This window comes from Papaver somniferum, chromosome 1 (genome assembly GCF_003573695.1).
Source record: "Papaver somniferum cultivar HN1 chromosome 1, ASM357369v1, whole genome shotgun sequence".
Taxonomy (NCBI): domain Eukaryota; kingdom Viridiplantae; phylum Streptophyta; class Magnoliopsida; order Ranunculales; family Papaveraceae; genus Papaver; species Papaver somniferum.
The window spans coordinates 218,554,356-218,626,444 of NC_039358.1; the positions used below are offsets into that span (position 1 = coordinate 218,554,356).

A 72,089-nucleotide genomic window follows, 5' to 3' on the forward strand; every position below is an offset into this window, starting at 1 on the left:
TTCTTCGTCTTTGTATGATCATCGTCATGGAGTCTTGAGCTCAACTACAATTTCTATCCTAGTCCGAGACTTAACTATTAGTAGACTAGAAATCAAGACTTAAAGTTTTGATCACTAACATTGACAAACATGCTCGAGATAGCAACGCATGCGAGTTCGACCGAGCAGTGCTCTAACAATATGAATCAAATAAATGAAACGCGATAGTCTGTTGAGCAACGTAACTTCCTGAACCAACAACATGGTCTTATAAACATTCAAGTCACCAAAGTAAAGTGTGACAAACTCATTTTGATTGCATTATACTAATGAAAATTGTCTAACATCAGGGGGGGACATCTAATGGTGTGTTGAACTATTTTCCTTCACTGAGGTTTTTTTTTCCCACAGGATTTTGTTACTCGGGAAGATTTTTAATGAGACAACAACAAACACCGGGAATTAATTTCCTAAATAAGGCTATTATCTTTTCCCACAAGAATTTTCTTCCTAAAGAGTTGTGGAGCAAAGTGATCATCTGCAACGGATCACCTTTACTTGCATCTGTCATGTTGTACTCTTTTCCCTTCGTCAAGGTTTTATCCCACTGAGTTTTTCTTGTCAATGTTTTAATGAGGCAACATATTCGAGTCCAACTATGTTCTAAGTTTGCTTAATATTGTACTCTTTTTTCTTTAGTTCAGGTTTTGTCCCTCTGGGTTTTCCTAGCGAAGTTTTAACGAGGAAATTAACTTAGACTCATCGATCATTGAAGATCGTATTGCATGTGATGAACAACATGTAAAGTACGAGGCAACATGTGAAGAGTTGTACCAAGATTTTATCCTATTGGGTTTTTCCTTGTCAAAGTTTTAGTAACGCAATTGATTTCGACACAAGTCATCAAAGAGAGAACGACATTTGAAGAACTACATTCAAAGCACTATATTTGAAGCACTATGTATAAAGTTTTGTTATTGAACCACACAAGGGGAGTGTTACAGGGCCTATGGCCCATGGATGTGCGGTCCATCTAGTTACCCCTTTATTTATATGTAAGAAAACCTATGTATTACAACAACTAATCTCTCTAATAAGATATTATCCTTCTTGTCTCTGCATCTTCTTCCTTCACCTATATTTCTACTTAAACAGTTAAGACATTTTCTAGATATAAAGTTCTAATTAAGTGTTAGAGTATTTTTTTTATATAAATAAATAGTAGTTAAAACATTACTCATGTAAGAACTTGTACAACGATACATGCATGTGTTTCATATATATATATATATATATATATGGCATCAATGTTAAGCCATTTTCTAGGTATAAAGTCCTAATTATGGGGAATGAATTTATATCCGTTGGATGGACTAGCCGTTGTCGGCTCAGTATCAACCGACCGGCTAAGTCTGAGATGACCAACGTCTCAGCAGGAACTGAGCCTCAGTTCAAATTTGTCCTTAATTATTCATTAGTAATGATTAAGAGCAAATCCAATGAGACTGGTATATCGCAGGTTTGCCGGTTTTGCACCTACAGTGGGACTGGAAAACCATTAAAAAAGAATGGACAAACCCCCAAATAAAAGGTTTTGTTCATCGCGGATCAAATTGAACCGAACAAATTAAACAGAGACGATCGGCTCCATCTGCACTGACCGGCTCACATTGAGCCGAGGCTCAGTTTTTGCTGAGACGTTGGTCGTTTCAGACTGAGCCGGTCGGCTGATACTGAGCCGACAACGGCTAGTTCATCCAACGGATATAAATTCATTCCCCATAAATTCAGTTAATTTTAACTCCAAAATCACACCTTGTTTACCTTCTACAATTACAAAATTCTTATAATTTCACTTCAATCATTCCTTCAACACCCACAAAGATTTATAATTTCAGTTCACTCACGCCTTCTACACCCACAAACAAATTCTCAAAGAAAATGGCAAGTCAAGCAGATACACAAAAATACTGCATCACAAAGAGTTTGTGATCCGAAGTTCAGTATGGAGGAAGATAAAGCCATTTGCAGAGCTTATGTGGCATTTACGCTCGATCCAATTAATGGTGTTCAACAGACACATCATACGTTTTGGGGAAATATTTTTACACAATTCTGTTAAGAAACTGTGAATCCAAAAAACCTTGATGCTTCTGGGTTGTCACATCGTTTTGGTGCAATCAACAAAGACCTGAACAATTGGGTAGATTTGATGATGCAGATGAAACGACAAAGAGAAAGCAGTGATACCAATGTCAATGTGGTAAGTTGCATTCCCATACCGTGTAATTGATTTTTAAATCTTTTATCAATCTGATGCAATAGCTAATTATATATTGTCTTTGCTTTCAAATAATACACATATATACTTAAAATATAATATAGGCTCAACTTCCAAAATAAAATTCTTCAACAATCCCCTATATATTACAAATTCATATTGGAAACCGGGATTTAAAAATAAGGAGACTTAAATATTTTATGAGGTATTATTGAGGATATATGGAAAATATTTAATCTATTTTTATTTTCTTAATCGGCGTGAAAACACCCACACCTTGGCGGAGGGAGTAAGTGTTATTTGGGCACGGCGAAAATTTGAAAGGGAACCACTCTTCCATTTTTGGTAGGTTATTATTAAGAAGTAAATTTCAACACCTTTTATCCACAAATTTTGGCTACCGGTTAAAATGCCCTTACGTTGTTTTAATTTTTTAATTCTTCAAATAAAATTAATTATTTCGTTTATTTCTTTTTTTTTTTATTAGCCGAGGTTGACTAGGTTTTTTTCCCTGGCCGAACTAAGTTGTTCATATAAAAAAACAACATAGAGGTTCGGCTAGGATTTTTTTTGTTTTTCTCCAGCAGAATCCGATGGGTTTTCATTTCTTAAAAACAACAGCGGAATTTGGCTAGGATTTTTTTTCATAGCAAAACTTGGCTAGTTTTACTTTTTCTAGCGGAATCATTGATTTTTTAAAAGGAACATTGAGGTTCGGCTAGGTTCTACTAATTTTTCTCCCTGGCCGAACTTATATATTTGTTTAAAATTCTATGGCCTAACTTAGTGAGATTATATATCAAAAACAGCATAGAGGCTTGGCTCCGTTTTATTTGTTTTTCCTAGTCGAGCCCAATACAAAGAAGCTAAACAAATAGAAAAGAACAAATCTAAAAGAAAAAAGTTATTCCCTCCGAATCTGAAAAAGTGTTACTTTCATTTTTTGAATTTGGTTAAAATGAAAAAGCAAAAATACCTCTTTTACAAAAACGGAGGTAGTATTTATTTAAATAAAAGATAACTTAGTTATTTTCTATCATTAGGAGTGGCTTTATAGGATGGATGGTCTTAAGTACTTAATGATCCCCTTGCATATTCGATGGTGCACTGATGATGGTTCTTTTATAAAGTTCTTTGTAGCTCTGGCTTTATGGGTAGGCAAAGGTTTTGCTTCCCTACCCTAGCATTTCCGATGACAATATGTGTGCCACACATCCCAAAAAAGGCAGTCATCCCCGGAAATGCTTGCCTATAGAACTCATGATTTTTCTGTTTCACGCATGATTATTACCGAGTTTTTTCATCAAATAAATGGGGCAATTTCCATTCGAACTGGTGATAAGTCTTCACTTTGGCCATAAGGGAGTTACCAACTTACCAGACAAGAAAATAAAACACTGACTCAGTCCTACACGGCTACGAGTTAACATTTTTTTCTCTTTGTGACCTGTGATAGTTGATCTCACAAAGCGCGTGAATAATAATAAGCGTCAAATGAAATATTTCTGAGTGCTACCGATAATAAAAATAATTATTTCCGAGTGTTTGAATAAGAGTATCTTTCTTTCTAATGGCAGTAGACTTGACTGTTAATTTCATATCCGTTGGATTTAACAGATTTGAGAGGGAAGTTTGGGACGTGGATTGGGCGACAGATATCACATTAACCACAAGATTTGTATAAATTGTGCCAAGTAAACACAAGATTTCGATCACATACTATCTCTCTTTCTCCGGCACCCTGTTGTGTAGTCTCTAGCAAGCAGTTAATCAAGAAATGAGGTCCATTTCCACAAGATTTTTATTTTTTTGATCAAAAGGGAAGTTGTATTAAAAAGTAGAAGAATGTACATAGTTTCTAGCAGAGGTAGATGAAAAAAAGAAAGCTACAGATTACATGAAGATAGAATCCCAGGTATTTAACATAGAATTTGAGAAACTCAAGTGAATACGATGTCCTGTTGCAGCTGCCCAAGCTAGGACTGCAGATTTAACTTCATTAACCAAGTCATCATCTGTTTTATAAAGATATTGAGTTTCGAAACGTCTGCAGTTCCTTTCTCTCCAAATCGTACTAACAATTGCTGCCGGAATCAAACCCCAAATATAATTACGAGAGTTTGAGAATAAATGGTGATGCCACATATCTGCTAAGATCTTCATAGAGCCAGGCAGAATCCACACCCAACCTGTTTTAGGGATCAGGCTAAACCATATCTTGTATGCAATTTTACAATGGAGAAATAAGTGGTTTTGCGACTCAACACCAATTCCACATAAAGCACAAGAATTATACAAGTTCATAACTTTGTGTAGAAGTACATCTATGGTATTCAGTTTACCATGAATTAGACTCCACATTAAGATATTGATCTCAGAAGGTATTCAGTTTACCATTTCCACAAGATTTGTAAGAGCAATCTTTTTGGTCATGTTTCTACTCATTGGTTTCAACTTGTTAACAACCATGGCTTCAGGTATGTTACATACTTTCGCCCAAAATAATAAGACACGCATTAGATTCATATATTCACGTTTTATTTAGCTAGAACCTCAACTTTAGGGGCCTCTAATTTGGGATAATCTTGTGTAAATACTACTATTTGTTATCCTCATATCTTTTGTTGACAATATACTTGATATTCACTTGTAGGTTTATTTAATGGGCCTATCCTCAAAAATCTAGAGTATTATGTGACATATAATTTCACTATCTACCAGTTAGAAAACTTAGAATATCATGTGTTGCATGCCTAATGAACGAGGTCGTGTTTGATATATGATATGATGGGATTATTCACCACTTCTTTTAGGTTGTCGTCATAATTTTGCAGCTAAAGATGATAACGAGCTAGTATACTCTGAGATGACCGTTAATATATCAAGGAGGCTGCTTAGGGTACGACCAACGGGAAGCAATAATCCTCCTACGCCTAAAGGAAGTGAAAGTCCCCACCATGGCTGATGGATCCTAAGTGTATGTTAGGCGATCTTTTGAAAGAGTTTTTGAAATATATGGAGAGAAAAATAAATCAAGTATTTCAAAATGTTAGACTTTCTTTGGGCGGATTCTAGATATATTAAATCTGATCTATAGTATTGTGGCGTTTGCAAAGTGACGCATTCAAGCATATTGTTGTGAACGACATACATACTCATGTAAACTGGTAGTTGGTAATTTGGATGTAACGGGAGATGTTCGAATTTGCTGCATCTCGAGCTTCGCTCTTTTTTTTCTTTTTTTATTTTAATAAAGATGCAAATTATTTATTCGTAGGAGCCAGCCAGAATATAAATTATCCACCATGATCTTATCACACAACCGAACCTACGAGCCTTATCAGTGAGTGGGACGTCTAACAAGGAAAATGGACTGTGTCGACGGTACTCCCAGAATCTAATCCTCTGGAAGAACCTCATTACGTCTTGTATGCTCCTATCCAATTACAAAAACCTCAAGGGTTAACAATTCAAAGCAACGACGAAGGATAACAACAACCAAACTTTGTTTCCCAACCGATACATAAAGTGAAATGCGGTACTATATACACATAAGACTATGTAACCTTCAATTCAGAAGATTCTCAAAATCAAATTTGAGCGTAATTAGCTTAACTCGGAAACATACCCATTGCACTGAGCTGCTCAAACTCTAACTAGGTTCTGGTTTTATTATCTGGTACTAGAAATACATACTAGTGTTCCTAGTCTAAGGAACACTAGTATTAAAATTGGCATTAGTGTTCCTAGTCTAAGGAATTTTTCTATGCGACAAATTTATCTTCCGAGCTACTCTAACATCAAAATCTCCAATCTCAATCTTTTGTTATTCAAGTACACGGTGATGGAATGTAATGTGAAGAACAAACTCCGTAGAGAACTTGTCGTCTCTGATTGAGGCATATATTGAGGTTTACCTCCAACCATGTGGTAGTTATAGCATAAAAAGAGTTCTTGAGGCCAAAATATGAATCAGAATGGATCACCAATATAAATCCAATTCCATCAGAAAAAAAAACATCATTTCAAGAAATCACTTATTACAATTTGGATGGGTGCGACTTCTTTACCTTATTTGTACCTTTCGGCTACAAATAAGTTTATCTTACGAGAGGCAGGACACCAAAAGGAAACATCAATCCAGTCATATTATTACTAGCAAATTACCTACCTAGCAAGCTATACTAATATTCTTTTTTTATCATGACAAGCATACGTGCAAACACAACTATTTTCTTTGCATTCTCCTCTACCACCATAATATTCCTTGCAAACTACATTGCATTCATCGAGATGGCCGCATGCGCCTTTATTGACAGTGCAAATCTTGTAATCGTTCATCCTGGTTGCTTCAACCATAGGTGCAATTTCTCCAACTGTCAAAAAACAACAAACTAAAATCGTAAGTTGCAAAATAAAAATGAATCTACCAAGGTGACCATAAAATTCAGACATAAGTATGTTTCAATATATGTGGATATAGAATTGAAAGATTACAAAAACGATGATTATGATTTACCTGCAAGGACTAGAACCACCAGGGCAAGAAGACCACACTGTAAGAAAGAAAGCTTCATTTTAACAAGAATTTTGTTCTCTGATCTTCGTAATTATCTCTAGGGTAATGCAGTTTGCAGAATATGCAAGCTTTTTAAAGATGATTTCTTTTTTCTTTATGGTAATTATATATATCATAACAAATACTCTGCTATATTCGTCTCCATAGAGATATTCTAGTATTCATGAAAATATTTCTTTAATTGGTATCTGTACAGATCATGCAAAGATGATGAGATATCTGTACAGATTTTCTGGAATAACCTTAATGGAAATAACTTTCTCGGTTAAATTATTTTTAACAACCCACTAGTTCTTTTTTCTCTTTTTTGGTTACTCCTCTCTCTGAAAAGGGTGAATAGTTTAAGGAAAATATACATCTTTAGGAATATTTAGCAAATGTAAATTAGGCAGGTTTCTAACACAACAATATGCTGTTTCAACTGAGTTCCAAAACACTGTTGTCTTGTGGGAATTTTTCCTGTCAATGTATTCGAGGAAAAAGGTCATATAGTTTAGAGTTAAAAACAAACATTTTTTCACCAACCTGGATATATTTCGTGCAAAATTTTTGTTACAGGTTTGAACTATATTTTTTTTGGGAAAATGGGGAAAAATGACCCGATATGGACTGCAATCTTGGGGTCTGCCCCAACGTTAAAAAAAAGTTGGAAAAATGCCCCAGGTTTGAACTATATTTTTACCTTGACAGATGTAGCACGGCTGACGGCTCATAACTAGAACAATCGGTCAGTCGTGTTTAAGGTCACCTCTCTTTTAACAGCTTAACTATAGTGCCGTTGAAAAGCAAGAAAAATTAAAAATGAACTCGCATGAAATTACTGCATTTGACTTATAGGTAACGATTTTACTGGGCACAAATGGGGTAAATAATTCTTCTTCAAACTCCATGTAATACGTCTGATTTGTATAAATTGTGGCAAGGAAACACACAAGATCTCGTTCACTATCTCTCTTTTGCAGCACTTTGTAGTCTTTATAATCTCTAGCTAGCAAAAAATGGAGTCCATTTCGAAAAAGATATCCAAAAACAATCATTTTTATCATGTTTCGGCTCATTGGTTTTAACTTGTTAACAACCATCACTCCAGGTACTTCACAATTCACATACCCTGAAAGTAAGGCATAGATTAGAAATCCCTGGCAAATTCCACGTATCCACTTTAACTTGGTGGTAGACTTTGGGGATTCGTACGTTTTAGGTGGACTATTAAATTTGTTGGTTTTGATGGAAGGTTATCACAAAAACATATTTTGTGACATGCGGTTGGTCTAAATCAACGTATGAGATCGTACTCATATTCTCCTAGCCACTCTCCGAACTAGCTGCTTAATTTACTCGCTGTTCGTCCAGTGTTTTCTCCAATCTTGTTTATGATCAGAAGCCACCAAAGTAAATTCAGATTCGGAGAAGTGGTTTTTGCCCTTCAAGTCCAACACGATGGCTAGCTGGTAACTAAGATAACGATATAATTAAAGAAAAAACATTAGGTGCATGCAAAGACATTCTACATGTTCGGTATTAGGTATTGCACGCGTTTGTAATACGATCGCAAGTTTTCCCATTAGTGTCTTTTCCTGTCAAACTTTGTGTTCAAAGATATAATTAAAAGTAGTTTGTTTAATTAAAGTACCATCTCTAGTCTTTAGCCATAAGTGATTGCCAAACAAAAAAATAAAGGTCAAAAATTGAGCTCAATATAAAATACTACATCAACCGTGTACGAGCTAACGAATTTGACTTGGCACATCCGGGGGTGCAAATTAGTCTTGTTCATACTCCATTGTGTACTCGTGACTTGTGTATCCGATTTGTATATAATGTGGCGAGGAAACTCAAAGATTCCCATTATTATTTCTCCTTGTGCGACATTCGTAGTTTGAGTTCTCTCTAACTAGCAATTAATCAGGCAATGGAGTCTATTTCTAAAAGATTTCCAAGAACAATCTTTTTGATCATGTTTCTGCTCATTGGTTTAACTTGCTAACAACCATCAGTGCAGGCATCGTATATTTATTGATTTAGTTATCTTCTGTCTTAACTTATGGGTTTATCTAGTAGGTTTGCCTAAATTTTACAGCTAAAGATGATAGTGAGCAAACTTTCGTTAAGACGGACATTAATATTTTAAGGAAGTTGCTGAGGGTACGACCAATAAGAGACGGAATTCCTTCCCCTGATGCAAATCCTTCTGCACAATATATAAACCGATCTCCCCCCGATTACATATGATAAGATCACGATGATAATGTTGTAAATGTTCCTCCTTAAATTAATCAACTACTGTAATATATAATGTATTGATCAACAATGTCAGTCTCCATTGGTATATTCTTTCAACAATTCAAATAAAACTTTTCTTTTGTTTTGATAAATTAAGAGATGGTGTAGTTTAAAAAAATGATACATTTGCAAAATGAAGCATCTCCGGAGACGCACCAAAGCCACGTGATGATGAGTTTGATGATATCGTGATTCAAACACCTAGAAATACATAGTCAATGAGCTAGCTGTTGATTCAAAATCTGTTTAGGCATATGTTTGCGACCGCATTCAGACAAAATTTGCGGAAAGAATCTACAAGAGGTCACTAAAACCTACGATGACTGCCATGGCTATGTGAGTCTCGAACCTGCGACGTATATATCTATACTTCTTTCTCCCAAGGGAAAGGATTCAGAAGTATCTTTTCTGACCCTCATTTCATTTCTTAGTCCCACAGCGACAACGCTGCGAAATGAAGTCTAGTTTAAAGAGAGTGGAATCGGGAAACTGGACACGACCTTACTTGAACAGGATCTGTTCTATAGGCTCGTACCTCTGCATCCTTGAGTTCTAAGGAGACAGGAACCTCAGTCTGGTTGATGAACCAGGACCGCACGACCAGAGCGTGATTAATGGTTCACAGGCCTATGATGTAGGCCCTGTGGCTGTAGATGATCGTTCTCAGCTTGGCTTTCAGCCTGCTGTGGTGGTCGTGCGGTTGTCTGACAGACTCCAAAACTTTCCAACTTTTTTTTTGTGGCTGATGTCCAAAAGTTTCTTGAAATTCTTATCAATCGCGGCTTGGCAAGGAAGAGCATGAGTACCAGCAGGTGGAAGTGAGATTGTAGCAACAGTAAATGTCACGAGGAGCTACTGTCTTCTCTACATCCTTATATTCGTGAGAATCAAAACCGAAACCATGACAGGAGGGGATAAATTTGGAAGCATCATAATAACAGTGGAGACTAATTAAGTCGTTCACCCCTGCTCGGATTAGTTACTACTACCACATGCTGCTTTTTTGTTTCCAAACCAAGAATGTAAGACCGCTTCATACTATTGACCGGTACATTAAGGTGGCCAAAGAAGAGATTGTATAGTTCCATGCTTTAGTCACGCAGCTGCATGCATAATGCTAGAGTCCGACTTGATGATCTCGTCAGAATGTATGCAACAATAACTTTCATCATCAGGAAGATACAGAATTGCATGAGCATAATCACCAATTTTCTTAACAAAAAACCTTTTAGTTTCTCAAATTTTTTCTTAATGTTATGATAATTTTGTTCTGCTCACCTTTGGTGGTGTTCTTTTATGCCAAAACCACAAATTCGATCAAATTAGATGAATTTGAAAAAAGAAACAAACAAAAAAAAATTACACCGCGGTTTTTTAGTCTCTTAACACTGATCGACTAATCAAAATCTATTAAATTAAAAACCACGTTACCACAACTAATGCTAGCTTCAGCTTCTGACTAGTCCGTACCATATCTCCCTTACAGTTGCACCACCAATCCCATCAAGTGTGGCTTTGTTTCTTCAACATCATTGAGCCCAAACCACGCGCAGTGTTGTTGCGATGCCAGTAATGAATACTGGTGTTTATAAAGTCTGGATTTATTTCCCTTGCATATATTAGTGTCCACTCTTTCAACTCAATATCATACGAACACACATACATATGTTTATCTCCATTGTGAAAATACGGAAACACGATTTCAAGTTTTGGATCTATGTTAAACACGGGGCAATTAGTCCAATGACTCCAATGATTATGCTTCAATTTTATCGCCCGTGATTTAGCACTGATACTAGGACTTGTTTTCAACTGATGTAAGCCAATCTCTCTCATTAAGTTAATATTGCACATTACAGCCCATTCACCATCCTGAGAATCACAATTACCATTCTTCTTCTTCAAATACCATAACTGCACTCTACTATTATCTGCAGCGGACTGGTAAAACCATAAAAACCCTCCCATCTCGAGCAGACCACAGTACTTAGAGTAATATAGAGCAGTTACAGGGAGTTTAATTGTAGACACTTTTTTCTTACTAGTATCAAGCCTAATCACTTTTCGAGTATCTTCTATCGTATCTGACCAACAAAAACTCCTCCATCTGCATATTCAGTGTAAACAATAATCTACCGTAACGGGTCTACAATGAGTACTTAGCTCTATATTTCTTGAATTTCCAGGCATTGAGATATTACTACTTTTCATGTCACTAAGAATTTGAAACTTTCGATCAGAATATGCAACCACTTTATATTTTGATGTGATAGGATCATAAACCAAAAAAGCGGTAGAAAACTCTTCAACCCTTCCCATATACAACCAGCTAATAGTAACTAGGTTATAAACAAAATATGCATCTCTATCACCATCCACATGGAAAGATATAAGCAACATGCCGTTGAGAGTGTGTGCGATCTTAATTGTGGTAATCGAATTACTAAAACATTCTTTTTCTGCAGGTAGTCTAAAGGGAATCAATTTCTCTTCTTTTGTATCTAAATCAAACAAAACAAAGTTATATGTGGTTTTTTTTTTTGGTCGTCTACCGGAACGATATGATATTCACGTTCAAGGGAGATGAAACCTCTTGGACCAGTTGTATATCTTGAATACAGAGATATGAACGAAGGATCGTGGATTAAGTTATACCATAGTTTGCATACACACCTAAATCGATACAAATCCTTGAGAGGAATCCTGGTGAGTATACTGTAGAATATGATGTCGTGATAAAGATGAATATCATGGCTGTCATTATCATCGTTGGATGTCTTTGAAGAATCGTTCTTGCTGTTCATAACCATCGGCATACTCATTACAGCCTAGGACGCAGAAGAAGACTTTGAAGGTTACGGTAATTCAGAAAGGTGCCTTTATGTAGAAAACTTAAGAAAAAGGTTACGGTATTTTATTACGGTATTAAATTTGGTTTTAACAGGGTAGTTATTGAAGGTGATGCTTCAAACATTACGGCAGCAGTTCTTGGAGAAACAAGAAATATTACATGGAGTATTAGATCCGTCATTTTGAAAATAAAAGATGCAGTTTCTGCTTTTGTTGATATTAATTTTCAAAATGTTCCAAAGAATGCAAACTACATGGCACACGAGTTATGTCAGTATGCAATGCATGATAATGTAACTAATTGGTGGAATGCTAATTCTCCACACTTGTGTATTTATGCAAACCTCAATTCTACTGAGGTAGTTGAATAAAGTTTGGAGCTCTGTTGAGCTCCTTTCCCCTTCAAAAAAATTTATGGGCGTCCATCCAATAAGACCTCTGACCGAAGGCCCAAAATTTAAATAAAAAAAATTGTGCAAGCTTTACTTCTCTATACCCCGAAATTGGAGTCCACAAAATAGCAGCTCAACTTCTAAATGTATTTCTCTGGCAGGTACCAACGGGCATGTCATTTGTTCGTATTATGGTATGAATTTGGCGTAGGACTGGCATATCTGTGCAAAATAGAGTCATCCACAATGGAAGTGGCCTTTATACGTAAAATGGATTTTGGTGGGAACGCCTGCTGGAAAACCTCAAAACAGACAAAATGTTTGTGCAACTCCGAGGAATAATTTTTTTTTCTAAACGGGTATATTCTCTTGAACATAAAGATTTCAAGAGGCCCAAATCTTGTAAATAGACAAAATGTATGCTGTTACTAGTACATTTGCTGAAGTGTAAATACATGTAAGAGAGAAATCTGACATTCCTTTGCTTGAACTGTTGAACTGAACATATCTGACATTCCTTTGTAAAGACTTATTCCCGGTGGTGTTTAAAGTATTGAAGGATAAGGACATTTCAATAGCAGCGATGATTGATAATAATGGGTGGAAGAGCGATTCTAGGAGATTGTTGAATGCTAATGAGAAGCTTGAATGGGATTTGCTTAGGCGTGATGTGCGTATCCCTGCCCTTGGGGAAAATGGTGATGAAATGTCCATTATGGATAGCTCTAGCACTAGTAAGTGCTATGAGGCTTTTGTTGGACAGCTTGACTCGTGCTATTTCGTGAAGCACCTATGGAAGAACAATATCCCTCACAAGGTTAGTTTTATTATTTGAGCTTCTTTTCATAATTCCCTTCCTATTAGAGACATGCTGAGACATAGAAGAGTAGAGACAGCCAGTGATTTGTGTGTCTTATGCAATGTTGAAAGAGAAACAACATACCATATGTTCATGCACCACCTTTATTCTTTTGAGGTTTGGAATTATTTTATAAAAGCCTTTAGAATATCGTGGCCAATGCGGAGGACCTTATTTGATTTGTTTGAAGCTTAGTCTACAAACGTATTAAAAGGAAGAGGTAAACTAGTTTGGAGTATTATCCATTATGCTATTTGTTGGAGATTATGGAAAGAAAGGAATGGGAGAGTTTTGGGGGCTAGGAAGAAGGAGGCGACGGAGATTATTGATCTTGTCAAACAACTTGTTGTTGTTTGGTCTTGTGATTCTGATACCTTTAAGTTTGTTAATCCTAGCTTGATTTGGAGCAATTGGGAGACTCTCATGAATGCGTAACATCATTGTATTGTATAAGGTTCCCTTTTTTTCTTTAATATAACCTTTTCTTCAAAAAAAAAATCTTATCCGAAAAAGAATTCTGCATTCGTTCCTGCTCGAGTAGGTGGCCAAACTAGGCATATCATGTAAGCGTCCGGACGAAGCCCATTGAAACATGTTCTAAAATAAATTGGGTCCTACCTACGCTACCTTACCTAGCTTTTACTTCGAATAAATGTTGCAATTTCAATACAAGCCAACGACGAGTTTCCATTTATTCCATACAATCACTTTGACCATTGCTTAACAAAAAAAATAAAAATAAAATAAAAAAATAGCTTAGGGTTCCGACGATTTTCAGGCGATTGAAAGCATGAAAATCTTTCCTCCATTAAACTTAGCTTCAACCTCCATTAGATCACCCTAGTACACCTTTAGAGTTTTGCGCCTTTTCCCCCTCTTCATTAGGATACCATTTTTGCGTGGTTTCACCCAGTTTAGGGGTTTTGAGATGGTTCTTAGTTTTTAGGGTTTTTACTGGCATGCTTAGAACCCAATCTTCTTTAACCTCTCAAACCCAATCTCCAGTAGCTTCGTCCTCTGAGAAAGCTAGCCAGAACAATGTAGGACGTGTTCACTGCCCTTTCAAGAATCTTGATGGCTGCTATGATGGCGTTGGTGGTAACAGTTATAGTAAATCTGGGTTTTACATGCATTTACATGATAGGTATCTGTCAAACCCTGAACGAAAGGCAACTTGCAAGGAGAGAATCAGTTCTAACAGAGCCGTCTATGATGCTTGTGAGAAATCTCCGCAACAGATGCAGATGTGGATGTGTGGGTCTTGTATGCATATACATGCTTGGAAGAAAACATGTAACTCTCATGTTGGTGACGCCATTGCTGGTCCACTTGATGGGTGTACTGTTAAATTTCTCATTCACGGTATCGACAATCCTGCTGATATTCTCGACTCAGATACAACAGACAAGCAGGAAGAGATTGTTTTTAAATCTGGATTTGCTCAACATGGTCTTTCAGAAGCGCTTAACCACTGTCTCCAGTATCCCCCTACCTTGCAGGATTAGCTTCTCAAGGACCTTAAAGGCTGCTTTGGACAGAGTTTTGATCAGTCCTTCGGATTTATCATCATGGTTGCAACTTTTACTGCTGCCAATATGCACCTTTGAACCTTTACATGCCTAAATGCTCCGGGGAGGAGAGAGCTGGTGCCATAAAAAGGATTCAAATGGACATTATCAATGAATATTTGCTGAAATGGAAGGAGACGAATGGGTGCATCCAAATCATCGAGCAACTTTTCGAGTTATCCAAGCAGAGTCAACAGTTCAGCAAGCCTAAAAAGAAGAAGAAGAACACTAACGTGTTAGCATGTAAAAAGAAACTTAGACAGGGGCATTACACTGCAGCTATAAAAGTTTTGTCTTCTGGAGGTATTGCACCTAACTCTGCCGAGACTCTACGAGAGCTTAAACTGAAACATCCTTGCGCACCACCGCCCTTCATTTCACCTGAGCCTGTTGAAGATGCTGCCTTATATGTGGATTCCAGGACTGTTCTCGATGCTTTAAAAACCTTTCCCAAGGGCACTTGTTACCTGCGAGATTATATTACAATGAAGTTTTTCTTTCATCTGCCCTTGGTGTGCAGCAGGGAGATCCCTTGGGTCCTTTGTTGTTTGCCTTGGTTTTACACCCTCTTGTGAATATGATCTCAAGTCAATGCACCCTAGACTTCTACGCCTGGTACCTTGATGATGGTACAGTTGCAGGTGACACCGTGGAAGTAGCTAAAGCTCTCTCGATTATTCAAGCTGAGGGTAGCAGTCGTGGTCTTCATCTCAACATTAATAAGACTGAGCTGTTCTGGCCATGCACTGATCCAAGGAGCCAAGCAAAAGGTGTCTTTCCAGCCAATATTAGTAGGCCTTCCTGTGACGTAAAATTGTCGGGGAGACCTGTAAGCCTCGACCTGCAATTATGTGGGGATCTAGTAAAAAGGAAGATCGACAAAACTTTGCAGCTTATGGAGTCTGTTAAACAACTACAGGACCCGCAAAGCGAGCTACTACTGATGCGAAGTTTCTCAGGTGTTTGGAAGCTCTATTTTAATTTTAGAACTACTAACCCTGTTGCGCTTCAACAGATTACCCACTGTTATGATCAACCTTTGATACAGTTTCTGTGACACATAGTAACAGGTGACGGTGCGGGGTTTGGTCCCTTACAACAGCGTATTGCTACATTGCCAATAAAAGATGGTGGTCTCGGTGTTCTCACAATGGCAGATTGGAGTACCTTTTGTTTTCTGGCTTCCTGTTTTTCAGTCTAAGGATTTGCAGGAGACCATTCTTAAAATTTCTCCTGGTGCAGATCCTAGCCGTGCCTATTTACACGCTTTGTCTCAGTTCACGCACGCTTGTGGACTATCTTCTTTCGACATCACACGTCCCATGAAATCTCTGGCAGTTCTGTATTTTGATGTGGTAAAGAAGGATATTCCCAATAAAGTTTCTATGTCTAAGCGTGATTCCATTCTCTGGCAATGCAACAAATGTGACCATGCGCAAGATTATCTCAAGGCTATACTAATATGTGGGCTTAACCAAACTCTTGGGCCTCGGCAGTTTAGAGCTGTTGTTTGCTACAGGTTTGGTATTCCAATTTTCACTGGTATAGAGGCTTGCTCCTGGTGTAAAAGGAAGATGAATGATTTTGGTGATCACACACTCCATTGTGCAAGTGAAGTGGGGCAAAAAGTTTAGGCACGATTTTGTCAAAGATGTCATCTCCGATATATGTTACAAGGCAGGGGTTGCGGCTATAAAGGAAGCTAATCTTGGCTTTTTATCTGACGATGCAAAGGCTCCAAGGCCCGCTGATATTATCGTCTACAACTGGGAAAATGGTCAAGATGTTTGCTTCGATGTTACAGGTGTTTCACCTTTTGCTGGTAACAACGGTCGTGTGTTTACTCCGGGAGTTGCCATTTGTAATGCTATCTCGCGTAAGCACACCAAATATTTGGATAGGTGCTCAGTTCATGGTTATGGTTTTGGAGTGCTTGCTTTTACTACTTTGGGTGAACTTGGTGAAGACATGGTTGTTTTTCTGAAGAGGTTGAGAATTGCATAGCTAATTTTGACCTTAACTATAAGATATATTGGCAATTCTCTTTTTTATAGATTAGGTATTTCCATTCAGAAAGATGTTGGCCTAAGCTTGTTGCTAGGCTTCCCTCCACCGATGTTGTACCTAAATTCGATTTTTAATAATATGTCACGGCGGCTCTTTTGATGAAAAAATAATAATAATAAAATAAAAAATAGAAAACCTTCGCCACAGGGAAGTTGCTAGACAAGAAACTAAAATTCGACTCAGCCGTGTACGAGTTAACGTATCTTTTTGTTTGTGAGTTGTGAGTCTTGTGACAGTTTGATCCCCACTAAGCGCGTGAAATACTAATGACTATTAAAGAAAATCATATGGAGAAGTCTTAGCAAACCGTTCTTTGAAAAATAGGCGATTAATATGACCGTTTGGATTTAGCACATTACTGTACTTGAGAAGGATGTTCAAGACACATGGTTTAGGACTTTAGGCTACAGATTTCACATTAACCACGTGGGTAATGAGTTTAAGACTGCCTAACGAGACCCTCAAGATAAGATGGCAGCATGCATGTATATATGTCTGATCTTTTGTATAAAATGGCGGAAGGGAACACAAGAACCGATCATTCTCTCTTTCTGCGGCATTTCGTAGTCTGCATGCTAGCTAGCAATTAATCAAGCGATGAAGTCCATCTCCACAAGATTCCCAAGAACAATCTGGTTTTTGATCATGTTTGTGCTCATTGGTTTTAACTTGATAACAACCATCACTCCAGGTACTCATGATTCAATTACTTCCCGTCTTCTTTAAATATTGGTATCTTGAATGTAAGGCATAGATTAGATTCATAGTATGTATTAGTATCTCTTACTTTTGGAGTGCCCAAATTTAACCATGTTAATAAAGAGATCCTATGTGGGTGAGAAAATATAGCACACATTCATTTTTTCCTGCAAAAGAATTTGGATATTATGTTCTCCCTCAGTCCCATTGCGTCCATGTTGAAAAAATCAAAAAATGAAGGAGACCAAGAAAGAGCGTTTGTCCTGAATTATATTATTTTTATTATTATTATTAAAAAAAAAAGGGATTCTAGTCTCCTGGTAATAGTAGAAAAACATAATTTTAAAGGTCGTGAAAATAAAAACTAGAATTTGATGTTCGAAAATTGAGAAATTTTATTCACATTATCAATATTTTTTGATGTTACAAAGCATTATTCAACATGTTTTTTCTTTTTTTTTTTTGTAATTCTACTTTAGTAAAGTAGTAGTAGTTCTTGAATTCTTATTATTACCTTTTCAATATTGTTAAATTGAAGTTGAGATTTCTTGATAAAGTTCTTGATGACGAGTAGTACTAGAAGAAGAAGGTTTAGTTAAGAATGAGAATATGTTAAATTTTGTCAAGGTCATAGTTGACTTACACGGGAACTCATTCTATGCAAGTTACTATTCACGCGGAAACCTAGTGAACAAGGACAACAGTGGTTGCCCATTTCTCTTTTTTTTTTTTTGGCTTAGTTGTATCTCTCATTTTCAACTAAGAAAATGAGCACCATAATACGCGGTCTAGACTCTAAAGATCGAAAAAATATGCCGTTCAAGACTCATAATTTATTATATGTTCATCATAACTAAGTCAGACAAGGAAGATATGGAGTCTTCAAAAATCGGGTCAATTAAATATGTTTTATCATTAATCTTTATTCAAAAACATTGATTTCTTCCCGCAATCTCTTTTGGTCGTACAATGAACCCGGTATATATTGTGAATTTTTTATCAGATTAATCACCATTTCTTTATGGTCGTTGACAAAATTAATATTGCAGTCAAAGATGATAAGGAGCCAGCCTACATTAACATGAACACTAATATCTCAAGGAAGCTGCTGAGAGTACCAATGAGTAACAAGCCTCCTTCCCCAGAAGGAAATGGGTCGAAAATAGTCCATTGACACATAATCAAGTCCCCCAACCTCGTGCTGTCCTATATGATCATGATGCTGATGATGATGTGATGATTCCCCTTCCTTAATTGATGTACTATATGTATGATGCCGTTGATATAGATTCTCTAGTTTTATGAAAATCTTGTTATCTTCATTTTCTACTGTTCACACATGCTATGTACGCATTAACTTTGAGGAAAAAGAAAAGGTTAATTTTTTAACATTTTTTATCCTTCCTATTCTTTGCTTATTATCAATTTGTAAGGATTAAATGGCAAGACAGTTATCCTATTGTTTGAAGCAAATTGATATCCTTACAAGATTTTAGAAAGCATTGAATTTTAGCAAAGACTACTAGGTTCTGAGATATCAAACAATTCAAACCTCAACTTCTCGGATTATGCTAGTTTCTGTATTTCCAGACAATACAATCTTAGTCTTAGACTCATTATGGTTTGAGTTTCATATAAAAACCTTAGCATCGAAGAAGCAGCGGACGTTTTATTTCTCACGTCCCTTTCCAAGTTTTTGACCACAAGGCACCCGCGGGTCCAGTCAAAATTAAGTAAAATACTACAATCTGACTGAATCGTGCATGAGCTAATGATCTTGACTGTTCAATAGAAAAAAATATAATATGGTGTTGAGTGAGCACATAAGGAAAAAATAATCTCGTTCTCTGTGGTCTGAGGTCTGTGGTCTGCATACTCTAATCAAGCGATGGAGTGCATTTCCACAAGATATTTAAGAACATTCTGCCTTCTGATCATGTTTCTACTCATTAGTTTTAATTTGCTAACAACCATCAGGTCCATCACTCCAGGTACTGAACAATATTTTAGGTTAATTTTCTATATCTGTTATTCTCTTTTTCCTTTTGATAGATTAGGCTAAAAAATATGATCAGAGTTTTGTGATTCATCATAGTAACTGGGTATTTCGGTTAATTTTGCAGCTAAAGATGATAATAAGCTAGCATACAATAAGATGAACATTAACATTTCAAGGAAGTTGCTGAGGGTGAAGAATAAGGAATACGGTCTTTATTCCCCCTTTTCAAACCCGCCTGACCAGAATTTTGAACCTTGAAAAAGAAGTCCATCGCCATACATTATGAAGTTCCTTGAAAAAGAAGTCCTCTTTCCCCTATTTTTATTTTATATTTATCGGTAGTATCTTTTACCGTATAGAATATTGTATCATTACCATCTCAAACCTGCAATACAATCAACTATTGCTTATCACCAAACCATGCAATAAAATGAACGATGTTTGCTATGGCTATGCGAGTTTCGAACCTGTGACGTATATATCTATAGTTCTTTCTCCTAAGGGAAGAAGGGATTCAGAATCAGAAGTATCTATTCTAAACCCTCGTTTCATTTCATTTCTTAGTCCCACAGCGACAGCGCTGCGAAGTAGACTGTAGTATATAGGGATTTGAATCGGGAAACTGGACCCGACCTTACTTGAACAGGATCTGTTCTATAGGCTCGTACCTCTGTATCCTTGAGTCCTAAGGAGACAGGAACCTCAGTCTGGTTGATGAACCAGGACCGCGCACGACCAGAGCGTGATTAATGGTCACGGGCCTATGATGTAGGCCCTGTGGTTGTAGATGATCGTTCTCAGCTTGGCCTTGGCCTGCTGGGGTGGTCGTGCGGTTGTCTGACAGACTCCAAAACCTTTTTTGCTAGTTTGTGCTGTGATGATCGAAAGAAGAGATGTGGTAATTTTGATTTTTTTTGCTAGTTTGTGCTGTGATGATCGAAAGAAGAGATGTGGTTATTTTGATTCTGTATGAAACGAGATGTAGCAAGTCTTGTATTAAAGATCTTCGACTGTAGTTTCCCGGTTTTTTTCTTAATTTTTTTGGTAATTTTTATCAGCTCTCCTCCACCGTGGGTATTCTTCTTTTCTAAAATACCACATTATATTTAGAAGCTGGTTAGGGAAGCTGTCAGATTGAGATCTACTGATAAATAAGCGGCTCCCTGACCAAAAACAAAAGCAGCGAAAGAAAAAACCCTTCTCAACACAATTAGGAATATTAAGAAATTTGGAATAGAATTAGGAAAACCACTGCTGTATCAAATGCGGGCGCTGAGTGATTGCTAAAACATAGTTATATTGCAGTTGCAGAAGTGCTTTGTCATAATGACTTCTCCTGTGGCGGAAGTTTTTCCGGTTCATACCTCTGATGCTAGAGTGGCGAGCAAACATGTTTCTCTTTGTTCTTATGCGTTTGTTGATTTCATTGACATTTGATAAGAAAGTTCATTTCAGACTTTCATTTCTAGTTCCGTAAGAAGTTACATTGCAACCTCTATGTGCAAAAATTGTCAAACCATATCAACTACACCATAATCATTATTGTTAGTCGTTCGCTGAGTTTCCCTGATTGTTGTTATATTCGAATCTGTCTTTGTAATCTGGTTTTTTTGTGTAGTTTTATTCTCGTTCTGTAAAGACTTTTTGTTTTTTTTAAAGGAAAAAGGAAAGTTTTTGGAGGGGTTAGATGGCGATATTGTAAGTTCTAGATTGTGTTTAATTATTTTTTAAGGAACGTACATCACTATACCAAAAATATATATATACAAGTTCTGTAAACCCGTGCAAATGCACGGGCTAGTTCACCAACTTACGTAAAAGAAGAAGTGATAAATGTACGTAATCCACTGTCTTCGTTAGTTTCATGCATGATCCATAAAAAAGGTTGAATAATTTAGCAGCCTACAAATTAGAATTGTGGCTGGTTACTTGCGCCTACAAAAATGCATATACCACATTACATTGCAAATGATTTGCTGAAAATTCACTGAAAGGTAAAAGTTAAACTACATACGAAAAGAAATGGAAAGAGAGACAATCATCAGTGCTCGTGAAAAGATTCTCATTGCACCTAACACTGGAAAGATGGTTTGTTGGTTACGATTTAACCATCAGTGTCAATCCAGTGAACGTGTAACAAACATCATATTCTTACATTATAAATATCCAACAATACCTATGTCTCTGGAATTTAAAACACGCCGCAAAAAGATTTGTGCCCGTAACTCCAGACCACAATTTTTTACTGTAGTAAACTTATAAGTCCAGAATTTTTTCATAAATTCTTCTACGAAATGCTAACCCAACTTAAACTTAGTTGCGAAATGTTGGAGAAAAAAAAGAATGCCGCATAACTGAATTTACGGTGTGAGTTCATTCCAGTAGCTAAAAGCGATCTTATTCCCGTAAGAAACAAAACCTAGCAGCATCAAACAAAAAAAAAAAGGGCGCTCTGCTTAAAAAAGAAAAAAAAATGCAATCAACAGTAATTTCATCTTAATTCACATGCCTTAATGTTGGAGTATAATACTTATATTAACCTTAATGTTTGAGTCAACAGTGAACACTATGTTTCCGCTAAATCATCCATCTTTAATCCAAAGGTAAATGATGCGTACTTACTTTATAGTACGCATATCCAAATGTTATAAGTCCTGTTAGTAGTTCAGCTCAACCCTGAATGTATATATGCTATCAATACGAACATCGAATTTGTGTGTGATTCACATTTGCATATAAAATCCTTCCTTCACGGAAGAAATCCAATAAGTGTTACCAATCTGCATAGGGAAGTAATTAGCCAAGTAACGCAACAAAGAATTCAGAAACTAAGCCAAAGGTAAATGATGCGTACTTACTTGATAGTGCTTGAACCTTTACCTTCTGCTTCTTGAGTCTCCAAAACTATGACATAAATCCTTCCTTGGCGATTGAAAATCAATCAGTGTTACTATCCTGTAAAGGAAACATATCTATCCAAGAATTCAAAAACTGAGTCAAAAGAAGATATTACATTACGTAAATTACTTTATAATGTTTGAACACCTTCCACTCCTTGAGATTCCAATACTATGTCACATCGACAAAGTTATTTCCATTACGTTCGCAATATGAGTGCGAATTGATGTTGCAATGAGAACAATAAAAAAGGAGTAAATAGAGAAACTATTACAGTGAGTCCGGATTATATCAGTTATTTTTGCTTTTTTTTTTTTTGCTCGGTAAATAAGTTTATATTAGAAATGTAACATACAAAAAGCATTGTACCAAACCCGGATACAAATTAAAACCCAAGTTACAACCCACATTGATGGCATTTCAAAGTTGAAATGCCTATAGAAGCCCAAAAAGGAAAACCATTACAAAAGACTAAAATGGTTGAATGCCCTATCTCGAAAAGATCGAGCCCAAACACTTTTTTGAAACACAAATGAAAAGCCCAAATAATATCCCATGGACATAAGTCCACAAGTAAACCCAGTTAGGAAGCCCGCAAGAAATAAACCCTAACAAATAATTCTTATAACAGTTTGCCGGCAATCCCACTGCCAATATTGTTGCAGCGGCCGCTTTTGACAATCAACGCCGACTGCCTCCAAACCATATTTACTTTCATCTTTATTAGGATAATCATCACCCTGCAATATCGATCTATTCGAAAACAGCTTGGTTGAACATGGCCCCTTGGTTTGCTAAAGTCGATTCTCCTTTAACTTTAGGTTTCTTCTCGAGATCCTGTAGGTTAACGACTTAAAGACTTCATTGGGATTGTGAAACCAGACGAAACTACTTCTCTTGTAGTTGAGCGGTCTGATCTTGCCATTTTCTATCGTACGAGTTCACTTGAATAATTGACTTGAGATTATATCTCCGATAGGGCAAGATAAAGAGAAATCACAAACATCTTCGTCTCATCGTTTGTGATTCCACAATGTCTTGTTCGCTACCATACGATTAAGATTATTATGAGGTGATTGATAATTCTAGGATGTTCTTCGGGAATATAAGTCTGGGTTATCAATTAGTTCATGTTCACCTTGATTTTATCAAAAGACGGAAAAAACTTTTAGGTTTATCTGTAGGAGACAAATTTATCTATTATCGTAGACTTTTCTGTGTGATACAGATTTGTTTATTCAAGTCTTCGACTTTGGGTCATAGAAACTCTTAGTTGTGGGTGAGATCAGCTAAGGGAATCAAGTGCGTAGTATCATGCTGGGATCAGAGACGTAAGGAACGCAACTGTACCTTGAATCAGTGTGAGATTGATTAGGGTTCAACTATAGTCCAGACCGATGTTAGTTTGTAGTAGGCTAGTGCCTGTAGAGGCTTAATACAGTGTGGTGTTCAATCTGGACTAGGTCCCGGGGTTTTTCTGCATTTGCGGTTTCCTCGTTAACAAAATTTCTGGTGTCTGTGTTATTTCTATTCCGCATTATATTTTGTTATATATATAATTGAAACATCACAGGTTGTGCGTTATATCGATCAATAGTGAAATCCAACCTTTGGTTGTTGATTGGATATTGATTGATCCTTGGATATTGGTCTTTGATACTATCCAAGTTTATCTCTCTTGTATTTAATCGAGACTCGCAGATTGCTTGAGTAATATTTAAATCAAGAGATAGAGATATTAACTCCTTGATATACTTTTTATTAAGATTGAGTCTGATTGTCTAGTTGATTCTCTTAAAAGTATATTAGAGTTAGTCCATACAGATTGCCAATCGAAATATTGGGTGAGGTTGTTAGACCCCCGCATTTTCAGAGTGGTTTTCATGTTGAGATGAAAGTATTGACTAAGGGGGAGTGATACATATCACTATAGTATAATTGTCAAAGTTATGATACAATTGAACTTTGATACTGTGTAATAATACTATGACATTGTATAACAATGATCGAGAGATTTTGTTTTCTCATTGTTATGGCTACGGATCTTCAACAACTATGATGTTGAACTGAACATCTATGGAATCATGGGAATACTTGGAAAAGAGCGAAGTTTTCGAGTAATGTTGAAGCACCAAGGAGATCAAGCATGTGTACGAGAAGCTACAAAGTTTTGTTTATTTTGTATTCCATATGTATTGATAGTTTTGTCACTAAAATTGACAAAGGGGGAGATTGTTAGAGCATTGCTCGGTCGAACTCGCAAGCGTTGCTATCTCAAGCTTGTTTGTCAAATTTAGTTGTCAAAACTATGTGTCTTGATTTCTATTCTACTTATAGCTAAGTCTCGGACTAGCATAGTTAAGTGTAGTTGAGCTCCAGACACCATGGCGATCATCTTACGAAGACGAAGAACTACTCAAGGAACCAGTGGAACTTCATCCAATCGACTAAAAGGTATGTGGAGACTTGAATTTATCTATCACTCAAAAGTCTATCTACTCTATCTCCTACTCTTAAAACAAAAATCGTATAAGTATGATAGTTTTCATACATACACATTTGTTATTACGAGACGAGTTTACTCGCCTATCTTTTTCTCGAAATATGTGTTGGTAAGCTTTCGCTTTAACCATTTTTCATCTTTACCCGTGACGAAAGTCATGATGACGTTTCAATTGAAAATGGCTTTGATGATGATAGTTGTGAATAATGACTATTATAACATTATAGAAGAATGTTTCAATGATTGAAATGTAGAGTTGAGATTACCATCTATGGATATAAGAATATATAGTGTGTTCGCACATTAGTATATAAATCCATGTACTGGAAACCAAGTGTGTGTATATGTGTGCATACGGTATGGGTGAAGGAGAGAGATTGGGTACGCGTACTGGCGGAACTTTTCCTCCCAGAAAATTCTGCTGAGTTTGGAGTTTACGAACTCATAAACTAATCCACCCTAGGTACACGTACTGGCAAAACTTTTCTACCCGAAAATTTTTGTTGAGTTTGGAAACCAAAAACCAACTCAAATCTGGTAGCTAAGGTACGCATACCCGTACGCGTAACCAATCTGGTTATTTCTCAAATCGGTAGTTCATGAACTTAAAAACAATAAATTATAAGGAATGCAATCTTTGCAAACCGTGGCTATAGTGTTCATGAATTGATTCAAATGAATCAAACCGATTTTGTTTCAATTGTGTCTATGAATAAAGACCTAAGCAATTGAACAACTCTTCAACTAGTTCTTATGAGTCATTTGAACTAGTTATGAGAAAGATGAATACAGTTAATATGAAAGTGCTCATATGGCTAACCATTGGTTAACTATTTGTGAACCAACTAAGTGTACACGTTTAGGTACGGCTACTCAAACCTAAATGAAATATATTTCATTTGTGTATGACAAGCTAAGTTTCGATCTAACGGTTCAAAGATATTAGCTTGTACCTAATCAGGTTTTCATCTAAAGGTGAATATTGAATGCTTTGTTATTAAGGTAACATAGATTGCAAACCCTGATTTGAAAACTATATAAGGGAGAACTCTATCAACTTGAAAAACTAATCCTCACACCTCCTGTGTGATACTAGTTGGTTTTTCTAGAGCCGATTCTCCTTTAACCTTAGGTTTCTTCTCGAGACCCTGTAGGTTAACGACTTAAAGACTTCATTGGGATTGTGAAGCCAGACGAAACTACTTCTCTTGTAGTTGAGCGGTCTGATCTTGCGATTTTCTACTGTACGAGTTCACTTGAATAATTGACTTGAGATTATATCTCCGATAGGGCGAGATAAAGTGAAATCACAAACATCTTCGTCTCATCGTTTGTGATTCCACAATGTCTTGTTCGCTACCATACGATTAAGATTATTGTGAGGTGATTGATAATTCTATGTTGTTCTTCGGGTATATAAATACGGGTTATCAATTAGTTCATGTTCACCTAGGAGCAGAGGTCTAAAAATGATTACCTTTTTTTAACACTATTTACAAGCCAATATTGCTACATATGCAACCGCAAAATTTAGGTCGGGTGGGTTACCCGGTTTTTGGAAGGATGCCACTTAGTGATAATTATCTTCCTTTCCAACCTCCACTAGAGTCGGCGACGTATTTTCATAGCCAACTCAATCGGGTTCATCATCAGCTATACAATAATTTTCTTGGGACGTAGGGATTATATATATATATATATGTCTGGAGGTATTATTAATGTTCTGATTGTTCTTCCTAGTGGTCTCAGAAGTACTTATCCATACTGGCAGATGCTACACCAGAACAATATTAGAACCAGTTGAACGATTATCATGATCAATTACATGGATTTCATAGATTCCACTTGAGTGAGATGCAAAGACTCATGGATAGCATGATGTTTGACATGAGTACTCCGGATGATTCCAGTCATGGTGGTAATGGTGGCACAGTTCCAATTCAAGATGATTTAGGTACAAGTCATGGTGTACGCTCAAGTTCTGGTGGTGGAAGTCAATGAAGTGTGAGAAATCGTGAAAGTCGTGGAAGTCATTCTATGCATATAGATAATTATACTCTAAAAGTTATGTTAGATACTCAAGTACGTGGAGATGATGAAGTCATTGACATGGAAACAACTCCTGGAGGTTTGTTTAACCAATTGCCAGCTGACACTATGACTCCTAGTGGTGGCTTGAACATTGAAGCAGTTACGGACCTCAATTGCCTCAACCACATTAGCATTTGATGCATTTCAAGATTGTTATCGTGTTCCCCTACGCACGAGTAATCCTGTTACTTTTCAAGGTTTTGACGATTATGATGAGACTCATGCACCAAGCGACTTAGTTTCTCCTATGTTGAACAACCCTCTTGATCCACAAAATATGACCAATTGGATCTTTAATGGTCGGGAAAATGGCCAGGAAAATGAGTAGTTTAAGGATATAATTTAATTTAATGTTTCTAATGTAATTATTTTATTTTTATTAATGAGAAATATTTTAAAATCAACGTTCAACTCCAAACTAGTTTTACATTTCATTAAGTTCCAACATTTGATTTCAGAAAATGCAATCACATTACATAATACTTAATCAAAATTAAATCCAGGCACATGAATCTTATAGAGTTGATAACATTCATCATGTTTAAATTGTCTTCTGTTGTCTTCAAAAAATTTGATACCAGTTCTAATTTTTATTTTGTCGATGGACAACCTAGAATTAGGTCTTCCTTGAAAACCTCCAGAATTAGGTCTTACTTGATTGTTATTCCACCTTACTTGGTTTTGAAGTGCTTCTTCAACCGTCTTTACAACTGTTTTTTCAAGTAATCTTTGTTTATAATCTTGTAAGGAACCTAGTACTTCACCAAGACTCATAGTTGCAGCTGTAATACACTCTTCTATTGCAGTAATATTTGACTCAAACTTTTCAAGTAAACTACGTAGAATCTTTTCTACAATTGCAGAGTCTTCTATTGTATCACCATTAGCTTTCATATCATTGACAAGGTTTAATGTTTTTGAGAAAAAATCTAAGATTGATTTTGATGATTCCATCCGCAGAAGCTCATATTTTCTTTTTAAGGTTTGTAGTCTCTCTTTCTTAACCTTATTAGATCCTTTGAAATAGTTTATCAAACCATCCCAAGATTTGTTGACACCTTTGATATATATAACTCTATCCATGACAGATTCATGGATTCTCTGATGAATTATATATTTTCCTTTAGAATTCTTCTTTCTGTTTTCAGTTAAAATAGTTCTTTGAGATTCTGTCGGTGCAGCTCCTTCAGCCGGTTCTACGTATCCTGTGTTTCAAAGTTTTTTCTTTCAAACACCGGTACTTTAAATGAACTTAAACTAGTTGTCATCTTCTTCTTCTCAACAACTCATACCACAGCCCCTAAGATCTTCTTGCTTTGATACCATATGTAAAAAATCTGATATCAAAGAGTTAATAAGAACTAAAAAAGAGATATTCAAAATACTTCTCTTAATTGATGTAATTAAAACTCAGGGCTCAACATCATATATATAGTTTAACAAACTTGAGGACTAAGAAAACACTTTTCTTTTCTAAACATAAAACTCTTCTAGAAACTCAAAACTCTAAACATAGTAGATTCCTAAACCAAACATCCTTCTCGATAACAAAGTTGTTAGAGCATTGCTCGGTTGAACCCACTAGCGTTGGTATGTCAAGTTAGTTGTCAATTTTATTTGCCAAAATGCATCCTTGATTTAGCATACTAAAGATAGTTTCAGACTAGTTTAGGACTAAGAAGTTGAATCGAAGCTATCCTTAAAGGATGAAGATTGAAGATTGAAGGCTACAAGAAGACATCAAAAAGTACTTCATCAACAAAGGTATGTGATTGATTTCATTTGGATTCTTTTTCAATTCTACCTTTCTAATCTATCGAGATAAATGCTCACTCTATGGAACAATTCCTATGACGGTAAATGTACATTTATGTATATATACTTGAGGTTATTTGATTCATGACTTTGGTGATAATAACCTTTATCCCTATAAAGGATCTCATGTTATAGTGAAGGATCTTGTGAATCCAATGAGCCAAGAATCACTCAATTCCGAGTTATAACGATAAAGTTATGAGTGATTAGGAAACATTCCATGGGCTTTGGAGTGGTCCGAGAACTTGGGACCAATACGTGACTAAAAGGGATTTTTGGTCAAGTTGGTGATGTTTCCTTATCTAGGCAATTTAGATATTGGTCCAAACACTTTTGATTACCATATTAAAGTGTGTTAGAGCAAAGCTCGCTCGACCTCGCACGCGTTGCTATCTCAAGCATGTTTGTCAATGTTAGTGATAAAAACTATAAGTCTTGATTTCTAGCCTACATAGCTAAGTCTCATACTAGGATAGAAAAGTGTAGTTGAGCTCAAGGACTTCATGGCGATTCATCATACAACGACGAAGATATACTCAAGGAACCGTGACACTTCATCAACAAAAAGGTATGTGGAGACTTGAACTTATCTATCACTCAAAAAAGTCTATCTCTTCTATCTCCTACTTCTTATGAGACAAAAGTCGTATGCTATATAGACTGGATCATACACATTTGATATTTAGAGTCGAGTATATCTCGCCTATCTATATCTCGAAATCATGTGTTGGTAAAGCGTTTCTCTTTGATCAAGTTTATCTTCACCTAGTGACGAAAGTCATGAAAAGTTTCAATTACTTTGAGAATTGCTCTGACGCGAAATGGTCTTTGAATAACGGCGATATAACGTCCTTTGAGAATGTCTCAATGATTGGAATGAGAGTTTAGATTACATAACCATGTACTCCTTAATCCTAAGTTTTCGAACTTTGTTGATTGAGATAAATCGGAGGAATTGGCTTTGCCAAGTCCGCGAACCCAGTCCGCGAACTGACAGAAGTTCTTGTACCGATAATTTCTGCTGGGATTTTCCAAAAACTCGTTTGCGTGTAAGTCCGCGAACTGGTGAAAGTCTCTTTGTCGATATTTTCTGCTGAGTTTGGAAAACTCCACCGGTTGTCTTAAGTCCACGAACTTGTTTGTGAGCTTATGAGGTTATGATCAAAAGATGTGCTATGAACATGAAACTTAAATTACTAAGGAATGCTTTATGCAAACCGTGTCTATAAAGTTCATGAGCCGATTCAATCGAATCGAATCATCTTTGTTTCAATTGTGTCTTGTGTAGTTACATAATATCTCATAGCAATTGAACAACTCTTTAACTAGTTCATTTGAGTCAATTGAACTAGTTATGGTGAAGAAGAACAAGGTTAATATGAAATTCTCATATGGTTAACCTTTTGGGTTGCTATGTTGAACCAACATACACGTACACGTTTTGGCATGGTTTTCACAAACCCAGTAAATGTCTACCCAAGTGTGTGTGACAAGCTAAGTTTTCGATCTAACGGTTGAGAAATATTAGCTTGAATCTAAATCAGGTTTTCATCTAACGGTGAATATGGATTGGTTTGTAACTAAGGAAAAACCCTGATTTGAAGGCTATATAAAGGAGACATCTAACATTGTGCAAAATTAATCCCCACACGTCTGTGTGATACTACTGCGCTCGTTAGAGTCGATTCTCCTTTAACATTTGGTTTTTTTCTCTAAAACCAGGTTAACGACTTAAAGACTTCATTGGGATTGTGAAGCCAGACCGATACTACTTTTATCGTAGTTGTGTGATCTGATCTTGCATCTTCTATCGTACGAGTACAATCTTTGATTGGCTTGAGATCGTGAGAGTTCTCCGATAGGAAAGATAAAAAAGTCACAAACATCTTCGTCTCACTGTTTGTGATTCCTCGACAAACCGCCTGTGTAGTCAGGAAGGCTTGTAGAGAGGTGATTGATTAATCTAGGCTGTTCTTCGGGAATATAAGACCGGATTATCAATTGGTTCCTGTTCACCTTGATTTCATATCTTAAAACGGAACAAAACCTAGGGTTTATCTGTGGGAGACAGATTTATCCTTTGATAGAATTTTTTGTGTGAGACAGATTTGTTTATTATCAAGTCTACGATTTTGGGTTGCAGCAACTCTTGGTTGTGGGTGAGATCAGCTAAGGGAATCAAGTACGCAGTATCCTGCTGGGATCAGAGGCATAGGAGTACAACTGTACCTTGGATCGGTGGGAGACTGATTGGGGTTCAACTATAGTCCAGTCCGAAGTTAGCTTGGAGTAGGCTAGTGTCTGTAGCGGCTTAATACAGTGTGTATTCAATCTGGACTAGGTCCCGGGGTTTTTCTGCATTTGCGGTTTCCTCGTTAACAAAAATTCTAGTGTCTGTGTTATTTATTTTCTTCATTATATTTTATATAATTGAAATAATACAGGTTGTGCGTTCGTGATCATCAATTGGAAATCCAACCTTTGGTTGTTGATTGATATTGACTGATCCTTGTACATTGGTCTTTGAAACCGTCTAAGTTATTCCTTATATTTGATAAAGACTCGCTATTGATTTTAGCTTGAGTAAAAATCAAATGAAGAGAGAGATATTAACTCCTTGAGATACTTTTATCTAGATTGAGTCTGGCTGTCTAGTTGATTCTCTAGCAAAGTATTTCGGGTTAGTCCATACAGATTGTTAAGCGAAATATTGGGTGGTGTTTTTAGACCCCCGCTTTTTCAAAGTGTTTGTGATTCATGCCTAAGTTCAAATGTGATTTATTCACATAAATATAATTTTTGATAAATAAGTTATTTATTTAATTATTTTGGCAAGAGTTTTAACTTAGGAAAGACTCTCATATTTAGGAGAGTCTTGTAAAAGGAAAATAGATTTGCTTAGCTTCCAAGCTATTTTTCATTATAAATAAGGAGTTCGCGAGTTTACAGGTTTTTCATCCCTTTGGAAAATTGGCGTAAGCTCTGCAGGTTGTTTTCCACGTCTTCTGTTTTTCGTGAACAAGAGTGAGATAAAAGTCTTTGTATTAGGGATCACAAAGCCAAGTTGGATTTAATCTTCGTGATTGATCATACAACTTGTAATCTAGGTTTTTCACCTCTTGTCTATTCTAAGGTTTTCTCTTCTAATATAAAACCATTTAAGAGTTGTTGATCATAAACCCTAGGTTTTGATAGATTTCAGTTTCCGATCGTATACCAACACTTGTTAGTCGAAATCAGAGGCTAGAAAGAAAAACTTCTTTTGAGGCATCTCGTAAAAATCCTTGAGAAGTTTTAAACAAGATATCTCTAGATTTATTCTAGTTGTTCTTGTTGTAGAGTTATTAGGTTTCTCTTCCTTTTTTTGAAGAGTATAATAATCCTTAATCTACAGGTTTGTTTTGATATTACTTTTACCTAGTAATTGTTTTTATCAAAATAAACACAAGATTTCCAAAACATTGATTTACATCTAAAGGGAAATCAAACCGGTGTTTTGTGCAAACAAAATATCGAATCGTGGTGGTGTATCTTCTAAAGAGAGCCTCGGGTTCATCTAGAAGATTTGTGTGAAGAACTTCTAAAGAGAATTGGTATTATGCTAGGAGTTCTACAAGTTCTGAAGAAGGTATTACATCTAGTCCGAATAGGTAATAGGAATTTGGTGTAACAGCTTATAATCAGTGTGTGTTTATTTTGGATTAGGTCCCAGGGTTTTTATGCGTTTGCGGTTTCCTCGTTAACAAAATTTGGTGTCTGTGTTATTTCTTTTCCGCATTATATTTTATTTATATAATAGAAATATCACAGGTTTTACGTTAAGATCAATCAGTTCTTGTATCCGACCTTAAGGTTGTTGAGTGAATTGATTGACACTTGAACATTGGTCTTTGGTACCGTTCAAGTTAATCCTCTTATATTCAATCGGGCTCGCAAATCCGTATTTGCTGATTGCGGATTGAATCAAGAGATAGAGATATAAAACTCTTTGATATACTTTTTATAGATTGAGTCTAACTGTCTAGTTGATTCTCTTGAAAGTATATTGGCGTTTGTCTATTCAGATTGCCAAACGAAATATTGGGTGGTGTTGTTAGACCCCCGCTTTTTCAATTGGTATCAGAGCAGGCAAACACGCTAAGACCTCATAAGTCTGTGTTTGTAGAAATCTGATTCTATGGACAGAGGAATTATCTCTATAAACGTACCTCCGTTCTTCAATGGCACGAACTACTTATGTTGGAAAATTTCTATGCGAGCTTGGTGTGGTTTTAAAAGAACCTACAACTTAGACCTGCAAGTATATAGGTTCAGTTGTAGTGAGTGAGGTAAGAATGGGTTTGTCCTAAGGGACAAGCTGGGTGTTAAAGTTGCTTCTAATGGTCTTTACTAACTGATTCTATGCAAGAGTAACACAATTGTTGTTTGGTTGGGTGTCGATACGACGAAGATGATTGATAGTAACAGAAACAGTAAAGTAATATGCAAAGAATGTAAATAGAGAAAATGATGAGAATGGTACTAGGGCCTTTGAGTCCACCACTAACTTACACTAGTTATTCTGCTCATAACACTAACCTTGTCCTTATATCTGACAACAAAAGGGATGTCAATCCTCTGTATATCTAAGGTCACCTTGATATAAATGATTCAATCACAACTAAGGTATTTCTCCTAAGCATTAACTGTCTTTTCAGGGAACAGCTAATCAAAAGATCAATATATGGGATTAAGTATGAGTTGTAGTTCTTCAGCACAGTATTAGTCTAACTACAATGGATACATGGCATACACTGTGAAAGTAAAGTACTGCAGTCCTAAGATTGAATTTTATTCTAAAACAATTAAGCACAACAAGGTTACTGCCATTAACAGGAATAACTAGTAGCAAACTAGAGCTTCATCTAAACCCTACCAGGTGAATTTAGAACATGATGAAGATGATGAAATCAAACATGAACTACTGCTTGGTGCACCGGCTAATCCGGGCATACCCACACACACACAATACCATCTTCTATTTATAGTTTTACATGAAATCCCTAATTTCTAAACCCTAATTTTGAAAGAACCCGGATTTTGAAAATCGAGAATTCACTCACTGATTCTCTGAATTTGTCTCCTCTGCTCTCTTGATCGTCCTTCCTTTCCTCTTCTGCAACGAACCCATGCCTTCTTGGTCTTCTCTGCGCTCCTAGTTAACCCTAGATTCTCACTGCCTAATTCATAGCATCCAGGAATGATGCTAGGAATGAGAGAGAGGGAAACTAGGGAGATGGGTTTTTGTCGGGTGGTTGTGGTGGTGGAACTCGAGGGATGGGATATGATGGAGCAGACGCTGGTGGTGTCGGGGAGAGGGATTTGCAGGCTCTGCAATTTTTGGGAACAAGGGGAAGAAGAGCTCGAGAGAAGCATGGGTTAGGGGCTGTTTGTTTTGGGGTATAGGTATTCTAGGTTATGTTGTTGAGCGGGCTCATCAAATTTTGATGTCAGCGAAGGGAAGATGTTGGATGAAAAGATGAGAGAATGATCCAACGGCGCGATGGAAGTGGATGTGGAGCGACCGTTGGATATGGAATACATCAAAACTGACGGTCCAAGATGGAGTTAGGTGCTATAGTGTTAAACAGGAACATCAAAGCTCGATGTACTCTGATGAAGCGACCGTTAGATGATGGAATGGATCCAATCTGACGGCTAAGGAGAGAACCGGGTTTGGGTTTGGATTTTGGGTTTAGGATATGGGTTTGGGTTTAGGAAATGGATTTGGGCTTAGGTAATCTTGAGCCCACTTCTTCTTTAAGAACAATTTCTTCCTTGTTAAGCCCATTTTCATCCTTGAGTCTTCCATACCGCATTCTTCACTTCTTTTCCGCTAGAGTTTTCTTCGGCTTTTTCCATTGTCTTTTCTCTTTTCGCTCCACAACTCAGCTAGACTTTTTTTATCACCTAAAAATGCAAAATTAAGTGAGAAAAGTATTTATTCTTGAAAACAATGAAAACACAGAATATGGGATAAAATGGAGCGTTAGTGCACAAATGATGAGTTAAATACCAATAAAAAGGTGCAAATATATACAATATTTGGCACTCATCAAATACGCCAAAACCTGAATTTTACTTGTCCTCAAGTAAAACAAAACTAAGGAAATCCTACCTATACCACTGTCGCTGGTCTCTCGATTGCATTTAGCGAATGCAATAAGCCTTTTAAACCACTAAGTGTCCCTAGTGGACGAGTTGAAGTCTCGTGAAGGTTTTCTTAGAACGTACCTACAAAGTTCTAGGACAAAATATAAGCTCAGATTGCATGAAATGTGACATGTGCAAGACAGTAGAATCTCACAGCAAAATGGAGATGTCAATCTAGCTATCAAAGGCACAATCCTAGCACTGATAACAAATAAAGACATGTGATAAGAGTGTAAAGTGTATCTACACATGTGTAAAGAAAGATCGGATGTTATGACTACTAATCACCAAGAGATAGTTTCTCAGGCTAAGAACCGAGGTCGAAATCTAGCTAGCTGTCCGGACTTTACGAGAATTGTGAATGAGTTGGAGGTATTTCACAATTACTCGCGTTGTACATCAATGGCATACACCCTTCCTTGCTTATAACACAAAAACACAAAAGATGACTCTTTACATGACTCTTATTTACATTGACTACTCTCTTTTATTTTATGAACAAGAGAGGATGGAATTGATAAATACTTGATTCTTTTTTTTTTTTTTTTTTTTGAAAAAAAAAATTTACAACATGGTAACTCTTTTGATACATAAGCAAAAAGAAACAAAAAAATTACACGACACTTTGCAAGAGGTAGCCCTTTTTGATGCACCCAGTTAAATTCGATGGTTGTCTTTCTTAATGTAACCTCCACCTTCTATCCCAACCAACCAAAGAACAAGTTAGTCAAGTTTCGTTCAGTATTCTAAAGTGATTGGCAATCGTGACTTCCGATAGAACACCTCAAGGATGAGGCTATACATGTATTGGTAGATCGTGCGCGTGCAAGTTTCTTATCACTATGTAAATTGTGCTAGAATCAGGGTGCCTAAATATCTAGACTAAGAATCCTTATGTTTACATACATGCACAAGAGTCAACATTTCAAGGTAAATGAGCTCCATTTTTATGTTTTTTTTCGAATTTTTTATTTTTATTTTTTTTGATTTTTTGATTTTTTTTTTTCAAAAAGAAAGAGTTCTGTTTTCAATTATAGCATGTTATCGAAGTATCTACTTTTCACCCCCAAACCTAAACTAAACATTGTCCTCAATGTTTCAAAATATAAACATGATTATAACACATACCATGAGAACGATGCTAAGTGTAGAAAAAGGAAAGAGATTACCGGATATTGGCGAAAGCAAGTTTTGAACTCCATTATTCAAGGCAAAACCCAACAGTAACTCAACTGAATTCACATTGGGTTAGCACAATATATACAAGTAACATATGATTCCACTAAACATTACCTACCAGATTATATACAAACAATTCACTATATACATAAAGTCTAAAGAGTTGAGGATCAACCCAAAAGACAAAGTGTTGAAACATAGACAGTTTCAAACAACTATAGTTGGACTGAAATGCGAGTGAGAGTGAAAAACCAAATGAGCTACCCCTAAACCTGGATTTTACATTAGATATACTATTGGATACAAAATCTCGCAGTTTTGGGGGTTCATCATGCACAAGGTCTAACTCGAAATGGACTTTGCTAGGGACGGGCAAACATGCATATTCCAACTGTGGCTCCTTAAAGGTATTGTATTTAGATGCAAAATAGTCCAAAAGGACTTGGGAGGCACACAGTTCCAATCCTAGGTTGGGAATTTTCAGAAAAGTTGGTTTAAAAGTTCTGTTACAAACCAAATCTAGGTTGGGTGGAATAATCTCAATATGCGATTTAGGTAAGAAAGTTGGTACTTCTAAGTTATTTTCATGGATAAGATCATTAGTACCAACACATACTTTCCCTAAATCAGAAATTGGTAAATCATGCTCACATTCATCGAACAAAACATCAAGACCTAAATCGGTATCATAATTGTCCGTAGTACTCAAATCAACATCGGAAGAAATAACATTTTGTGACTTAGGCAAGGAATCAGACACATCAAATTTGTTTTCATGCATATTAACATTAGTGTCTACAGAAGATTCAACTATTCCTATGTCATGCTCATCTTCGAAGAACAATTGTACAAGTACCGTATCAATATCAAAATCATATGATTTGCTATGAGTATTAGAAGAAACAACATTCATGAAGGTCGAGGGCGAGAATACATATGTTATTGAACCAAAAGGTTCCACAATATTTTTATGTTCTTCTAACATGCATATTGGTCCTCATAATCTTCATAATCATCATCATGGTAACATGCATATTGGTCCTCATTAACAGTGGTGGTGTCATTAGTCGATTCATGTTCCTCTAAATTAGGTTCATATTCAACATCATTTACATGAATGGTACTAGACACTTCATTGGGGACAACATACATTTCCTCATGAATTTTCTCCTTTTGTAGGTGAAGCAAAATCTGATCTAAATATGCCTGAATTCGTGATGTAGATCTAGCAAAGTTTTGCTCACTGAGTCTGAAATCTTCTGTGGTGGAGTCTAAATTCATGGGAGTACAAAATTCTTCATGTTCAAATTGTGGTGAATGGTACATGTGTGCATGGTCATTAGGGTTTATAAAAGATTGATCGCAACCCTCAAAGGATTGATTATGGTCCCAATGACTACCAGCCTCACAATTTGTGGGCATTTCATAATTTGGATTTTCATGGGATTCTCTAAATTGCCTATAATCATGCAAAATATAACAATATTTATCCGGGTGGTCTAAACCACCACATAAGGTACATGCATAGATTTCAGGTCGTCTATGTGAACTAGATGCTACAGATTTCTCATGTGTTTGCATTTCTAAAGCAGTGATCTGAGCCTCTAACTGATTCACAAGTGACGAATGTGTGAGTTGGATATTGTCTAGATGTTCATTTTCACTCAATGGTGGATGATACATGTGTGAATAGTCATTAGGGTTTGCATATTGAGGTTCATGACCTACAGAAGGTCCATAATAATAATCCCTATAACTATTGACATCATGGTCTGTGGGAGGCTCATAAGGTGAATCTTGCTCGTAAGCTTCTCTAATAGATTTATTCCCAGTGGCAGACCAAAATCCAGACATGTTATGTTTATCAAACAATCACACAATTCAAAAAGAGAAATAAGGCCCACACTTTTCAGTTATGGGTTTCAAAAATTTGGTTTTTTTAGGCTTTAAAGGTAAAGCCTATTTGGGATTTTTGGTTAAAAAGAGGGAGAAAAATTTTGGTTTTTGAATGGGAGAAAACTTTTGGTTTGAATTGGGAGATAAAAAGAAAATTTTGGTTTTTAATATTGGGAGAAAAACTTTGGTTTTAAAATTGGGAGAAAAATTTGGTTTTGGGGAGCAAATTTGGTTTTAAAATTGGGAGCAAGCCCACATTGGTGGGAGAATGCACAACCCACTAGGCAGTTTGAAAAGCAGCCTACAGCTGTGAATTTGGATGAAGTTTGAACAGGCCCAATTGGTATTTTAACAGGTCCCAAAGCATAGCCCAGTAGTCTTCAGGAGGCCCAACAGGTTATTCGGAAAGTGAGGAGCCCAACAGGAGTTTTTGAAATTGGAAAACTTGATAGATTTTCAAAGATTTTAAGCCCACTGTTCTCAAAGTTCCAAAGTTGTTGTTTTGAGTACAAGGCTCAGTTAATGTTCAAAGTTATAAGCCCACAGTCCAATTAAAATTACAAGCCCAAAATTCCAAAAACACAAGCCCACTGTTGGGTTTAAAATAATATTACAAGCCCAGAAAAAATATAAACCCAACGGAAAATAAAGAAGGCCCAGTTGGGATTTGCTAACGTGTTCAGGCTTACTTGTTTTTGGAGGGAAGCCCGGTTGGGATTTTATCCCCTTTTCTTTTGTTGCACAGCCCATTTGGGCCTTGTTCAATCTTTCAACTCCAACAGCAACAGGATCACCTTTTCAGTGGCAGTAAGCTAGCTCACATCCCACAGCAGCAACATGTCATGGTCTTTGGCCCAACAGCAGAAGAGAAGGACCAAGATCAGCTTAAGAGTTAAGAATGCAGATGCACTGCTAAGATGGAGTGAAAAACAGTGCAAGAAAAAGTTGACAGCACCACACCACATTCACAGCAACAGATTTCAGGCATTCAAGATGACAGCAGCACATTCAAGCATTCACAGTATGTTAAACTTCACAGTTGCACTTGTTATAGAACCAAAAATGACCCAATGGTCAATATGCAGACTTAATGCTCAAGTATTCCAAGCAAATGCAGTAACAGATGCAGTTGTGGCAAGGCCAAGACTGGGAAGCAGGCAGTTACAGGGCAGGGCAAAGCTACAGACAATGACAAAATGAGCAAAGCCACTGATGCAGTGATGCCTTGCAGGTATGCAGGTGACAGAACAAAGAGAAAGCTAACACATATATACACAAGGTTACTGTTTGCTATGTATGCAAATGAGGCTGACTATGTTACATGGCAGACTAAGCTAACACATGGCAGGCTAAGCTAACATATATATACAAACAGTAAGCCAAGATGAAGTGGAATGCAGGGAAAATGAAAGTGAAGTGAAAATGAAAATGCAGTGATGCTAAGTTAACAACTACAAAATGGCAGATAAACTACAGCTAAGATGAAGTGGAATGATGATGTTATTAAACTATTACAAAATGGTAGATCAAATAAACTAGTTACATCTAACACTATTAACAACAGAAAAACCAAAAATCTAACACATATATACAAGTAGTATATTAAAAATCAGTAAAGTGGAAGAAAAGAAACAATCACACCGCTACCGAGTCACCGGCAGCGGCGCCAAAAACTTGGTATGGTTTTAAAAGAACCTACAACTTAGACCTTCAAGTATACAGGGTCAGTTGTAGTGAGTGAGGTAAGAAGGAGTTTGTCCTCAGGGACAAGGTGGGTGTTAAAGTTGCTTCTAATGGTATTTACTAATGATTCTATGCAAGACTAACACAATTGTTGTTTGGTTGGGTGTCGATACGACGAAGATGATTGATAGTAAAAGAAACAGTAAAGTAATATGCAAAGAAAGTAAATAGAGCAAATGATGAGAATGGTACTAGGGCCTTTGAGTCCACCACTAACTTACACTAGTTATTCTGCTCATAACACTAACCTTGTCCTTATATCTGATAACAAAAGGGATGTCAATCCTCTGTATATCTAAGGTCACCTTGATATGAATGATTCAATCACAACTAAGTTATTTCTCCTAAGCATTAACTGTCTTTTCAGGGAACATCTAATCAAAAGATCAATATATGGGATTAAGTATGAGTTGTAGTTTTCAGCACAGTATTATTCTAACTACAATGGATACATGGCATACACTGTGAAAGTAAAGTACTGAAGTCCTAAGATTGAATTCTATTCTAAAACAATTAAGCACAACAAGTTTACTGCCATTAACAGGAATAACTAGTAGCAAACTAGGGCTTCATCTAAACCCTAGCAGGTGAATTTAGAACATGATGAAGATGTGAAATCAAACAGAAACTACTGCTTGGTGCACCGGCTAATCCGGGCATACCCACACACACACAATACCATCATCTATTTATAGTTTTACATGAAATCCCTAATTTCTAAACCCTAATTTTGAAAGAACCCGGATTTTGAAAATCGAGAATTCACTTACTGATTCTCTGAATTTGTCTCCTGTGCTCTCTTGCTCGTCCTTCCTTTCCTCTTCTGCTACAAACCCATGCCTTCTTGGTCTTCTCTGCGTTCCTAGTTAACCCTAGATTCTCACTGCCTAATTCATAGCATCCAGGAATGATGCTAGGAATGAGAGAGAGGGAAACTAGGGAGATGTGTTTTTGTCGGGTGGTTGTGGTGGTGGAACTCGAGGGATGGGAGATGGTGGAGCAGACGCTGGTGGTGTCGGGGAGAGGGATTTGCAGGCTCTGCAATTTTTGGGAAGAAGGGGAAGAAGAGCTCGAGAGAAGAATGGGTTAGGGGATGTTTGTTTTGGGGTATAGGTATTCTAGGTTATGGTGTTGAGCGGGCTCAACAAATTTTGATGTCAGCGAAGGGAAGATGTTGGATGAAAAGATGAGAGAATGATCCAACGGCGCGATGGAAGTGGATGTGGAGCGACCGTTGGATATGGAATACATCAAAACTGACGGTCCAAGATGGAGATAGGTGCTATTGTGTTAGACAGGAACATCAAAGCTCGATGTACTCTGATGAAGCGACCGTTAGATGATGGAATGGATCCAATCTGACGGCTAAGGAGAGAAGCGGGTTTGGGTTTGGTTTTTGGGTTTAGGATATGGGTTTGGGTTTAGGAAATGGATTTGGGCTTAGGTAATCTTGAGTCCACTTCTTCTTTAAGAACAATTTCTTCCTTGTTAAGCCCATTTTCATCCTTGAGTCTTCCATACCGCATTCTTCGCTTCTTTTCCGCTAGAGTTTCCTTCGGCTTTTTCCCGTGTCTTTGCTCTTTTCGCTCAGAAACTCAGCTAGACTTTATTTATCACCTAAAAATTCAAAATTAAGTGAGAAAAGTATTTGTTCTTGAAAACAACGAAAACACAGAAGATGGGATAAAATGGAGCGTTAGTGCACAAATGATGAGTTAAATGCCAATAAAAAGGTGCAAATATATACAATTTTTGGCACTCATCAGAGATTTTCTTCAAGCACATGATTTTAAATCATGGGTGTATGTCGTTAATGGCTATGATGCTCCCGTTGTGGCAGTAGGAGATATAAACGTTCCCAAACCTATTAGTGAATATAGCCCTTCTGAGATACTTGCTGCAAAGAAAAATTCCGACGGTTTGAATGCTATTATCCATGCCATTATCCTAGATCTTCAGAACCACGTGACTACGTGCAATAAGTCTAAAGATGCTTGGGATATCTTAGAAACAGTATTTGAAGGGAATGCCGCAGAAAAAGAAGCGAGGCTTCGATACCTAGCATCTGACTGGGAAAACCTTCACATGTTTGATGATGAAACCTTTGATGTATTTGACCAAAGACTTTCTCAAATATTTAACGCCTCGTTTGCATTAGGAAGAACTATTCCAGAGAAAGATATTGTGTGCAAAATTCTCAAGTCTCTACCATCATGATACGAGTCTAAGAAACATGCCATTGAAGAAGCAAACGATCTTTCTACACTCTCTAAAAATACTCTTGTTGGAAAGTTAAAGATCTTTGATAATGAGCACGCAAGAATAAAGGTGATTTCTCTTAAAGCTGCAAACAATTCTGAATCCCCTAAGGATAAATCTGGTTCGCCAGATACTAAGGATGTTATTCCATGACAATTTAGAAACCTTTTGAGAGATAGGAAAAATATTTTTTATAAAGTTACAAAATATTCCATTGATGATGTACAATGCTATAACTGTCGTGGTTTCGGGCATCTTTCTTCATTATGTCCTAGCTGGAGTCGTAGACAATTGGCATATGCAGCAGATTTGCCTACTCTTGATGATGGTACTGAATTTTATAATCCTCAAGAGCTCACAGGTGAGGTTGCATTATCTTATGGAAAAATTCTTTCGGATACTGATTCTGATTCTGACGAAGAAGTGTTCCATTCTGATCCAGTTGCTAATAATCTTCTTAAAGAATGTCATCGGAAACTTTCGGAAGCTGATAGCACCATTTTTAATGAGAAAGTTAAATATGACAGACTTTGTAGTCGTAATAAAGACTTGCAAGACCAACTTGATTCTAGTGGTGCAAGAGATTATCTCAACGAAATACGAAAGCTTAAAGAAGAAATTGCCGAAGGTCGAAATCGGGAAATTATTCTTCAAGCAAAGATAGATAACTTGGAGAACGTGGTGATGAACATGTTATTAGATTCGTAACGAGAAGATCTCAAAGTTCAATGTGAATCATCCAAGAATGATCTAGTTTTTGCGCTTGAGAAGGTCAAAAGGTTGGAAGAAGAAAACTTGAACTTAAAAGAGAGTTTGTCTAGAAATAGTAGCTCAGACAAATTAACCTCGATATTGGAAGCATGTAGAATTCATCGTGATACACGAGGATTGGGCTATAAAGGAATAAACGCTCCTAGTATTTGTAAAGAGGTAAAATTTGTCAAAGCTAAAAATTCTTCTCAACCAAAACCTTCCACGGTTGTCAAAAGGAAAGTATCTCTACAAACTGCCGTTGAAGAAAAGAGAAAATTCTATCAAGCTCCAAAGCAAGCACATACACATTCAGGTAATACTAAACATAATTGTTTCCATTATACTAAACATTGTTATTATTGTGGAAAACCAGGTCACTTGCAAAGGAATTGTAGATTTCTTAAACGAGATAAAACCAGATATGATTCTGTTAAGAAGACAAGATCTGATGTTCCAAACTGGAGAAAAATTGAGTTTCATAATATCAGTTCCTTCAATATTTCCCCCAAGAAGTTTTATAATTATATTGGGGAGAAAAGGAAATACGTTGCTCTAAAAGTTACTCAGAAATGGGTACCAAAGAAGATCAATAAAGCGACGAGTATTATTAAGAAGGATCTTCGAGACAAGAGTTTGACAAGGGATAACATCTTAAAAAGGTATGGAACATTTACTGAAAGTTTCAAGGAAGTTGTTAAATTCCTAGACTCTATGCATGATTTTGTTTCGAATACCTGTCCTGAGCAAGATTTTGCTCACCTCAACACATCCTGATTGTGCTGAAAGTGCATCCTCACCAAGGAACCCTACTAAATGTGGTGAGGATTGCAAAAGAATTGGGGCGCACGTATTAAGTTGGGAAAATTCTGAATATGTGGAATAATTTATTGTTTCGAGCTGAGTTTAACTGCTTATATATTCCTCGAAATATGTGTTGGTAAGATTTCGCTTCGATCAAGTTTATCTTTACCTAGTGTCGAAAGTCGTAATGTTTCAATCACTTTGGAAATTGCTCTAACGCGAAAGGTCTGTGAATAACGACTGAATAACGTCCTCTGAGAATATTTCAATGGTTGGAATGAGAGTTTAGGTCTATATAACCAATGATGGATATAAGCATTGTGTGGTAACACATATGTGCATAAGTCTTATTCCTTAATCCGAAGTTTTCGAACTTTATTAATTGATAGAAACCGGAGGAATTGGCTTTTCCAAGTCCGTGAACCCAGTCTGCGAACTCAGTCCGCGAACTGACGGAAGTTTTCTTACCGAGAATTTATCCTGGGATTTCCAAAAACTCGTTTGCGCATTTAATCCGCGAACTCAGTCCGCGAACCTAGTCCACGAACTGGCGGAAGTCTCTTTGCCGAGATTTTCTGCTGAGTTTGGAAAACTCTGCCGGTTATCTTAAGTCCGCGAACTTGTTTGCGACCTTGAGTGGGTTATGATCTAAAGATGTGCTCTGAAAATAAACTTAAAAGACTAAGGAATGCAGTATGCAAACCGTGGCTATAAGTTCATGAGCCGATTCAAGTGAATCGTATCATCTTTGTTTCAATTGTGTCTTGTGTAGTTACATAAGATCTCATAGCAATTGAACAACTCTCTAACTAGTTCATTTAAGTCAATTGAACTAGTTATGGTAAAGAAGAATATGGTTAATTTGGAAGTGATCCTATGGCTAGATACCACATGTATGAGTCTTAATTACCTAACTTGATTTGTGATTGAAATTATTAAATTCAACAGGATAGAAGCAATTATCAAAGCCATGGATGTTGGTTTTTATTTTCAAAGAAACTTTTTCATATTCTTGTGGTAACCATTCTTGGTGTAAATCCGTGTGGAAAAGTTTATTCTTCCTTCTAAGCATATCAAGTCTTGTTTATACAAGTTTGTATGTTAGAAAAGATGATCACAATACTTGATCTTCATGATCACATATTGTGTATTGTTACCACGAGATAGTTCTAAACATTTTAGTAACATGATCTCATGAGAGACTTTCAATGGTTGGTTCTTAAATCATATCTCCTTGTAGGATTTCTAAGATCCATTATAAATCCTTCTCTCTGGAGTAAGGTCGCTCTTGTTGTTCTTTCGGGAATGACATCAATTGGGGGAGAGTTCTTTTGAACTTGTGCTTAATGGTAGTATCTTGCGGGATGTGCGGCTATGGAATTTTAGAGGGGTTATCATGTATCTTTAAACTCCTTGATGAATGCTAATAGCTTCGGCTATATGATTGCATCTAAATTAAGATGATTTGTGTCTTTTCTTTTAGTCATAAAATGTCTCTTGTGTAAATTTCATTATGATCCCGTTCTTTTACCTTTGCCAATTTTATTGACAAAAAGGGGGAGAATTAATATGTAGTTCACACTACAAATATATATGGTTTTCGGATCATTGTGTAAGGGGGAGTGGTTTCCATGATCAAGATGGAGTATTGACTAAGGGGGAGTGATACATATCACCATAGTATTATTGTCAAAGTTGTGATACAATGAAACTTTGATGTTGTGTAATAATACTATGATGGATCTTCAACAAGTACAGAATGAGCACACTCATAGTTGAAGAACCAAAGAAATCAAGCATGTAGGTTTTTGGTTTTGTCAATTACAATCCACATGTAAAATGGTTTTGTCACTAAAATTGACAAAGGGGGAGATTGTTAGAGCATTGCTCGGTTGAACCCACTAGCGTTGGTATGTCAAGTTAGTTGGCAATTTTAGTTGCCAAAATGCATTCTTTATTTAGCATACTAAAGATAGTTTCGGACTAGTTTAGGTCTAAGAAGTTGAATCGAAGCTATCCTTAAAGGATGAAGATTGAATATTGAAGGCTACAAGAAGACATCAACAAGTACTTCATCAACAAAGGTATGTGATTGATTTCATTTTGATTCTTGTTCAATTCTACCTTTCTAATCTATCGAGATAAATGCTCACTCTATGGAACAATTTCTATGATGGTAAATGTAAATTTGTGTATATATACTTGAGGTTATTTGATTCATGACTTTGGTGATAATAACCTTTATACCTATAAAGGATCTCATGTTATAGTGAATGAGCTTGTGAATCCAATGAGCCAAGAATCACTCAATTCCGAGTTATAACGATAAAGTATGAGTGATTTAAGTTCATTAGTAGGAAACATTCCATGGGCTTTGGAGTGGTCCGCGAACTTGGGCCCAATACGTGACTAAAAGGGACTTTTGGTCAAGTTGGTGATGTTTCCTTATCTAGGCAAGTTAGCTATTGGTACAAACACTTTTGATTACCATATTAAAGTGTTAGTGATTCCTTCCTAAGTTAAAATGTGATTTATTCACATAAATATAATTTTTGCTAAATAAGTTATTTATTTAATTATTTTGGCAAGAGTTTTAACTTAGGAAAGACTCCCATATTTAGGAGAGTCTTGTAAAAGGAAAATAGATTTGCTTAGCTTCCAAGATATTGTTCATTATAAATAAGGAGTTCGCGATTTTACACGTTTTTCATCCCTTTGGAAAATTGGCGTAAGCTCTGCAGGTTGTTTTCCACGTCTTCTGTTCTTCGTGAACAAGAGTGAGATAAAAGTCTTTGTATTAGGGATCACAAAGCCAAGTTGGATTTAATCTTCGTGATTGATCATACAACTTGTAATCTAGGTTTTGCACCTCTTGTTTATTCCAAGGTTTTCGCTTCTGATATAAAACCATTCAAGAGTTGTTGATCATAAACCCTAGGTTTTGATAGATTTCAGTTTCCGATCGTATACCAACACTTGTTAGTCGAAATCGGAGGCTAGAAAGAAAAACTTCTTTTGAGGCATCTCGTAAAAATCCTTGAGAATTTTTAAACAAGATATCTCTAGATTTATTATAGTTGTTCTTGTTGTAGAGTTATTAGGTTTCTCTTCCTTTTATTGAAGAGTATAATAATCCCTAATCTACAGGTTTGTTTTGATATTACTTTTACCTAGTAATTTTTTTTATCAAAATAAACACAAGATTTCCAAAACCTTGATTTACATCTAAAGGGAAATCAAACCGGTATTTTGTGCAAACAAAATATCGAATCGTATCAATCGTGGTGGTGTATCTTCTAAAGAGAGCCTCGGGTTATGCTAGAAGACTTGTGTGAAGAATTTCTAAAGAGAATTGGTATTCTGCTAGGAGTTCTATAAGTGCTGAAGAAGGTATTACATCTGGTCCGAATAGGTAGTAGGAATTTGGTGTAACAGCTTATAATCAGTGTGTGTTTATTCTGGACTAGGTCCCGGGGGTTTTCTGCATTTGCGGTTTCCTCGTTAACAAAATCTGGTGTCTGTGTTATTTCTTTTCCGCAATATATTTTATTTATATAATAGAAATATCACAGGTTGTACGTTAAGATCAATCAGTTATTGTATCCGAACTTAGGGTTGTTGAGTGAATTGATTGACACTTGAACATTGGTCTTTGGTACCGTTCAAGTTAATGCTCTTATATTCAATCGGGCTCGCAAATGCCTATTTGCTGATTGCGGATTGAGTCAAGAGATAGAGATATAAAACTCTTTGATATACTTTTTATAGATTGAGTCTAACTGTCTACTTGATTCTCTTGAAAGTATATTAGAGTTTGTCTATTCAGATTGCCAAACGAAATATTGGGTGGTGTTGTTAGACCCCCGCTTTTTCAAAAGTTTCCAAATATTGTCACCTTCCAAATATGATCCAGTTTCGTAATATTATCCACCTTCCAAATATAGCCCAGTTTCCTAATATTTTCCACCTTCCAATATGACACACCGTATCAACTTGATACTATCTTGGTTTATCTATAATACAAAACAGAATGGGTTTTTGAGCTTGGACAGTCGGATAACATTTTGAGAGACAAACGTTGCATCCGACCATCCCAGTCTCATCCCAGCGAAAGACATCTGATGGTCGTCGCTTCTGTAACCCCTCTCATTATGAATCCAAATTTATTAATCTTTAATTATTGCATCACTTCTTAACTTAAGATATTCAAAGAAACATTAAATGAAATTATAATACATCATATATCCATTAATTGGATATAGTGGTGGCATGATGAACCTAATGGGAAATGAGATTTATTTATTTTTATTCATAACTTATAAGTGAGAGGGTATATTAATTATATGTCCTTCCTTTTCAAACCCAACAAATATATCCTTATTCAACAATAAATATGTCCCTACTTTTTTATAACCTAATCCCTTTAATATTACATTACCTTAATACCCTCACCCATGTAATATTTTTCTTTATTTCAAAATGCAACAAATTTCTTCCTCTACCACTTCACCACCACCACCAATATTCAACTACCATTCCACCACCACTGTTCAACAACCACCACCTACCAACCGCCACCACCACCAATATTCCATCAGCACTCCTTCACCACCACCATTACACCACCAACAGTCCTCCACCATCACTAGTCCGTCGCCGCCACCACCACTAGTCCGTCGCCGCCGCCACCACTAGTTCAGATATTTTTGTATCAACAAATAGTAGTTGATCCATTTCAGTTGGATCAACAATGGATGTTTATCCATTTCAGTTGGATCAACAGTGGATGTTTATCCATGATGATGGATCAACAGTAAGTGGCATAAAACTGAAATTGATATACCCTTGATAAACAGTAGAAGTTTATCAATTTCACAGTAGAAGTTTATCCATTGCAAATGATCAAGAGTAGAAGTTTATCCATTGCAGTTGGATCAACAGTAGAAGTTTATCCATTTTAGTTGGATCAACAATGGATGTTTATCCATGCTGATGGAAAAATGCTATCATTTCACCAGCTGCAGTTTCAGATCCACCAACAAAACCATCAACCACCATTTTTCTGCTTTGAAGCTTCAACACCAATTCCGACCATCGGAACCACCATGAGTTGTGGGATGTAGATTTTTAATTCAATTCAGCATCATCCCAAATTCAGTAGAGATGTCGTTGACACAAAATCCCTTATTAAACATACCACCTCACATACAATCTAGAAAACAAAACGAAATTCCAAATGAATGAAAATAAAGACTAAGCACCTTGAAGAACGCAACTCACCCTTTAATTCAGAGAATTCTAAATAGCTTTCTAACGGAATTCAGCCAGTGCCTGACTCTTGTTCCCACAACTAATAATGCCAATTTTAGTATCCCCATCTCTCTCTCTCTGTTGATTTCAAGTTTGATTGAAAAGATTAGAAATCACATACTCGAATTCATTAGAGATGCCAATTGAAACATAATCCCAGATTGATATTTGTCTATGTGATTTTCACTCCTTCATTCCAAACTTAAAATTGAACTTCTTTAATTTCATTGAAAACCCACGATTTCTTCTGAATTCAAAGACGAACACTAAAAATCTGGTGCCGATTGTAGATAATCATTATCCGTAACACCAAGATCAGAAATCAGAATCCATTAATTTCTAGTTTTCTATATGAATCTGATTAACTAAAATATGAATCGGAATCAGGTCTTGAGTTTTATGTATCAGATCTGAAAATAAAACGAATATGTTGATCAACTCTACTAATAAATATCACTATTGGTGTTGCTTGTTGTAGTGGAGGCGATCGAGATGGTGGTGGTGATAGGAACGATGAATATGGTGGTGGGGAGAGCGATGGAGGCGATGGATACGGTGGTGAACTCGATTGTTTCTTCTCTGAAAGAGAAATAAGAAGATAAAAACAATAGATAAGAGGGCAAATTTGGAAGAATTAAAAACCTTATTGGACCCCTGATGGGCTTAGGGATGAAGAGGGACATATTTATTATGTGATAAGGATATTTGTATAGACCATCAAAAGTAGGGACAAATATTCAATTACCACCTTAGTGAGATATGCATACACACTATTACTTAAATGATTTTGTGTTCGTTTTTTGATAATGTGTGTGAATAATTTCACAATGTGTTTATAGACATTATTTTCGCTTAAAACAAAATAGAAAACTATCTTGCAAAGGAACACGATTGAAAGTCCGGAAAAAAAAAAGAAAAATTACACCAATCAAATATCATATTAAAGCAGTGTTGTTACGACACGAACTATCTCTAAATATTTATTAGAACTCTCTGTTAACCTCATGCGGGTTATTTCTAGTTCTTCAACACAAATCCATCTAGGAGGGGTCCGCCCAGATAATTGATCATACATTATGAAAACCCTCCTCGAGTCCTCCTCGAGTCCTCCTATAAGATCATGATGATGATTTTGTGGAAATACACGATGTTAGAGATGATAACTGCACAAGTAAAAGAGTAATATTGAGTGTTTTAATTAATTACGGGGAAGGTTTCATTGACACTGTAAGTATGAGGCCCACTTTGTAATGAACTTTTTGTGAATGTCTCGTTTAGTGGATCGTACGAGGTTATACTATACTTTGATAAATGTTGAGATTATTAGTCCCATATTGTCTGGATATCTAAGATCCTGCAGTTTATGATTCTATGGACCTCTCCACTCATTGTCAATTGGTTTTGAGTTGGATGTAACATGGTATCATAGCAGGTTATTTGTGACGAGTCATTTGATTTGACCGCACCTATACTTCGCGCCATCCGATTTAATTTTCCACGTGTTAGACCCAGCGAGGTTACACGTGACCGCACCTTTACTCCGCGTCACACGATTTAATTGGTAGAAATTGACGTTTAGTCCCAAAGTTACTGGGCTTGGGACGCTTTAGTCCACTCATCTCAGGTCTAGTACACAGTGGTCCAAAATTCCCCCGCATTAACAATTTAATCCAAACTTTGGACGAGTCAGTCCAAATTTCAGCCGATCCACAAAATACCACCATTTAATCTTACCTTAATTACCCTTCTCAGCTTTACCATTTAATCTTATTTTTTTGGATCTCAATTTTTTTTGGAGAGAGAGACAGAAACAGAGGCGGTTGTTGTTCTTCCACAGAAATTTGTTCTTCAGATTAGTGCTCTAATCCTTTGATTTTATGTAATTTGATTGATTTCCCCTACTTCTTATTCAATTTTCTAGATCCGAATAAACTGTTATTATCGAACAATTATCAACCCATGAAAAATGGGGCGATATGGATGTAGATGAGAACGATGATGACAATTATTATCGAACAACAACATCAATTCTATCTTCTTGGGGTCCCGATGATACTAAGGATAAGGAAGAAATCCATACCGTGTTGTAAGTATTACTGTTTCATATCTTTAATTTGTGTATGTATGGTCTTTGTTCATGGTTCCGTTAGATTGATTTGTGTATGTGCAATCTCACGTGAACTAATTATGACGACAACACCATTTTTTATCAGTCTGAATGGTCAATTATACCATTTCTTACTTGCAACTAGATTATTGGTACTTCAAAAAATCTTGTTTATGGTAGGAAAAGCTAGATTTGTACGAAGAGAAACTACAACGTTTATGGTGTAAGATTTATTAAATAGGTTTTAAGGAGCAAAAAAAGATGTTAGAGGTCCAATGTCATGTCAAATATACCAAAGGATCAGTGGGATCCCTTTCGAATCATCAAAGAACAAATGTTTCTCTATCAACAGCAAGGTATGGTCTGTCTGTGAATAATTTGGTTTCATAATTTTGTATACTCTGTTTTTATTAAGGAGGTGGGTACTGCCTTTGGATTTTACCAACCATTTATTAAAGAAATGGTTAAATTAGTAAACCATTTCTTTTGCAAAATATCTTGTGCAGAATTTTGTTTTACACTGGGCAAATTGATCATGTAATTAAAACTGGGAAAAAGGAGTAACATGGTTTTGACTGTCTTAAGTTAACCAATTGAATTGCAAGATGCTGCTTCATGGCACTACTGGACCAACATTAGATAAGTATGTCCACATATCATTTATTCCATTCTAACTGAAATGTGTCCACATATCATTTTTTAAAGTATGTCACGTTGGCTTGGTAGAATTGAAAGTCTATGCCACTTATGATGCCACTTGGTGGAATTAACAGCTTCTATCAACTCGTTAAGCATCTAACTGAAGTTTTGCACTCTACACTTCCTTTTTTCTCATGTGTTTGTTCTCCCATTGCAGATTTGGTTTCATCGACGAGTTCAAATGTTTGGGTTTAGTTTTATGTCTTTTGATACAATTCTGGTCCTATTATTCTTATCAAAATGCTTATAGATAAACTTATGCCTACGACGAAGGAAGACAGTTCTTTCGGTATTAAGTTTCAATCAAGAAGTCTTTGTCGATCTTTTGGATGAAAAATGTGCCAAACTCCTGTGAGTATCTCGACTTACTCCATTAAGATTTTACTAAATTCTATTTCGCTTTATGCATGTGTAAACAGTTTGATTTTAACACCAACAGAGATGAATGTTCTAATAAATTAAAAGATTTTTCTCGGAGGAACAATCAATTTTTATTTTTATTTTTAAGAAAAGGGGGTTAAAATTAAACCTTTATTTATCATTATATGTAATGTCCTTAATTTTTGAGAGAAAGTTGTTCCGAGGTGTATATACTTTTGCTACTTGATTGGAGAAACGATTCCAATACTCTTGTCAATTGTCAGATGAATTTACTAGTGTTTGCTTACTTGTTTATGACTTGGTTAATATGTCAAATATTTTTTTCGTTAACATATGATTTGAGTTTGCATCTTTTGTTTTTAAACACTTGCTTTACTCGTTTGTGCAGATTTATTTATTTGTTTTTTTGAAATATTAATGTGTACATATTTAGAGAGACTATCAAATGTTAGAGACACCACTAGTTCAAGTTCTTATCTCAATCTACAAATACTTTAAACACTTGCTTTACTAGTTTGTACACATTTTGTTTTTGAATTATCAATGTGTACATATTTGTACACATGTTGATTATTTAGGTGTACATAGTTTTACACATGTTATTCATTTTGATGTCTTAGAAATTAGGGAAACACTAATGTGTATGCTATATTATTTGTCCACGTGTTGATAATATAGGTGTACATAGTTGTATTTGTGCAAAAATTAGAAACCAAAAATTAGGGAAAGCACTATGTGTACAAGTGTTGGATTTTTTATAGGTGTATACGTAGTTGTATACCATTGTGATATCTCAATAATATATGCATGTTTTGTGGTATAAATGTTGGATTTTTATAGGTGTGTACATTGTTGTACACCATTGTGTCCTCTCATGATTTTATGGCCTTGGATTTGGTTGATTTTTATAGGTTGTACATAATTTGTACATCACTGTACAATCTCAATATATATATATGACTTGTTTTGTAGGTATGATTGTTTGATTTGTTAGATTTTTTTCATCCATTGTAAGCTACCTCAATAATATATGCATGTTTTGGATATAAATGATGGATTTTTATAAGTGTGTACATAGTTGTACATCATTGTCCTCTTTCAATATTTTTTGGGTTTTTGTGGGTATGGTATGTTGGATTTATTTGGTTTTTATAGGCGTAAACATAGTTGTACACAATTGTACAATCTCAATAATATATATGACTTGTTTTGTAGGTATAGATGTTGGATTTTTTAACTTTTTATAGGGGTCTACATAGTTGTACACCATTGTTCTATGTCAATAATATATGCATGTTTTATAGGTATAGATGATGGATTTTTGTAAGCGGTTACACCATTATGCTCTCTCATGATTTTATGGCCTTTTTGTGGGTATGTATGTTGAATTTGTCGGATTTTTATAGGTGTGTACACCATTGTACAATCTCAATAATATATATGACTTGTTGCGTGGGTATGATGTTGGATCAGTTGAATCTTAGGTGTGTACATAGTTGTACATCATTGTGCTATCTCAATAATATATGGTCGGTTTTGTGGGTATGGATGTTAGATTTTGTAGATGTGTACATAATTGTACATCATCGTGCTCTCTCAAAAATATAAGAAAACTAATTCTTGATGAAAACCTAAGTTGTTTTTCGGCATCATGAGATGATTTTAATAGCACGCTTGTTATGTGTTTAGGTACTTTTCGAGGGAGCTTAAGAAAGTGGAGAAGAATAATAATGAGGTATCTTTCAAAAATATTCCTACATGAGCAAAATACTCATTGTTTGTTCGTGCTTCACTTTTTTATCTTGTTTCAAGCCCAATTTATTTACATACTAATTATAATCATGAATTGAAAATAAATGGACCATCTCTCTGCCATTGTGTGTCCTCAGATAGTGAGCTCACAGATTTATGCAGTTCTGAAGCAAGATTGCACTAATATCACTGCTGCTCTCTTTTCTAATATTCCATTGTGGAATAACATAAACATCGAGGAGAGTGTGTGTAAGTGATATATCATACCATGATGCACCTTTGGCATCAATTTTTTTTTTATCGTTTTATGCATCTAATTTAGGGACTCACAAGCTCAAAATGGTAGAGCGCCCAAATCTATCACAAGGTTTGTGGAGGTTGATGGTTCAAATCCATCTGAGTTTTCATGTTATGTTTATACAATAGATAGTTGTGTACATACTAGAGCACCTATGTAAATTCAATGAAATAGATTAGTTTGTAGGTGAATATGGTTGTTTGTTCCATGCTTCGTATGAGTGTACATATATGTGCACCGGTGTATTTTCCATGAAATATAGGTCCATGTGTGGGTATGAATGGTCGATTTTATATATGAATGTACTTTAGGGGTGTACATATTTGTGCATCTGTGTTGTTCCAATGAAAAAGTAGGTTTATGTGTGGTTATAAATAAACGGTTTCATGCATGTTTTTCAGGGGTGTACATATTGGTGCACCAGTGTATTTTCCATGAAAAAGTAGGTGTGAGAGTGGATATGAATGACCAATTCATTGAAAAACTGAATGCATAAATTTTTGAAAATTTTGTGCAGGTGCACTTTTTTGTACACATCAAATGATGAAGTGAAAATTAATTTTTTTCAAAAAGTGAAAATTATATAGTCATATGAGTACTCTTTTTGTAGCTATCGAAAAAAGCTTTCCGAATATATAAAGTTTGTGAATTTTGGACAAGCGGATCGAAAGATAAATCGTTTTTAAATTATTTAAAATTGGTGACGTCATCATAAGTCACTATGGACTAAACTTAAAATATTTGGACTAAATTGTAAGATGAAGGGTTATTAGTGTACTTTCCATATTTCAAATAAATAAAGAACTAATTTGTACCTAGTTGAATGGGTGTGGACTAACTAGTATATTTGGATGAGATTTTGGACTAAACCGTATTTTTCCCATTTAATTGTCCACGTGTTAGACCCAGCGAGGCTACACGTGAGGGGGAGTGTTGAGATTATTAGTCCCACATTGTGTGGGCATCTAAGATCCTGCAGTTTAGACTCTACGGGCCTCTCCACTCATTGCCAATTGGTTTTGATTTGGATACCCGTATTCTAACAATAAACGAGCAAGGTGATAAACGAACTAATAGGAAATAATATCTTATTAATTCGAAATAATATCTTTAACACAAGGCAGTATGTTCTCGTGGCGAAGAACAACAATAAGCAAGGTGATAAACGAACTAACAGGAAATAATATCTTATTAATACGAAATAATATCTTTAACACAAGGCAGTACGTTCTGGTGGCGAAGAACAACATGGAAGAAGACACCAACTTCTAATGTAATTAGGAAACTATTGAAAACCTGTTTAAGCATATGTTTTCGACTGCATTTGCTTCTCTACCCGAATCACGACTCCTGGTCTATGTTGTTAAAGGCGCAAGGCAAGGCGCCAAACCTAGCGTCTAGCGTCTTTGGCGCATAAGGCGCGCATAGGCGTTGCGAAAAAATTGGAAAACTGCACCTTATAGGCTTATTTTGGCGCTTGGGCGCCTTTTTTTTCCAGACGCCAGCACAGCGCTTAGTGCGCCTTTGGCGCTTAAGCCCCAAAGGCGCTCGCCTTTTACAACATAGCTCCAGGTTGATCAGATCTGCTACGTCAGCTTTGATCCTTTTTCTCTTGTAATCCACTTATTGTACGTATTTATCTGCACAACAAGACCGAATCATGTCAAAAGCAAATCGAAGCAATTGCATGCATGAATTACGGTCATTAGGAGAAACAAAAAGATAAGAAAACATAAATTTGCAAATGAAGATATCTACAGGCGGAACTAGAATATGGAGTGGGATTGAAAATCTATGATAGCACACGATTCATATCTACATCATCTTTGTTTTTTTATGTCTCTCATTAGGCATTCATACACCTGGCTATGATGGAAAAATAGAAGCATGCATATGGAAAATAAATACCAAGCAATCCTGTAATTAAGTTCTAAGAATTGAGAGAAAATCAAATGCTTGCAGAAACATACAGATGTATATACACGATGTACAATAACTTAATTAGTAGAGAATCAAATCCACTCAGCACGCCTGAGACAGCAGTAATGGTCAACGAGTTTACAATCCAGAATTCAGTTGTGAACAGGAAAATATAATTTCAGAACCAAATGGGAAATTAATCAGATTTGTGAACACGTAAATCACGAAGCCATCCACGTGTTCACAAACAATATTCTCATGCATCTTAATTCTAGAATTGTACAACGTATGCATAACGGGATGATTATATCGATTCATCGACTCGAAGCCTCCGGGCTTGTCATTGTCTAGTCGAATATTATCATAAATAATGTTCGTATAAAGGAATAAATCGAGAATCAAGTATAATATAAAGCATATGAAGTTTAACGCTGAATGTAAGGTGCCGAAATGTAAATGAGACAGATTTACGTGGTTCGGCACTAAGGCCTACGTCCACGGGGTTTGGTGTTTCACTATGTATTGAATGGTTACAAAGATAGTCGAATGACTTTATAATACACATGGGTCTGCGGAAGTAGGGGGATTACTTACTCTTTCTATTTCTCTCTCCTATGTTCTCCTTTAATTGCTCTCCCAAAATGGTCTGCCCATCCTCTCTTAGTGGAGAGGGGTATTTATAGGGATGGAACATGGGTCCCATCTCTGAGGTGTCGTTGTAATCTTATCTTCTTGTGCTTTGTGCCTATTACGCAGAGGTCTTCGGCATATGCCGCGGCCTGAGCTTGAATACGAAGGGTTATCCTCGCTTCTTCCACGAGCTGATCGACACGTGTATATCTCTTGGGTATTTAATGCGGGTAGATGGATGTTTGCTCGTGTCAGACAAGTGTCTCTTTGTCTGGTCATATTGTCAGTGTTCATTCTCTTCTTGTTTTCTTATTCTTGTTCTTTAGTCATTTACTGTCACCGTTCTTGTGAGGAATATAGCATTCAATTTTCTGTTTCTTTCTTCTGCTTCTTTCGTTTTTGATTGTCGCTGCCCCTGTATCTTTTGATATCTCCGATCCTCCTTTATTCGACTGCGGTTGGTGCTTGTCGTCCTCTTCTATACAGGTATGGGGTTTTTCATTGGTTGTTCATCATTGATTTATCTATGTATCTATTCGTTTGTCTCCTGCTGTTGTGTTCTTGGTTTTGCGATGAAGATCATACATGTCGAAGCATATATGCTTGCCCCTGTTCTTTGTTACAGCGTCTGTGAGCCTGTATCTGAGTATTATCCCTGGAGTCGGATGGAGTATTTTTTAGTTTCTTAGGGTTTTTCATGTTTATCCGGATGAACCATCAATTATGGGTTTTTTGATCTTTAGTGATCTCCTCGTATTCTTCTCTAAACTGTTTTTGTGTTTCCTTGTAGATATGTCTGATCGTCCGCGGGCTCCTTACCAAACTCCGCCGTCTAGTCCGCCAAGATCCCCTCCGCGTAGAGATCCTGACAGATCTCCACTTGGGGAAGGTCCTTACAAGTCTTCGCAATCGGATCCTCGGGGTCATAGGGTTTCATCTTCCTCCGGTGCGAAGATTATGCCTTCTCAGAAAGGGGATATGCCGAAGGGTCCTTCTGGGTCTAGGTATGTTGTTAACCGCGCCCCTTCTCGTCCTCGTGAAGATTCTAGGAGTATGCAGGCTCCTCCTCGTGATGACTCTAGGAGTACGCGGGCTCCTCCTCCTCGTACTGAAATAGTGGATGCTCCGCCCATTCGTTCAATGGCTCCTCCTTCGGTGCCTCCGCAGAAATCTTTGCCGCCTCCTCCCGCGGTTTCTTTCAAAGGGAAGTACTCCAAGGTACTATGTCGAGAGATGATCCGTCTACAAATCTTCTTTCTAAAAGGAAAGCTTCGGAATTGGGTCCTACTTCTGATTCCGCAGACGAAGAAGAAACTGTCCCCGTGATACGCAGCATTTCAGTTGGTAAGAAGAAGGTCACTTTCAAGCATATTGATCTTGAGATGTTCAAGGAAAAACATGAACTCCAAGCTTTTGAGGTTCGCTTCTATGCTCCTGACCATGATATCACCTACTAGCTCCTTTCTAATTATCAGTTTGACGAGTTTCATCTGTTGACTACGGTTGGATCCTTCGAGGCGGGTCTTATGTTGCCCTTATATAAGTCTGGTGACTCCTTTTATTATGACGTGTTGTCTAGTCGCGAAGGCTCTTCCACGAACACTCATAATCGTTCCGTGTCACAACTATCTGGGAATTATCTTCGTTCACTGAAGAAATGTTATTTGCGGAGCAAGGGAGAGACTATGATGACCTGCTATGTTCCAAATCCTGCTGAGAGAGAGTGGTACACTCCTCAGAACTTTAATAGTTCTTTTGGGGATTATGTCAACATCAGAAACCGTAATCCGTGGAGTGTTAGTCTTTGTAATATTGTTGCTCCCCGTGGTGAAATTCGTCTTTTGAGTGAGGTGAGTGATGCCAAGCTGAAGTATGTTCCTGGTACTGAGGGATATGTTAAACGGAAACTCTTTCCTGCTCGTGAAAGGATTAAGCGTGACCATGATTATGAATGTCATGCTACTGTTATTGAGGTAGTTGGTCCTTGGGATTACGGATGGATTCTGGGTCCACGTGGTTGGCGTTCTTCTGAAAATAGCAAGCCTCGTGAAACTCCTTCTGCTCGTTATGGAGATTTCTGTCCTTGGCGTCCTAATTTCGCGGGCATGAATTTTCCTTATGATCTTGATGTCGTTGATGGAGATGAGGAGTAGGGTTCTGTTGCTATCCATCCATCAAAGAGTGTTGTTGCTGCCAAGGTATAGTTTCTTCTTATATTCTCTATCTTTTTGCCCATTTTTCCTTGCTTGAAATAATTTTCATTTTTGAAGTAAGGGAAAAAATGAGCCTTTGTGGGATGTATACTGGTTTGTAGGTGTCGAAGAAGAAGAAACTTGGACCCAAACAATCTTCTACTGCGGTTATCGGTGAGGCTGAGGGTTATGAGGAGGTTACGAGTCCCGTAAACTAAGGGTATGGTGAGGATGAAGAAATGTCCAACGGAGAAGAGCGTACATACACTTATTACCCTGATGACGAAGGTGGTAATGGTGAAGAAGAAGTTGTCTCGGGTCGTGAATGTGAGGCTGAAGTTGTCGCGGGTGGTGATCTTGAAGAAGAAGTTGTTGCGGGTGGTGATGGTGAAGAAGAAGTTGCCGCGGGTGGTGATGGTGAGGCTGAGGGTAATATTACCGTCGGTGGTACTGGTGGGAGTGGATCTTCCCCTGTTGGCGATGACATTGTTGGTGTGGGTACTTTTCCCGTAATTTCCCCAGAATTCTCTTTCGTTAGGATATATTCCGCGGGGGAATCCTTAGATGTGACTGCTGCCATGGGTCTTGCCGAGGACTTCTCATTGCTTTCCCCACATGATGATTGGGATGTGCTTGGGGACCTTGTCAAAGAAGGTACCACTGATCAGCAAGCTGAGAACGCAGGTGGTCATGCTGAGGGTGGTAATGTCGAGACTTGCGCGGGTGAGGAGATAACCGCCAAGGGGAAGTATGCGGTTGAGTCTCCTTCCGAGGATTTCCCTTTCTCGCTAATGCCTGAAGGTGAAGATGCCATTTTGGATTGGCTAAAGAAGAAGAACCTGATGTTCGTCCCTAACCCTGCCCCCGTGGTCACTGGTGAGAAGAATTCCGACGCTTATACTCGTCGAATGATGCAACTGTCTTCTGAAGCCCGCGTTGCTGAGATGTGGGAGAAGAATCTTAGAGCTTTGGAAGCTAATTTAGTGGTTGACCCTCCCTCATATGTTGCTGATATGACGGCCATAGCTGATGGGTACCAGTACGGTTTTCCCCAACAACGTGTTTTAGAGGTAAATCCTTGTATTCTTTTTATGATATCCACGCATTGTGTTCTTCGTGATATCTGATCCCTTTGGTATAATAATATTTGTTGTTTGTGACGTAGATGATGAGGAGCGAACATTGTAACCATGTTTTATACCAATTCTTTAAAGCAAAGACTTTAAAGTTGGAGGCCAAGCTTCGTCATAGGGAAGAGAAACTGTCTGCGGCTGAAGCGGAAATAAATGAACTGAGGGGACGTCTGAAGGAAAAAGAACAACAGGATAACGCTGAGGAGAATCTTTTTTCAGAACTCGCTATAGTCCGCAACGAATTGAAGCAGACTCGTAGAAGTGTCTCGTCCTTCACAGGTTTGTATTTTACGAATTTTTCACTCCTTGTGATTCCCTATCTGTATTTTGGTGTTCTGTCTGAGTCTCCCCACCCTATCTTTAGTGGGTGGAGTCCCCGAGTTGATATGGCTTCGGAAAGAATGGGAACGACAGAAATCCCGTATTGCAGAGTTGGTGGGTAAGTTGAAGAGCGAAGCCGTAAAGTGGATTGCTCGTGCTGATGAGCACAACGCCTTAACAGCTGAGTGGCGTGAAAAGCGAACACTGATGGTTGATATGAAAAATAAGTACAATCATGATCGTTGTTTGTTTAATGGTACGCCTCTATGGACGCGTGACAACCTGCGTGATGCTCGAGAACATGCTTCAGACTTAGAGGCTAGAGTGCGCTTTTTAGAAGGAGAGTTACAACAGGCTCGTTCTTTCTTAGGCCCCGGGGTTAGGGATAGTATGGTGCGTCTTTCCGAGGAAAGAGATAATGCTAGGGCCGAGGTTGGTGCTCTTAGTAAAGCCCTAGCAGCGTCTCGAGCGGATGTTTCTTGCCAAGTGGAGTCTGAAAGAGATCTTGAGATGAATGTGTATCGACTTCATAAAAGGATGGGGGAGGTGAATGATGAAGTCAACCATCTTTGTCACTTGGATTCGATGAAGCAGGTAGATTTAGATGCCAGTCAATTTGCTCTTACGAACCTTCAAACGGATTATAAGAAACTATCCACCGAATATGACTTTCTTGATGAGGCTCGGGACGCAGTTGTCGATGAGTATGAGGAGGCTTCGGCTAATGTAGAAGGTATAACCTCGTTTTATCGAGTGTGATTCTGTTATTTCTTCGTTTTAACCCCTTGGTATTTTTTGTTTTCAGCACTCGAGGGACAGCTTCACGCAGCAAATGATGAGCTTAAAAAGACTCAATCTGCCTTAGTGCAGCAGGAAGGACAAACCAACTATTTCAAAGGGTTGGTTGCGTCTCATGAGGAAGCAGCGGAGATTGCCTCCAAAGAGGAGGAACACCTATCTGTATTGTTGCCTCAATCCCACCAGCGGACCGTTGTTATCACTTATAAGGCTCGATTTCAGTTGGCTGAAGAGACCAACAAAGTCCTGGATAATATTGAACTTGGACTTAAAGTCGAACATGGTCTTGTCAAGAATTATCCGCGCCGTCCCCTTCCCGCGCCTTTGCCTGGTTCTTCTGGGCCCTCTTCAGGTGGTAGCCTACCTTCATCTCGCAGAGACAACCCCGTTGATGGAGCTGTATCGTCCAAGTAAATTTATTTTATTAGTCATAGAAAGTTGATCCTCGTTGATTATATAATTTCGGATCATTTTTTGATGTGTTTCCTATTTTATCTTATTTGCTGAATCTTGTAATCAACTCTTTATGAAATGGATCATCCTTTTGGCGTACCTGCGTTATCAATTCATTTTTTTATTTTAAAGTATTGTGAAGTGTTAAACTAGAAATAACTGGTTTTATAAAAAGTTGAGAGTGTTTGAGTGCGACACCGAAGGTAAATACCTTCGTGATCGTCTTGAGACCTGTCACCCCGCTGGCGAATCCTGGGACAGAGGATTCCCAAACGGTGGGGGCCGAGGCAGCGTTCTAGGATATGGAGTGCTTATTTGAAAATATTTACATGCACCCATTTCGTCGACCCACTGCCTTAAAATTGGTTGGGTATCTCTTTCTGTTGGGTGCCTTCCCCCTGGTCTTACACTCATAGACACTGATAGGGGAGCCCTGAGAGATTGTAGATTAACTACTTTCCCCAATATTGTTAATATATAATATAATGTACATGCGTTCATCCAGCGGGCCTTTTGACCATTTCGTTTACTTGAAGATTTCCCAAAAAGCTTGTTTGATTGATAGGTTGAGGCCTGCTACTCCTCGTCCAGAGATAGAAACATGTAAAGCGGTTACGCTGCCTTCTTCTTCTGGTATTCTCCACGCAGATGCAAAGCTGCGCTGCTCCTATGGCTAGTACGGTTTGAGCCATTTAGCATTCCAAGGGTGCCGGAGGACCTCGCCTTTCAAATTGCGAAGATAGTAAGAACCATTTCCCGCAATGTCGTGTATTATAAAAGGTCCTCCCCATGTAGGTGCTAACTTTCCCCATTTCTTCTCTCGTTGATGCTGCGGGATTGTTCTTAGCACATACTGCCCCTCTACAAAATTTCCAAGCTTCACCTTTTTGTTGTACTCCCTTGCTAGTCTCCATTGATAATTTTCCATCTTCTGCAATGTTGCTTCCCTCCTTCCTTCCAGGTCGTCCAGTCTCTCTAACATCATGTCTATTGTGAGATTTTTCTCCCATGCTTCGGTCTTTGTGGTTGGTATGAGGATCTCTGTTGGGATGACTTCTTCGGCTCCATAAGTGAGGAGAAATGGGGACTCCCCGGTGGCAGATCTTCGTGTTGTCCTGTATGCCCATAATACATTGTGTAGCTGTTCACACCATCGCCCCTTGTGTTCGTCTAATTGTTTTTTGAGTATAAGGGCAAGGGTCTTGTTGGTAGCTTCCTCTTGTCCGTTGCTTTGAGGGTATATGGGGGTGGACTTGTTTTTCCTTATTTTGAAAGTGTCGAAGAGCATGTATATGTTTTTCCCCTGTAATTTTTTACCATTATCGGACACGATTTCCGCTGGTAAGACGAACCTGCAAATAATGTTTTGGAATATGAAAGTAAACACGTCCACGTCTCTGATCTTGGCTAAGGCTTTGGCTTCCACCCATTTACTGAAGTAGTCCGTGGTTACTATCAAAAATCGTCTTTTCCCTAATCCTTCGATGAAAATCCCAATGATATCTATGCCCCATTTTGCGAATGACCACGGACTATCCACAGAATTCAACGTTGTTGCTGGTGCGTGTATATTTTTGGCGAAACGCTGACATTCTTCACATCGTCGGGACATTCTTGCAGCATCTTGTATCATTGTGGGCCAGTAATATCCTTGCATTTTTGCTTTGTCGGCTAGTGATCTCATGCCGCTATGATTTCCTGCGTCACCATAATGGATGTCGTTTAGAATTCGATGCCCATCTTTCCTGGATAAGCAACGTAGTAACGGTCCGAGGAAGGATTTCTTGTACATGATTCCATCCCGAAGGTCATATCTTCCTACTTTGGAGAGTATTTTCCTGTTTTGTTTGTGATTCGCGGGTAAGGTTCCATCCTTGAGAAACGCATGGATCATCATTCTCCAATCATCTTCGTTACTGAAATCTTCGTCTTGATTTGCTCTTGACCGGATATCTTCTTCGTCAAAATCGTCACGGATGTCTTCTCCCACCTGATCTTCGATATTTTCTTCCACTGTATCTTGATTTGTAGCAAAGGAAAATTGTGTTGCAATCGAGGGCTCGTATACCCTTGTTATTTTGATAGCTTCGATACTCTTGTCCTTCAGCATGGATGATATATATGCTAGGGCATCTGCGTGCCTGAGATCCCTTCTGCATAAGTGCCGGAACTTGATGTTCGGAATTTGTGATGCCAATGTTTGGACCAAGGCCATGTAAGATGAGAGGGTGTCGTCGTACACATTGTATTCGAGCCCTATTTTTCGTATGACAAGCTGCGAATCACTTGTCAGTCTCACATCAGTTACCCCCATCTCTATTATTAAGCGGAGGGAATGTAAGACTGCCTCGTATTCGAAGATGTTATTAGTATGCTCTTTGAATTCTAACCTGAGTGCACGTACGATCCTTTCTCCAGTTGGGGTGGTGATGAAAATGCCTATTCCTGCCCCTTCCTTATTTTTGGAACCATCAATGAAGACTTCCCATCGTATTTGACTCGCGGGTTCGAGGACATCAACTGGATCCTTGCTTTCTTCGTCGGCTTCTGGTATTCCCCTAATCTCTTCGTCGTTGTCCAGGGGGAGGTCTGCTAAGAAATCCGCCAAAACTTGGGATTTTTGGGAATGTTGAATTTAATGAATGATGTTGAATTGGTCCAAGTGGGTGTTCCACTTGGCTATTCTGCATACTTTTCCCGCGCTTTTGAGGACTGCTTCCAGTGGTGCTTTGCATGGGACGTGGATGAAGTGAGTTAGGAAATAGGTTCTCAGCTTTTGAGTAGCCCATACCAATGCCAGGATAAGCTGTTCGATCTTCGTGTAGTTCCTTTCCGCAGAATTGAGGGTCTTACTGACATAATAGATAGGCGGTTCTATCTTCGTATTGGTTTTGACCAACACTGCGCTAACTGCGTCTTCTGTCGCTGCTATGTACAATGTCAAAACCTCATCAGGATCAGGCTTCTGCAGGATTGGAATTGAAGCCAGGTGTTCCGTGATTCTTTGGAAGGCTTCTTCGCATTCTGTTGTCCATTCAAACTTACTCCCTTTTTTGAGAATATTGAAAAAATGTTTGCATTTGTCCGAGGATCGGGCAATAAATCTGCCCAAGGCTACTATGGACCCATTGAGCTTCTGCACTTCTTTTAAATTCTTCGGAGATGGCATTTCTACTATGGCGTGAATCTTCGCTGGGTCTACCTCAATGCCCCTTTTTGTTACCAGATATCCGAGGAATTTCCCTGAGGTGACACCGAAAATGCATTTTTCTGGATTTACTTTCATGTGATGTTTTCTCATTGCTTCGAAAATATCTCTCAAGTCCTGGTGATGATCTTTGCGCAGCTTACTTTTGACGAGCATGTCATCAACGTAGACTTCTAAGGTACTACCAATCCATGGCCTGAAGATAGCATCGACAATTCTTTGGTACGTTTCCCCTGCGTTTCGAAATCCAAAGGGAATTCTAGTGTAGCAATAAAGGTCATGCGGGGTGTAGAATGCTGTGTGTAGTTGATCTTCTTCTGCCAGGGATACTTGGTTGTAACCAGAATATCCATCCATAAATGATAGCTCTTCGTATCCTTCCACTGCTTCAACCAGCTGATCTATGCTTGGCAGGGGATAGCTGTCCTTTGGACATGCCTTGTTGAGGTTAGTAAAGTCGATGCATATCCTAACCCCTCCATTTTTCTTAGGAACGACGACCATGTTGGAGATCCATGTAGGGTATTTTACTTCCTTGATGAAGCCTGCTTCTAGTAATTTCCGAAGTTCTTTTTCTACTGCCTTATGATACTCCGGTGCAACTTTTCTTATTTTCTGCCTGAAAGGTGGCGTGCCTGGATTGATGCGCAGCTCTTGTTGGATTATTTTCAGATCCATCCCCGGCATATCTCCTAACTTCCAGGCGAATACATCCGCGTATTTTTTAAGTAATTTGGTTAAGTAATCCTCTCTTCTTTCGTCCATTATGGTCCCTACTTTGATCATCTTCGGGTTTTCTTCCGTTCCTATGTTGATTTCTTTTACGGGCTCTACTGGTGTGAACACCGGCTTCGGGTCCCCGAGGACTGGGACGTTCTTTAATTGCTATTTGCTATGTTTTTGTCCTTCGTTGGCTGCTGAAGTACCTGTCTCTGTGTTTAGGACATTATCATCTTTTGTCAAACCCCTCCCTGTGGTTTCCTTGAGTAACAGGTCTATGGCCTTTTCTTTCGCAGCTTCTTTATTTTTAATCCTTCGGGTTTTTCGCTGCTCTTCTTATTCGTTGTTGATACGATCCTGAGTGGTCTGGCACTCTTTTGCAGAGACCCGATCTCCCTTGATTTCCATCACTCCCTTGGGTGTTGGGAACCTGAGATATTGGTAGTAAGTTGCAGCCACTCCCTTGAGTTTATGTAACCACTTTCGTCCAATAATGGCGTTATAGGGGGATGGGGCGTCAACCACGCTGAATCGTGTTTCTACTTTCATGGGTCCGGCGTTCACCTGCAACACGATGTCTCCCAATGGCTTTGTGGGTGCTCCATTGAACCCGTAGATGGTGTAATAAGAGGTCAGTAGATGTTTATCATGGAGCTTCATCCGTTTGAATGTGCCGTAGAATAGAACGTTCACTGAGCTTCCCCCGTCTATGAGGATCTTTTTGAGGTTACATCCGGCAACTGGTAGTGTGAGGACCAAGGGATCGTTATGATCTTCCATATCTTCTTCGATATCTTCAGTATCGAAGATAATAGGTGCCTTCATCCACTCTTCGTGCTCGTCCACCTCTACGCCATCAATCTTATATAATTCGCAGTGGTCTTCGAACTGCTTCCGTAGCCTCTTTCCTATCTGCGCTGTAAGGGAGGGCCCTACGGCTTCGGAACACGAGATGGTGTTGATTGTGCGGTTTCCCTCTGGAAGTTGGACTTGCTTGGTTCGTTTGGATCTATCCTCGGTGACTTCCTTTCGTATGTAGTGTTTGAGTTCGCCAACATCAATCAATTTTTGGATCATTATTTTTTGGTTTTTGCATTTCTCGGTCTGGTGTCCATTGAAGCAACGATACTCACAAGAATCTTTACACTTCTCGGTTCTTGGGGGATGTTTTCCCTTAGACCATGGCCACTCCAAATTTTCCCTTCCTTTGATCTCTCGCAAGATCCGAGCATAGCTAGCATTGAGTTTCGTGTAAACCTGATCTTCGAATTTTCGATCGTCTTTTCGTCGTTCATCCCTTCGTTCCTTCCTATCTTCGTGAGGACGTTCCGCTGAGCTATTTCTTTTGGCCCCGCTGGTTTGTTCTGCGTAATTGGTACGGTGAGACCTCTGTGTGTGTTCCCTCGGGTTCTCACGCTGGATTTCTTCAAGACGAGCGTACTTTTCAATAATTATTCGAAGATCTCCTTCTGTCTTAGGCACGCTTCCATGAATCTCAACAAATAGTGGACTCATTCGGTATAATCCCCACTTGTAGCAGTTGATACTTACTACGGGGTCCACACTCCCTATGGCTTGGCAGATCTTGTGCCATCTGTTGGTGTATTCCCTCGTGTTCTCCTTGTAGCCAATTGCCAGAGAAAAAAGTTTAACCATTCCAGTGTTGACAGCTTTGTTGTACATGTATGTCCTCAGAAATTTCTCTGCGAGTTGATCGTAGGAGTTGATGGAATCAGGTGGTAGGTTTCCACACCAAGACAAAGCCGATCCCTTCAGACTTGATGGGAAATATCTACAGAGAACGGCGTCGTTCTGACTCCATCGAGCTAAGATACGGTTATAATACCGGATATGTGCTGCGGGATCACTGGATCCGTCGTAGCATTCAAAAGTTGGGACAGGGCACTTTAACGGAATGGGGGTATTTGCCAGGCGATGAGTTAGGGGCGTGGAGTTAGCTTCTTTCATCACCTCTTCAAGCCTTCCTCTGCCTTGTCTGGATTTTAACTGTTTGATTTCAGCCATCATCTCATCATGCAGCTCCTCCATTGCGCGGTAATATCCCACGTTCTCATGCTCAGTTGAGCGTTTCTTTCTTCGATCTTCGCTGTCATAATAGTCTAACTCTTCGGTGGCATATTCCGGATCGGATGCACTGCTTCCCCTGACGTCATTTGCTAGGATGATTCTTCGGTCTCGATTAGGCTCTGGTGCTTTAGAATTTGCTTCGTCCAGTTGTTGGCTAGTCTTCGTGCTTTGGGAAATCCTATCTTTCAAGTCTTGGTTCTCCCTGGCCAGAAGAGCTACGGCATCTGCGTAGACCTGCTGGCTCTTTTTCAATTCTTCGAGTTCCACCATCAGTCAGTGGGACTGGTTTGATCCATGATTGGGAGTTCCGGCTGGTACCCCTACGGCCATAGTTTCCCTTTCGTATACTGTGTGTATTAAGGGTGGCCGAGGATCAGCTTCAATCATTGGTATCTCCAAGTTTGGTCCCCTCGGTTGAGCTTCCACCCGTGGTACTAAAACCACTGGTATGGTTTGATTCTGACCGTTGGTTGACGGCATTCCGAAGATTGGTGGATGTGCGGGCTGATGTGTCATAGATTCTGCTACCCCCTCTTTTTGTTGATGGATTTGGCTTGAAACCAAAGTCTTGTTAGCTTCTGTAGCCTAGAGGGCCGCAACAGTATTCGTGGCTGCTGCTTTGAGAGACGCGGCTGCAATGGAGTTAGTGTTCATAGGTGAAGTGATCTCCGCAGCATCCTGCCTCTGAGTAGTTGTTTTAGCTTTGTCTCCTTTTTTCTTGATTCGGTTCATGACCGAGGTAACCCTCGGTGTTTCCTTTGATGAGGCTTTGGTTTTTCCTGCCTCTAGTATCTTCTCCATTTTTAATCCTTTTCTGCATAGGGAAATAAATAAGGAGAACCAAAGATATCCACGAGGATCGGGTTAGCGCCATTCGTACCCGCAAGACCATTGGAATAGAAGAAAATGAGCTGCCCAAGGTCCTTAATAGAAGAGAAATGTAAAGACTTCATCGGTCTAGTTTTTGTAATACAAATCCTCTAATAAACGATCATGAATCTTGTTTTCGGACTATTTTTGAAAAAGAACTCTTAAAAAGGAAGATCCGTCGCGAGGACTCATGAATCTGGATTATTAAGTCTTGGTTGAGGAAAACACCGCACGTGAAAATCTGTGATAGATAGTCGCGGGTTTGTCTGCTTTGAAATGGTATTTGTGAAAATGAAGACCATGAACCCAAAATAAAAAAGGTTTTGAAAGCACGCTGAACCCAGAATAGGGCACAACCATAATGCGCGTTTTAAGGTGAAATCACAGGATAAGATAAATCTTTTACCGGGACAAAGTCCCTGTTTCTAGCGCCAAATTGTGAACACGTAAATCACAAAGCCATCCACGTGTTCACAAACAATATTCTCATGCATCCTAATTCTAGAATTGTACAACGTATGCGTAACGGGATGATTATATCGATTCATCTACTCGAAGCCTCCGGGCTTGTCATTGTCTAGTCGAATATTATCATAAATAATGTTCGTATAAAGGAATAAATCGAGAATCAAGTATAATATAAAGCATATGAAGTTTAATGTTGAATGTACGGTGCCGAAATGTAAATGAGACAGATTTACGTGGTTCGGCACTAAGGCCTACGTCCACGGGGTTTGGTGTTTCACTATGTATTGAATGGTTACAAAGATAGTCGAATGACTTTAGAATACACATGGGTCTGCGGAAGTAGGGGGATTACTTACTCTTCATATTTCTCTCTCCTATGTTCTCCTCTAATTTCTCTCCCAAAATGGTATGCCCCTCCTCTCTTAGTGGAGAGGGGTATTTATAGGGATGGAACGTGGGTCCCATCTCTGAGGTGCCGTTGTAATCTTATCTTCTTGTGTTTTATGCCTATTACGCAGAGGTCTTCGGCATATGCCGCGGCCTGAGCTTGAATACGAAGGGTTATCCTCGCTTCTTCCACGAGCTGATCGACACGTGTATATCTCTTGGGTATTTAATGCGGGTAGATGGATGTCTGCTCGTGTCAGACAAGTGTCTCTTTGTCTGGTAATATCTGTGTCATCCTAACTTCTTCTCGGCCGTTGATCTGGGATCTTCCTCGGGATTGGGTGTGTTAATACCCAAGGGGTATTATCTGGTGCTCCTCTGAGCCATCATACCTCTGTTGTCCTCTGTCCCTGACCGTCAGATCTGCTGACCGATGGCATCTTCTGATGAGATGCTTGCTATCATGTTTTGATGTCTCGCTTCGCATGCCTTCCACGTGTCTCTTTATGTACACGTGGTGGATGATGAAAGGTCTACATACAAGATTATAAGTACAGAGAGGAAGAGAGTACCTGCTACATATGCATCAAATTAATGCAGTCGTCTAAACTAGATGGATCTCCTCGCTGTTCAGCTCTTTGAATAAAATCAACAAGCAGGTACTGAAGAAATGAGAGGGATTTAAGATCATACGTTAAAGACTCTTTCACTTGTGGGCAATTCAAGATGTTTAATTCCCTAAGAGAAGTCCATCCTCGTAAATCTGGAAGAAACTTAAGAACTGGGCAGTAGGAGAATTCCAATTTGTGAAGAGAGCCACCGTAGAGTTCAGGGCCATACAGAGCAACCACGTTCTCGTTCTCGTTCTCATCACCGTTTACACCAAACCCTTCTAACTGATTGCAATTTCTAATAACCAGAATCCGAAGATCGCAAATGTTTTCAAGTATGCTTATCGGGAAGTATTTAAGCTCCTCAATATTCTTCAAAACTATGTGTGTGAGAGATGTCTGGCTTCTCCCAACTGAGAATACTAACTTGTGGTCGACATTCTCTAATGCCAAGAACGTCAGAGAAGGCAACGAAGGGATTTCTATTAATCTTTTGCAGTCACTAATCATTAGATCCCGAAGACATGATAAAGGAGATGAAAAACACAACTCTTGTAAGAACAACATATCCGCAAGATTGAGTTGAATTAAGGTAGGAAATCCGCCAATATCTAAACTCATCAAAGACATTTTTCCAAGATCGAGAGACCTGAGACGTGGAAGCTGCCGTATAGCTGCCGGAAGATGTTCAATTCCTTGGCAGCAGTTTCGAAGTAACAACTCTTCTAAATTCAGAAGAGTACCAGATGAAGGACACATCCAAGTGGGGAGTTCCCATCCCTTGAAGTTTCCTATATACAACTTTCTCAAATCAGTGGGAGGTTGAAGAGCTTCAAATACTTGAAAATTGCACGATTTTTGATCCCACCTCATTGTACCCGATCCCGACTCTACCCAACCTAGTACCAAGCTATGAAGATTCTGTTTTCCTTCCAAATTTGCTCCCTCAGCATCTACTGGGTCTTTCACGTTCTGAAGATCCGATATAGCTAGCACCTCAAGAAAGTTAAGATTTGCTAACTCTTCAATACCATCATTACATTTCAGGCTTGTCGACGACTTTTTTCCGCACATTGTAAACCAATGACTGCAACCGAACTAGTCCTCCGATACCCATTGGTAATCCAGTGCTGTAGTGATGAAACTTTCTCAGTTTTATCCAACTCGTTACCTCTTTAAGAAGCGCACACCCCCCAAAATTCACATACTCAAGATTGTAGAGATTAGCACAAGACTCGGATAGTACTTTGATCGCAGTACCAGATAGGTCAACGGATCTCAACTGATACAATTCTGCAAAATCTTTGGGTAATGAATCTAGTAGTGGGCAGTTACTGAAATTAAACAAGCTCAGATTCTTAAGACCTGCCACATACTCGGGTAAAATTTTTAATTTCTTACACGTATTAACATCTAATGTACGCAAATTGCGAAGGCTAGTGACAACATCAGGTACTTTTTCAATAGGTGTAAAAGACATATCAAGAAATCTTAGACATTCCAACCCAGTTACAGAGTCGGGAAAGGTAGTAAAGTATCTGCGATGATTGAGATCTAATCTTTGCAAATTGTGGAGGCTAGTAACAAAACCAGGTAATTCTTGAATATCTGAAAACGATATATCGAGGTGTCTTAGGTGTTTTAACACGAATTTGGACACAGAGACACCCACTTAATACCAACGTCTGCAGATGGTAAAGTCTACTGATGTTAACTTCCGAAATGAAACTATAAAATTTAGTATTGGAAATGTGCAAGTACCTTAATCGCCTCAACTTTGAAGTTGTATATTTGATCCCCGAACAGGTTGTAGCCGGATCACCCAAATGTAGAATACGTAAATGCTTATTACTTGTGAACCTACGGCGGTCCAAACTGTGATTTGGTTCAAGAACGATAATAGTTCTCAACTTCTTTATCCTTCTCATGCTTTTGCTTGCTGGCAAATCTTTATCCATTATTATGTTTAAGCGGCGAACTTCAGAACTTTTTTCCAGCTGACCAGAAACCTTGACAATCGAGCATTCATGATAACCGACAACAGCCTGGGCAAGATC

General features: G+C 37.9%; 1 protein-coding gene, 1 long non-coding RNA gene and 2 other non-coding genes across 4 annotated transcripts in view; 3 read left to right on the forward strand and 1 right to left on the reverse strand.

The window, feature by feature from the left end:
• The first annotated feature begins 9,617 nt into the window (after window positions 1-9,617).
• LOC113342562 lies at window positions 9,618-9,836 on the forward strand. Its single transcript, XR_003356733.1, has one exon. It is a non-coding gene; the product is annotated as a small nucleolar RNA U3 (small nucleolar RNA).
• A 9,575-nt stretch (window positions 9,837-19,411) lies between these two features.
• On the forward strand, window positions 19,412-20,004 carry LOC113337080. The gene is made up of 2 exons (XR_003354095.1): window positions 19,412-19,548; window positions 19,681-20,004. It is a non-coding gene; the product is annotated as an uncharacterized LOC113337080 (long non-coding RNA).
• Window positions 20,005-20,184: 180 nt separating this feature from the next.
• Window positions 20,185-20,403, forward strand: LOC113342595. Its single transcript, XR_003356748.1, has one exon. It is a non-coding gene; the product is annotated as a small nucleolar RNA U3 (small nucleolar RNA).
• Window positions 20,404-69,996: 49,593 nt separating this feature from the next.
• Window positions 69,997-72,089, reverse strand: part of LOC113360436 (putative disease resistance protein RGA3) — a 2,264-nt gene continuing 171 nt past the window's right edge. Inside the window, exons 1-3 of the mRNA XM_026603946.1 lie at window positions 71,885-72,089; window positions 71,204-71,640; window positions 69,997-71,091 (exon numbers count right to left, since the gene is read on the reverse strand). The exon at window positions 71,885-72,089 is cut by the window's right edge and continues 171 nt beyond it. Coding sequence (XP_026459731.1) covers window positions 69,997-71,091; window positions 71,204-71,640; window positions 71,885-72,089 — 1,737 coding nt within the window. The remainder of the gene's footprint in view (window positions 71,092-71,203; window positions 71,641-71,884) is intronic.